We start from the raw sequence: 72089 nt of genomic DNA, 5'->3' as shown, positions 1-72089 counted from the left end.
ATGTACCTCAGTATTTACATCTCAAATAGGTGTTTTACATCTCATTTAGGTATTCTGATGGGGATGTCACCTGGATGCCTAAGGTAACAAAAGAATTGAGAAACCCAGCATTTACTTAACTAATGTTTGCCCTTCACAGACCAGAAAGATGAGAAGCAGCACAATTGCTGTGAGGAATTGCAAATAGTCCAACCTAAGACTTCTCATTCCCATCCAATTTTACTCTTGTGACCATGCTAAGACTTTATCTTTAGCCATTTCCCTTCCTCTAATTCAGTGTCAAGACATGTCGCAGGAGCTTTTCCTTCTAAGTAAGTAGCAGGGCTATTAGCCAGAATTGTCCTGTTTCCTAGCACAGCTAGTGTGATTTTCCCATCCTCAACCACTGTTGAGAACAAAAAGGACTGGATAGTACTTAATTTAGGGAGACTGAAATGACTTGCTTTGAAGTAGTCAAGATTTTCTTTTTCAACCCAACTCTCTCATTCCATCTTCATGATGAAGAGACTTAAGTGGTCATAAAAAGCTCATACTGCTGTCTTCTAACTCTGTGATTCAAGGTGAATTTGAAAAAAAAATCTATTAGATCCCCAGAAGAACACACTGCCTCTTTGGAATTCAAACAATAATTTCTCCCCAGTGATTAATATGCCCTCCATTAAAAGCAGAAGCAGTATGGTACTATAATTTGGTCCATAAAAGCCATGTGAATTAGCTACTTAAAGGGTGGCTGCTATGGGAACATAGAGAGAGACATATTAAGCTAGGCAGGTCAATTAGAGCTAGAGTGGAGGTACACAGGGCGGAAAAGCACGTCTTGGTACCAAACGAGGCATATTTTCCCAGTATGTTCTCCCCAGCCTTAGTGACTTAATATTCCGGGAATGCAGGAAGTTTAGGGTAAAGGGTGTGGAGCAGCTTCTAACCAGAAAAACCTGCTGCCCTTACCCAAGGAGAAGAGACTCTAATGATACATTATGCAAATGAACCCTCAGAACCTCCTATAGACAGTGGCCTTTCAGTTTTGCAGCTGTCTTCTAGATATACAGGAGATGGGGTTGAGAAATATAGTGGTGGGGCAAGGGAAGTGCCCCTTTTCATTTACAAACACTTTGTTAACTGACTATTTTTACCCTCTGAATCTTAAAGCAACACTAGTGTTGGGTAGTAGTGTAAGGGCAAGTCTGACTGAGTGGGAGAAGAGGGAGAGATGTGGCCAGCAAATTGGTCTTGGAAGAGAATGGCAAAACCATGAACTTGGGGAAAAGAAGACAGGCCATTGTAACCACAGCTTTTCTCATATTGGAAACTCGGTGGGCTGAGTATGGGCAAATGAATGGGTGAAGAAATGTATTTTACAAACCTGCAATTTTCAGCTTGTGTGCTATAGCACACAGGTATTCCACAAGAATTTTTAAAACATTCAGTATGTCACATTTAGTCAGAGGCACTGACCTCTTTTCTCTTAAATTGTCAAATAAAAAAATAATAACAGCCAACACAATAGCAGTTTGGTATGAAAGAATCAAAATTATACCAATTTTTTGTCAAATTGCCAAAAAACATATTTTTTTAGTGTCCCATAGAACGTTAGTAATTAGTTTATATGGGCCACAAGATGAAAAAGGTTGAAAACCACTGATATAAACTAATTGTCGCCTGACCTGTGGTGGCGCAGTGGATAAAGTGTTGACCTGGAAATGCTGAGGTCGCCGGTTTGAAACCCTGGGCTTGCCTGGTCAAGGCACATATGGGAGTTGATGCTTCCAGCTCCTCCCCCTTCTCTCTCTCTGTCTCTCTCTCCTCTGTCTCTCTCCTCTCTAAAAATGAATAAATAAAAAAAAACTAATTGTCAATTTTATTTGTTCTACAAATGCTTTAAAGATTATGGGCATAGAACTGTGAGGTACTATAAGAGAATTAAATAACAGCTAATATTAATGAACACTTACTATTTGTCTAACATTGTGCTTTATATGCATTACTTCATTCAATCCTCAGAACAACCCTTATGAGGTAGGTACTGATATCCTGCATTTTAGAAGTGAAGATTCGAAGGCATAGAATAGTGATTTGAACTGCCCAAGGTCATAGCTAGTGTCAGAGACAAGATTCAGTCTTAAAGACTAGGGTCCGGAGCTTATACTCTTTTTTGGGGGAGGGGACTGAGTCGGAGAGAGGGAAAGATAGGGACAGACAGACAGGAAGGGAGAAAGATGAGAAGCATCAATTCTTTGTTGCAGCACCTTAGTTGTTTATTGATTGCTTTCTCATATGTGCCTTGACTGCAGGGTTACAACAGAGCAAGTGACCCCTTGCTCAAGCCAGCAACCTTGGGTTCAAGTTGGTGAGCCTTGCTCAAACCAGATGAACCCACGCTTAAGCTGGTGATCTCAGGGTTTCGAACCTGGGTCCTCTGTGTCCCACTCTGATGCTCTATCCATTGTGCCACCACCTGGTCAAGCAGAACTTACACTCTTAATCATGACACAGGCCTCTAAATCACCTTGGCAACAAAACATATAATATGTGAAACTGTGAAGGATCAAGGCCAATCTGAGTGGGACATGAAAACCAAGTGTGAAAAAAAAACATTTCTGTGTATGGAAGGAATATCTAAATAGCTGTGCATATTATTTCAGGTATATTCACAGACATTAGCTCTGTTACTGTTGTATCATTGTTAGTACAAGTCTTCTGAGCTGTGCACATGGGTTTATATTGTTCTAATCTTCAATTTATCAAACAATTATTAAATTCTTATTTTGTGCAGGGAAAACCTATGTAGATACCTCAAAGTGCTTTATAGAGGCTCAAAGACTCAAAGGAAATCCCAAATATCAAGTGTAAGTGATGTTGGAGATAAACAGGCACTCTTATGTATTACTGGTATGAGAGTAAAGTATTGGCACAAATTTTTGGATGGCAATTTAACAGTATATTTCAAAATTAAGTAGATGTGCTTTTTGTCTCAGAACCTCTAAGAATTTTTCTTGTGGAAAAATAGCCATAACTGTGCAGAGATATGTATAAGAATGATCATTGCAGCACTTTGTAACGGTGAGAAATTGGTAACAACTTAAATTTCCATCTATAGAGAAATAACTAAATTCTAGAAATCCTATAATTGGAAGTGTTTAATCATTAAGAAGAACGTGGTAGATGTGTAATTACTGACTGAAAAGACAGATGGAAAAAGCAGGAGAAAAAAATGTATAAGATGAGGTTATGAAGAATTACTCAGAATTTGGAAACAAGGGTATAATAAGAAAAATAATATTCCCCTCCCAAAGATCTTCCACATCCTAATCCTCAGGACCTATAAATATATTACATTACATGAGGTTGCTAATTAGTTGACCTTGACGGAAAGACCCAGGTTCGAGACCCCGAGGTCACCAGTTTGAGCGCGGGCTCATCTGGTTTGAGCAAAAGCTCACCAGCATAGACCCAAGATTGCTGGCTTGAGCAAGGGGTTATTTGGTCTGCTGAAGGCCCGCGGTCAAGGCACATATGAGAAAGCAATCAATGAACAACTAAGGCATTGCAACAAAAAACTGATGATTGATGCTTCTCATCTCCTTCCATTCCTGTCTGTCTGTCCCTATCTATCCCTCTCTCTGATTCTCTCTGTCTCTGTAAAAAAAAAAAAAAAAAAAAAAAAAAAAAAAAAAATTAATTAGTTGACCTTGAAATGGGGAGTTGCACTGGTTTATCCAGGTGTGCTAAATGTAATCATAAAGGTCCTTATAAGAGAGAAGGTGATGTGAAGATGGAGGCAGAAATACTTCAAGATGTTACACTGGTGGCTTTAAAAATCGAGGAGGGGGCTACAAATAGAAATGAAGCTCTAGAAATGATAAAAAGTAAGAAAATAGACTCTCCCATAAAGCTTCCAGAAGAAGCAGAGCAGTGCTGGCACCTTGATTTCGGCTCAACGAAACTGGTTTTGGACTTCTGACCTCCGTAATTGTAGAAAAATGTTCTTTAAAATCACCTACTTTGTGGGAATTTACTAAAGTGGCACCAGGAAACTAATAGAAAGGGAAAAGATGATTCCTTAATGTTTTGCTGTCATGTTAAGAGCATTTTCTAACAAGCCTGTCGAAGTGTCATTTGATGTTCTAGGTGTAGAGAACTGTAATTTATCGTAATTCGTTAGGGTTACAGTTATTTTACAATTCTATAAGATTGATAAGATGCAATGATATTATTATCTGTCCACCTAAAGAAAATACCACAGTTTTGGTTCTTGTTACTCTATAGGACATTAATCAACTTTGATTTTAACTTAGTATTATTTTAGTATTTCTTTGTTTTTTAACTGACTATAAAATACCAGTTTTCAAATCCTCTTTTGAGTTAATTTTGCCACCCTGCTGGTTTCCTTCTTCATGATTTAAAATTAAACTTTGACACTTTGACACATGCTCACTCTCTATTTGTATGAAACTTAAAAAAAAAACATTTTGAGAATTATACTTTAAGAATGATCCCACAGCCCTGGCCGGTTGGCTCAGCGGTAGAGCGTCGGCCTGGCGTGCGGGGGACCCGGGTTTGATTCCCGGCCAGGGCACATAGGAGAAGCACCCATTTGCTTCTCCACCCCCCCTCCTTCCTCTCTGTGTCTCTCTTTCCCTCCCGCAGCCAAGGCTCCATTGGAGCAAAGATGGCCCGGGCGCTGGGGAGGCTCCTTGGCCTCTGCCCCAGGCGCTAGAGTGGCTCTGGTCACAGCAGAGCGACGCCCCAGAGGGGCAGAGCATCGCCCCCTGGTGGGCAGAGTGTTGCCCCTGGTGGGCATGCCGGGTGGATCCCGGTTGGGCGCATGCGGGAGTCTGTCTGACTGTCTCTCCCCGTTTCCAGCTTCAGAAAATTACAAAAAGAAAAAGAAAAAAAAGAATGATCCCACATTTGTAAAAACAAAACAAAAGCAATATAATCCTGTGGGGAGCTGGTGAAAAATGCTCCGTAGTCTTTACAGCAGTTCTCCAGTTGGGAAGTTAGAGGAGATTATTGGTGATAGCTTCTGTGTTGAGTAGTTTGAAAGATTTGGATTTTGTATAATGTTACATCATATTTGTAATCAGAAAAATACATTACTTCACAAAATAAATATATGTAAGTGAAATAAGCCTGTCAGAGAAAGACAAATACCACATGATTTCACTTATATGTGGAATCTAATGAATAAATTAAACTAACAAAATAGAAATGGACTTATAGATACAAAGAACAGACTGACAGCTGTCAGAGGGGATGGGGTTGGAAGGCTGGGTGAAAACTGTGAAGGGATTAAGCAAAAGAAAAACACACAGACAACAGCATGGTGATTTACCAGACAGAAAGGGAGGAAGGTAGAACAGGGTAAAGGGGAGATAAATAGAATCAGAAGGAGACTTGACTTTGGGTGGTGACTATACAATACAATATGCAGATGATGTATTATGGAATTATACACTTGAAACTTACATAATTTAATTAACCAATGCACCCCAATAAATTACAAATTCAGTAAAAAATTTAAAAAGTAAATATATGTATATAGAAACAAACATTAGCTGTATATAAGAACAATAGTGATTATTTATTTGGAGACAATACAAGATGAATTGAAATAGTAGAGATCAGAGTAACAGAAGCTAATCCATTCAAGTTACCAACCTGGGCCCACACTGCCGTCTTTTCTAAAATCATTCAAAAATCCACAAACCCCAAACAAGCAGCATCTGGCCTCAGTGTGTCCTATGGCTCCTGCTAAGCAGCCCCAAGCCAAGCATTAGTGGCAGTCAGCCTCTGTTCACAGCATAGCCACTCTGAGGTGCCTCCAAGCACAGCACTGGCAGCTACCAATCACAGATCACTTTGTAGCTTCTACAAAGTGGTCCTGGGCTGGCCACAGGCAGTTGCTTAACTGGACCTACACTGGAGGACCTCCCAAAAGACCCCAGAACCAACACACTTTGTGTCCAGCCTCAGACCACGCACAACAGCACCACCTAATTGGCACCACAAACAACACACCCAAAGTGTGGACTTGGCAGGCACCAATTCTGTTAAAGTGAATGCTGCTCTGTGAGGTCAGTACCTGCACAACAACTTGTTCATTGTAGTCGCAGCTAGTTCTTTCACAGACCGTCAGCTTGAGGGTCAATATCACCCACCCACTGACATGCTCAACTACAATAGGAGGGCACACACGATCCATACAAGAGACACCCCTAGAGCACCCACCTCAGGTGATAAGAGAGACTGCACCACAAGGCACCTGCTGCATAAGGCCACCCTGCCAGGACTTGGAGAGATGTAGCAAATCTACCTAATATGTAGACACAAACTCAGGAAGGAAGCCAAAATAAGAAGACAAAGAAACATGTCCCAAATGAGAAAACAGAGCAAAAATTCCAGAAAAAGAACTAAACAAATAGAGGCAAGCAATCTACCATATAGAGTTCAAAACACTTGATATAATAAGATTGCTCAATGAACTTAGAGGAAGAATAGATGATCTCAGTGAAAACTTCAACAAAGAAATATGAAAACATGAAAAAGGAGATAAAAAAAACAAAAAGAAGCAGTCAAAAATGAATGAAGAATATGAAATGAAGAATATGTAAGATGGAATGAATAGCAGATTAGATAACGCAGAGGATTGAATCAGCAATTTGGAAGACAAGGTAGTGGAAAACACTCAATCAGAACAGCAAAAAGAGCCAAATAATAATAGACAAATGAGGATACAGTAGTTTAAAGTACCTCTGGGAAAACATCAAGCATAACAACATTTGCATCATAGGGGTACCAGAAGGAGAAGAGACATAGCAAAAGATTGAGAACCTATTTGAAGAAACAATGAGTGAAAATTTCCTTAACCTGGTGAAAGAAATAGACATACAAGCCCAGGAAGTACAGAGAATCCCAAACAAGATGAACCCAAACAGGCCCACAGCAATGGCATATCATAATTAAAATGCCAAAGGTTAAAGACAAACAGAGAATCTGAAAGCAGCAAGAGAAAAACAGTTAGTTACATGCAAGAGAGCTCCCATATGACTGTCAAATAATTTCTCAGCTGAAACTTTGCAGGCCAGAAGGGATTGGCACAAAATGTTCAAAGTGATGAAGAGCAAGGACCTACAACCAAGACTGCTCCAGCCGACAAAGCTGTCATTTAGAATCAAAGGACAGATAGTTTCCCAGACAAGAAAAACCTGAAGGATTTTATCACCACCAAACCAGCATTACAAGAAATGTTAAAGAGACTTTTGTAAGAAGATAAAAAAATAAGAATATATTGCAAAGAAAATAAATTCTCATTTACAAAGGTAAACATATAATAAAGCAGTGGATCAACTAAGTATAAAGCTAGTACAAAAGTTAAAAGGCAAAAATCAAAAGAACAAGTGTAGTTACAAAAGTAAATAAAGGAGTACACACAAACACAGATACAAAAGAAGTAAAAAATAATGACAAAAACATAAACATGGAGGGAGTAAGTAAAAATGGTAGTGATTTTAAAATGTGTTCAAACTTGAGTGACCATTAGCCTAAAATAGACTGCTATAAACATAGTTTTCTTGGTAAATATAAAGCCTATGGTAACCACAAACTAAAAATCTACAAGAGGTATACAAGAAATAAAGAAAAATCCAAACACAACACTACAGAAAGTCATCAACATACAAGAGTAGAGAGCAAGAGAATAAGAAAGGAACAGAGAAGAACCACAAAAGCAACCGGAAAAGAAAATGGCAATAATTACATGCTTATCAATAATTACTTTAAATATAAATGTTTTTTAATGGATTTTATTTATTGATTCTAGAGAGAGAAAGAAAGGCAGGGGAGGAACAGGAAGCATCAGCATGTAGTTGCTTCTTGTATGTGCCTTGACTGAGCAACCTTGAGGATTTGAACCAGTGACCTCAACTTTCCAGGTCGACGCTTTATCCACTGTGCCACTACAGGTCAGGCTAAATATAAATGTTGTTAATGCTCCAATCAAAAGATGAATGAATAAAGAAGATAAAACATGTAGATAATAGAGTATTACTGGGCCATAAAAAAAATGAAATCTTACTACTTGCACAGCACGGATGTACTCAGTGAAATAACTCAGAGAAAGACAAATACCATATGATTTTATTTATATGTGTAATCTAATAAACAAAACAGAAACAGACTCATAGATACAGAGAACAACTGAGGGTTGTCAGAGGGGAGCCGCGTTGAGGGGATGGGTGGGAGAGGTGAAGGGATTAAAAAATGCAAATCAGTGCTTGGCCAGGCAGTGGTGCAGTGGCTAGAGCATTGAACTGGGATGCTGAAGACCCAGGTTCAAAACCCCCGAGGTCACAGGCTTGAGTTCAAGGTTGCTGGCTTGAGCAAGAGGTCAATCACTCTGCTGGAGCCCCCTGGTCGAGGCATATATGAGAAAGCAATCAATGAACAACTAAGATGCTGCAATGAAGAATTGATGCTTCTCGCCTGACCAGACAATGGCACAGTGGATAGAACGTCAGACTGGGACATGTAGGACCCAGGTTTGAAACCTCGAGATCACCAGCTTGAGTGCGGCCTCATCTGGTTTGAACAAGGCTCACCAGCTTGAGCGAGGGGTTGCTGGCTTGAGCAAAGGGTCACTCAGTCTGCTGTAGCCCTCTGGTCAAGGCACATATGAGAAAGCAATCAGTAAACAACTAAGGTGCTGCAACGAAGAATTCATGCTTCTCATTTCTCTCCCTTCGTGTCTGTCTGTCTCTATTTGTCCCTCTCTCTGTCTCTCTCTGTCTCTGTCACACACACACAAAAAAAGAATTGATGCTTCTCATCTTTCTCCCTTCCAGCCTGTCTGACCCCCCACCATCTCTCCCTAATAAATAAATAAATAAAGTACAAATTGGCAGTTATAAAATAGTCATGGGGATGTAAAGTACAACTTAGAAAATATAGTCAATAATATTTTAATAACTATATATTGTGCCATGTGGGTACTGGACTTATGGGGGAAGGATCACTTTGAATGTTATATAATGTCTAGCCGCTATGCTGTACACCTGAAACTAATTTTTAAAAATTAAGTAAGTATATGTGAAAATGATTCACACTGTGTCTCCCCTCAACAACTTTAAGATGTGTGTGTGTGTGTGTGTGTGTGTGAGAGAGAGAGAGAGAGAGAGAGAGAGAGAGATGTACTACATATAACTAACTAGAAATATAAATAAAATTATGATAGGTACCCTTGAAGGAAAGAGGCTTCTTGTCTATTGAGTGCTTATCAGATGCCAAGGTCCGTGTTAGATTATTTAGGTAATTTCACTTCACCAGCACAATGATTATTGGAGGTGGATGCTATCTATCTCTATTTCTCAGATGAGGAAGCTGGAGCTGAGAGTGAATTGCTCAAGGTCATACAACTATTAAAGCAAAGAGCCAGAATTTAAATCTTGGTCTTTCTGAATCCAAAGTTTATTTTCTTTCCGTTCTACCACATTGCCTCCCACTGAGATTGGATCCCATAGGCTGGACTGGGTAGGATTGAAGTCATAGGGTTTTGTTTTTTTTTTTAACTTTTAATTTTTATTTATTTATTTATTTTTTACAGAGACAGTGAGTCAGAGAGAGGGATAGACAGGGACAGACAGACAGGAATGGAGAGAGATGAGAAGCATCAATCATTAGTTTTTCATTGCGCGTTGCAACACCTTAGTTGTTCATTGATTGCTTTCTCATACGTGCCTTGACCATGAGCCTTCAGCAGACCGAGCAACCCCTTGCTGGAGCCAGCAACCTTGGGTTCAAGCTGGTGGGCTTTTGCTCAAATCAGATGAGCCCGCGCTCAAGCTGGCAACCTCGGGGTCTCGAACCTGGGTCCTCTGCATCCCAGTCCAACTCTCTATCCACTGCGCCACCGCCTGGTCAGGCCATAGGGTTTTTTTTTAAAGATTTTATTTATTCATTATAGAGAGGGGGGAGAGAGAGAGAGAGAGAGAGAGAGAGAGAGAGAGAGAGAGAGAAGGGGGGAGGATCAGGAAGCATCAACTCCCATATGTGCCTTGACCAGGCAAGCCCAGGATTTTGAACCGGCAACATCAGCGTTTCCAGGTTGATGCTTTATCCACTGCACCACCACAGGTCAGGCAAAGGGGTTTTATACTCATCTTTGGATTTTTAAATAGGGCAGGTCCATTCACATGTAACACAAAAGGGAATAAACAAAAGGCCCCTATCACTAATATTTACACAAAAGAGCCTTAGCCTGCTCTGTGTGGTTCCCTGATATCCATGTGCTCAGACTCTTGGCTTTGGCCTCCAGTTCCCACCTGTTTACTTGACCCACTTTGGCTCTGCCTCTCTTGTTTCCCACCCTCTTGCTGCCACACTTGACTTTCCAATTTGGTCTTCTCCATTGGATTGGCTCCCTTGCCAATGAGTCATTCCTCCTCCCAGCCTCATTCCCAGGTGCCCACTCCTGCTAGGCAAGCTCCCTTGTCTTCCAGCCAGGAGCGTGGGATTGAACAGACAGAGCCAGGTCAGAAAACGAGACTGTCTCTGGGAGTGGCATGGAAGAATCAAGCTTAGGGGTCAAGTCAGGAATTCAGCGCTAGAATAGAAAATCCAGAAGTTATTTGAGAATAAAGTTGAATTTGAGGCTGGGGTGTGAAGGATGCGGAGGTAAATGACAGGGCAAATTTAATTTTTTTTTTATTTCTAGATTTGAGAAAGAGAGAGAAACATCATTCTATTCCTGTATGTGGTCTGATTGGGGATTAAACTGGGAACCTCTGTGCTTCGGGACCATGTTCTAACCAACTAAGATACCTGACCAGGAAAGGGTAAATTTAAAGCCTACAGATATAAGCTGGCCTGGAAGCCAGTGGGGTGTTGGGTGCTGAGACAGGAACAGAAGGAATGTATATGCTTGGTGCTAAGTGAATACTTCTAAGTGGGTTTAGGGGTTTTATTGCATAATCATTGGAGCTTATGTCTGCTTGGGGTTCTCCAATAGTATCTCGCAGTGTCAGTCAGTGAAATAATAACAGTTTTTGGGAGCACTGAGGTAAGAGATTCCATTCTGACTGAGGAGATGAGGTCAGCAGAGGATGTGAGATTTGAACTGAGCCTTGAAGAATAAGTAGGATTGCTACTGGTAGTGGGTAAGGGTGCATTTTAGCAGAGGGAATATTACAAGCAAAGACACAGAGGTATTAAAGTCTGTGACATATGTGTTCACTGACTAGCGAGTACTTACAGTGTGGCTGGTATATAGTGTGCATTTGGGGTGAGGCTCCATGCAAGATGAGGTTAGAAAGATAGACGAGGAGGTGGGAGAACTGTGGAGGGCTTTTTAAAAAGTTATAGATAGGCCCTGGTCAGTTTGCTCAGTGGTAGAGCGTCGGCCTGGCGTGTAGGAGTCCCGGGTTTGATTCCTGGCCAGGGCACACAGGAGAGGCGCCCATCTGCTTCTCCACCCCTCCCCCTCTCCTTCCTCTCTGTCTCTCTCTTCCTCTCCCACAGCCAAGGCTCCATTGGAGCAAAGTTGGCCCAGGAGCTGAGGATGGCTCTGTGGCCTCTGCCTCAGGTGCTAGAGTGGCTCTGGTCCCAACAGAGCGACGCCCCGGATGGGCAGAGCATCGCCCCCTGGTGGGTGTGCCGGGTGGATCCCGGTCGGGTGCATGTGGGAGTCTGTCTGACTGCCTCCCCGTTTCTGGCTTCGGAAAAATACAAAAAAAAAATAGTTATAGAAAGAATGACATGTTGCGATAATGTATGAATTTTAACACATTTATAGATTTGTGTAACTGCCACTACAATCAGGACACAACAATTCCAGTGCCCCCTCAAATTTCCTCATGCTACCTCTTTATGGTCATACCCTCCCCACACCACTGGTAACCACTGATCTATTTTTGTTTTATAGTTTTGTCTTTTGAGACTGTCATATAAATGGAATCATACTATTATAACCTGTGCATTGAAGCCTTTTGAGCAGAGGAATGATATTCTTAGGGCTATTTCAGGAGGATCACTTTCATGTTTGTGTGAAAGAAGGATTAGTTGAGGGTAAAACTAAAAGCCAGGAGACCAGCTGCAAAAGTTCAAAGCAGGGATGACCATTCCTTTGGTGCATGTGGTATATATTCATTAAAAGGCTGATTGTACCCTGGCCAGTTGGCTCAGTGGTAGAGCGTCGGCACGGTATGTGGATGTCCCGGGTTCGATTCCCGGTCAGGGCACATAGGAGAAGTGCCCATCTGCTTCTCACTCCCCTCCCTCTTGTTTCTTTCTGTCTCTCTCTTCTCTTCCCCTCCTGCAGCCAAGGCTCGATTAGAGCAAGTTGGCCCCAGGCACTGAGGCTCCATGGTCTCTGCCTCAGGCACTAGAAAGGGCTCAGTTGCTGAGAAAGGGAGCAATGCCCCAGATGGGAAGAGCATCGCCCCCTAGTGGGCTTGCCAGGTGGATCCTGGTCAGGGCACATGTGAGAGTCTGTCTCTGCCTCCCCACCTCTCACTAAAAACAAAAACAAAAAAGGCTGATTGTAGTTAATGAAACAACTGTGGGAAGAAGATAAACTAAAGTAGGTCATATTTATATAGCTATAATGTTTTGATAAACTTTAGTATGATTTCCCCCCAAGGATATAATAATACATCCAGAGACAAACAAACAAACAAAGACTAAAAAAAGTCAGGCCACAGAATAACACATACAGTATAGTCCAAACTTTATTTTGTAAAATGTTGTGTATATAGTCATAGAAAAAAAGGATCTTACCTGTAGTTGCTGCCCAGTGGGATTAGTGGTGATAATTTGCTTCCTTATGATACCCTACATTTCCAAAAACCATTTTCGCTCCTCGATCTCCCCTCTCCCACCCCAATGCCTTGAAAATGGGTAGAATATTTCCTACATATGGATCGTACTTTCTTATTTCTTTGAACAATTCATAATTTTTGTTGAAAACTGAATATTTTGAATAAGTAGAAATTCTGAAACTCAAATTCTTCTTTCTCTCCAGGATTTGTCGTTGCTGCTTATTGTAAATTATTGTTATTTGTTTAGTGACTTTTCTCAACTATTTGTTTAAATTCTGTGTTCTTTGTAATGGATGGCTACTTAAATCTGTGTTTCCTCATCTTAGTGGTCAGCTAGTGTTTTCAAAAGGGCTGTCCTTTAGACTCCTGCATGCGCCTGACTGGGATCCACCTGGCATGCCTACCAGGGGGGAATGCTCTGCCCATCTGGGGTGTTGCTCTGTTACAACCGGAGCCATTCTAGCAACTGGGGCGGAGGCCATGGGGCCATCCTTAGTGCCCAGGGTGGCTTTGCTCTGGTGGAGCCTTGGCTGCGGGCGGGAGGAGAGAGAAGAAGAGGAAGGACTGGTGGAGAGGTGGAGAGGTAGATGGGCGCTTCTCCTGTGTGCTCTGGCCAGGAATCGAACCCTGGAATCCTGCACACCAGGCCAATGACTCCGACGGGTCTACCATATCATGCTTTTTACTTAAAAAAAATTACATTTCTTTTGAGTGCTGGTGAACAGGAGACACCAAATCTTTTTCGCCTGCAAACTACTATCTTTTTTATTAGATCTAGTTAATAACACTGTTCTGTCTTTTTTCCAAATAGCTCCAGATATATGGAAAAGATTTATATAGGCGGATAGGGATCCTCAAACCCCTCAGCGAGATCTTCTGAGAATGGCTTTTAAGATACCTAGAGGCAGAAAAAGCCCAGTAGAGATCAGGGGAACTACCAGCTTTTAGGATACACCCTTAAAGGTTCCAACGCCCCAAAGGGGTCTCATAAGATGCCATCTGGGTCCTGCTTCAATAGTGGAAAGGAAGGTCATTGAGCTAAAGCCTGCCAGGCTTACACGCCTCTGCTGTGAGGAAACAGGGACACTGGAAGGTGGGCTTCCCCCTCGCTCCTCTAAGGGAGGGTTCAGTCTCTTCCAGCCCTGCTCCAGCCACCTATGACCTAACCTTGCCCAGAAAGCTGGGGTTTGCCACTGAAGGCTGAAGGTGCCCAGGGCCAGCGGTCCCATCTACGACACTGTGGATGAGCCTAGGGTATTTCTTCCAAGAAGCAGGTAAACTGATCTCATTCGCACGAGGGCCACTTAACTATGTTTTGCCTGAATAGTCAGGTTTTTTATTCTTCCCTTAAAGATCTCTGTTCTGGGTGTTGATAGTCCTATTTTCTGCTGCTTTGCTTAATATATAGTGTTTCCTTTATCCCTCCTACCTCAATGCCCCACTCATATTTCAGGCTGGGACCTACTCCTAAATTAGAGCTCTCTTTCCTCCTTTTGCCAACTTGTATTATGAATTTACCTTTGCCACCCAGCTTAGTGTATCCCAAGGTTCTCTTTACCAGGCCACAGTCACAGAGCTCCAGGGAAAAGCAACCTGGTCTCAACTCTCTAGGCAGAGGAGAACAGAAGCTCCATATCCACGCATGCTGCAAATGGCTTTTTCCAGTCTACCTGAATCATTACCAGCTAGAAGCAGCGGTCATTGGGACTTGGACATGAGCTGCAAAGTATAGAATGGTGACAACAATTCCAGTGCCATGCGGACTTTTCCTGTGGGGAACTTTCCTGGACTCCTGCTCCCTGTGACAGCTCCTAACAGACTGAACTGTGGTTGGGTTGCATTTTTCAGGGATTTAGCATGGTGATGGGGCCAACTTGGACTTGGTGAACATGTTAAGGACTCTACTTTTTTAGGGATTCTTGCTGTATTGGCCAAGAGTTTGCTTAAAGGCTTTTAATCACTGTAAAAAAAATAGAGGACTGGATAAAGAAGATGGGGCACATACACAACATGGTATACTATTCAGCTAGGAGAAATGATGACATCGGATCACTTGCAGCGGAATGGTGGAGTCTTGGTAGCATTGTATGGGGTGAAATGGGCGAATCAGAAAAAAACAGGAACTGCAGGATTCCATACATTGGTGGGACATAGAAGTGAGACTAAGAGGCATGGACGGGAGTGTGGTGGTTACAGGGGGTGGGGGGAGGGAAGGACGGAGAGGGGGAGGGAAGGAGGGGGAGGGGGGGTACAGAGAGAACTGGATGGAGGGTGGTGGAGGACGATCTCTCATCAGGTGATGGGTATGCAACAGAACTAAATGACAAGATAACCTGGAAATGTTTTCTTTGTATGTACCCTGATTTATTGATGTCACTCCATTAAAATAAAAAATTTATTTTAAAAAAAAAGGGCTGTCCTTTAAATGCCAGGAGTCAAAACAAGAAAAAGAAAGTAATATTCTCTCAAACTTTGTAGATTGGCTCTTTTCTGAGGTAGCACTTCAGTCTTTAGCCAGGTTGTTAACAATTATGCTTCACTTCCTGCTTCCCTGGAGTCTGAGAATCAGCCGGTGGTGAAAGCTCGGGGTCCTCTCAGGCCCTTTCAGAGCATGTGTTCAGCCCTGGGTTGTTTCTGTGGTACACCCAAGAACTTTTAGAAGCCCTCACTCCCTGCCCTGGCTGGGTGACCCGGTGGATCAAGTGTCATCGTGGCACACTGAAGCCGCTGGTTCAATCCCCAGTCAGGGAACTCAGGGAATGTAGGAGAAATTGGTGAGTTTATGCTTCTCTCTCTTTCCCTTCTCTCTCTCTATCAGTGAAAAAAAAAAGTCCTTATTTCCTCACGTAGCTCCTTTCCCAAACTCTTTCTTTCCATATTTCTCAATCTATTTATTGCTTGTTCCAAATGATTTCCTTTGCTGCAGGCTGCAATTACCCTTACCTTTGTCTTGAAATGTTTTCAGCAAATACCACCGTGTAAGCTGTCTTAACTCTTGGAACACTTGAAGTTGGGCAAAGCCCTATGACCTTCCTTTAGGGAACCACCAGACATGTTGAAGTACACATGCCTAATTCTTTTTTTTTTTTTTTTTTTTTTTTTTGAGAGAGAGAGAGAGAGAGAGAAAGAGAAAGGAGGGAAGAGAGATGAAAAGCATCAACTCATAGTTGCAGCACTTTAGTTGTTCATTAATTGCTTTCTCATATGTGCCTTGACTGAAGGTTCTCCAGCCGAGCCAGTGACCCCTTGCTCAAGCCAGCGACCTTAGGGTTTCAAACCTGTGACCTCAGCATCCCAGGTCACTGTGCCACCACCAGTCAGCCTAGCATACCCAATTCTCTGAGAATAAGGTCTATGTTGTTTGCTCTGACACAAGCATCCTGCACCAGCAGTGTGGGATACTATCTTCACAGCTGCTGTCAATTTGGGGAATGAGGGATGGAAAACAGGCAATTTCAAACGCCATAAGTCTTCTTTTACTGCAATTGTGGAAGCTTCTTTCTTTGTTAAGCTTTCCCTTGATTTGTGTAAGTTTTTGTCTAGGTTCCAGAATTCCTGGAAACTTGAATCTGACAGTTTGCCAGCTTCTTAGTTGTTTTTGTGGAGAGACAGAGTCCAGCAGTTCTACTCCCCAATTTTTGGTGACTTTGGTTTTTATTTCATTTTATTTTTTATTTTATTTTATTTTTGTAAGCTCTTAATATGCCTTAGCTAACGACAGCTTCCCACTCGTTATTTTTTTAATGCACAAATCATCTCATCATTGGATAGTGGAATCCCCTTCAAAATGGCTCTTAGTTCTTTCAACAGAATGTCAGTAACCTTCGATAGCATCCTTGCTTTCAGCTATTAGAGATCTCAGGCTTGTCTTGTACATTTACTGACTCAGCCATGGATAGCCATTTACTGAAAGGACTTAGCTTCCTTTAGGTGGGAAATGGTATTTAAAGACCAAAGACTGTTTTGTATCCCACCTATGTGTGAAATTATACTGTTTTTAGCTTTTTCCAATTTACTTATTTCACTCATTATAATGTTCTCAAAACTGAGACTCATGGACATAGATAAGAGTGCAATGGTTACCAGGGGGAGGGAGATGGGGGTGGGAGAGGGTAAGGGAAGGGTGTAAGGAAGGACAAATGTAAGGTGACAGAAAATTATTTGACATTGGGTGATGGGTATACAACATAATCAACTGTTCAAATGCTATAGAAATGTTTACCTGAAACCTATGCATTCTTGTGGATCAATGTCACCCAGTTTAATTTAATATTCTGAAAAAAAAAGAAAATGAAAGACCAAAGCCTGGATGCTTTTGAGTTGTCATTGCTTCTAAACTTTTCAGTAGAAAGACTCAAAAAAACATTTTAAAAATAAAAATTATCATGAGTTTATGACGATATTTTCAATTTAAAAGTACAAAAATTAATAGTACAAGGGTTTACCTAATTTCTTTATTTTGTACTTATAGGTTTTGTGTTTTTTTTTTTTAGTCTGACTATCTTGGTTTCTAACTACATTAACTTTATACTTATTTGTTTTATTCTAAATAAACCAACAATGATTTCAAAATAACAATGCTGATATTGCTATTAACAATAAGCCTACTGAAAACAGTGTAAGTTTTTTTTGAGCTTCATTTTGTCCTTAGACCATGTATCACTGAGGATGTACAAACAAAATACTGTGTTTTAAAGTCACTTGAAGTTATTCCCTTCTTTATATAATTATGCCACCAACATGATGTAGAGTAAGGTTTATTTGTTTCTTATCATTTTCAATTTTTAGAGATTGGTTTGTATTTTCCTCTTGATTTAATTTTACTTTAAATTATGCTTCCAAAGTCAAAACTAGATAACAAGGTACATTTACAGAAGTTTAACTTCTGTCTCTATCACTGCACTCTGTTTTCTCCTTCCCCTTGCTTGTTTTTTTTTTGTTTGTTTGTTTAGATTTTGGTTTATACTTTTGATGTTTCTTGTTGAAAATATAAACAAATATATGTGTATGTATTTCTTTCCTTTTTGTACACAAAAGGTAGCATACTATTGAAACTATTAATGCCTTCATTTTTCTCAATTATATCCTGGAGATCATTCTATGTTAGTGTACAAAGATTATCTCCGTTCTTCTTTATAATTATGTATTATTTTATTATGTAAAAGTACTGAGTTTCTTCCAGTCTTTTGATATTACAAATAGTGTTATAATGAACAGCATCAGGCAGATGTCATTTTGAATTTTTTCCAGTATGTCTTTGGAACACATTCTGAGAAGTGAGATTGCTTTAGTGTATGCATATGTGATTTTACTAGATAGCAACAAATTCCCTTCCATAGTGGCTATACTATTTTGCATTCCCACCAGCAATATATAAGAATGCAGTCCTCCTTTTTTTTTTTTTTGTATTTTTCTGAAGTGAGAAGCGGGGAGGCAGATAGACAGACTCCCCCACATGCGCCCGATCAGGATCTACCCAGCATGCCCACCAGGGGGTGATGCTTGGCCCCTCTCCAGCGTTGCTCCACTGCAATCAGAGCCATCCTCAGCTCTCAGGCCAACTTTGCTCCAATGGAGCCTTGGCTGCAGGAGAGGAAGAGAGAGATAGAAAGAAAGGAGAAGGAGAAGGGTGGAGAAGGAGATGGGCGTCTCTCCTATGTGCCCTGACTGGGAATTGAACCAGAGATTTCCACATGCTGGGCCGATGCTCTACTGCTGAGCCAACTGGCCAGGGAAGTTCTCTTTTTTTAAATAAAGAATTATTTATTTATTTTAGAGAAGAGAGAGAGAAAGAGAGAATGGAGGGAGGAGCAGGAAGCATCAACTCCCATATGTGCCTTGACCAGACAAGCCCCAGGTTTCAAACCTGTGACCTCAGTGTTCCAGGTCAATGCTTTATTCACTGCGCCACCACAGGTCTGGCTGAGAGGTCAGTCCTCTTTATCTCTCCACAGAACCTGTGTGGATCTATTTGCTAACTCTGACCTTCATGGCGTGAGAGACTTCGCCTCCTTCACCACTCATCCCCCAGATATATACCAGAGCTTGTGGCCTATTATTTTTCTTATTAAATACTGTACTAAAAACAAATGGGTTGCCTGAAATTAATGAGGAATGCAGTAATGTGGCAAGCCTTGGCTTGTTATGAGCCATCTCTCAAGCTTCCTCTGGCTGAGGAATGTTTCTGAAACATGTTCAACAGCCCTGACAGCCTGATTGCAAATGAGTCCACATTGTCTGCTGCCGAGACCAACCATGTGATCTTGCCTATGCATGTGACCAAAAAGCATGGCCTACTACACACAAGGCAGAAAGGGTCATTAGACACACAGTTTTATAATTCCCTGAAGTAACTGTTTTCTGTTCATTATTACAAACTTTGAAATAAACCCATTGAGCCTGACCAGGTGGTGACACAGTGGATAGAGAATCAGACTGGGACCCAGAGGACCTAGGTTCAAAACCCGAGGTCACCAGCTTGAGTGCGGGCTCACCAGCTTGAGTGTGGGTAGCTGACTTGAGCGTGGGATCATACACATGACCCCAAGGTCGCTGGCTTGAGTCTAAGATCACTGACTTGAGCAAGGGGTCACTTGCTCTTCTGTAGCCCTTCCCTTTCAGTCAAGGCACATATGAGAAAGCAATCAATGAACAGCTAAGGTGCCACAGTGAAGAATTGATCCTTCTCATCTTTCTCCCTTCCTGCTTGTCTGTCCCTGTCTGTTTCTCTGTGTGTCTCTCTCACTAAAAAAAAAAACAACCAATAAACCTATTGAATGCTGCCACACTATGCCAAGTAAATGTTGATGTAAGAAATGTGCAAATTTTTAAGAATTTTTGTGAATTTATTTGAGCCAAACTGATGATAATTTTCACAAACAAAATCTCAATGGATTGGAAAACTGCTCCAGAAAATGGCTGTTTTGCACTTTATTTTATACATTAGAATCAAAGGAAAAGATGTAAAGGGGTTACATGAACTCCATTGTTGGTATATTAGGGAGGCGAGAGAAAACAAAGCGGAGAAGTATCTGAGATTGGATAAGAAGTAAAATGGATAGACACGTGTATCTTTTACATTGATGAGAATAGAATAGTGAACAATGAACACTTACAGCATATGAAGATGGTATGTGGGGAACAAGATGACAATGAGGGTTCTGTGGTCTCTGCACTGGTGGGAGATTGTGCCCTGAGTATTCTGAAAAAAGGGGGATTATTCTGACATTCCAAAGGCATGTTACTGTAGATGCAAAAAGACAACAGACAGGCTCAGTTGATAAGGACTAATCTTTGTCAACAAAGATACCAGTCTAAGACAGGACTATCCCCCATGACTCACTTTTAGATAGAAATTTTAATTTTAGATCATCCTAGGTGGTTACTTTAGGTCTTGCCTTACCTTGTCAGGTTTAGTATGTGTCCCTTTTGTCATCCACAGAAACTAGACTGTTGGTCTATAGTGTATTCAGATATCAAACTATATATAATGTTTTATGCCTGAAACTTAAATAATATTATTAACCAATGTTCGCTCAGTTAAAATAAATAAAAAAACCCCACTCATGTAAAAATGTCAATGTCTTTGGGGAAGATTTACACAAAGGGCTATTGTCAGGCATTCACACTTCAGTGTGGCAATTTGATCTGCAGCTTTCTCCTTTACAATGAAGGGAAATACTGGCACCTGGAGGTGCAACGCACTGCAGCTAATAATGGATTGGCAGAACTTCTGGGAGTCACAGAGACCAGTGTTTGCTTTTTGCTCAATGAGTTGTATAAATTGTTAATCAACATGAATAATTATTGTTCATCCTTCTCCTCTTCAAAATATTCCCCAAATCCATACTTTCTTCCTATTTGCACTGCTCCCACTCTAGCCCAAGACATCCTGATCATGTCCCCTGCTCCCATAATTTGTGTTTTCCACCACGACCAGTGTATAACCCGTAAAAATAGGAAACCAGGTCCCATCTCTTCTTTGCTCAATACTGCTTTCTATCACAGTTAAAATAAAACCCAAACTCCTTACCTTTTAATATTTTATATGTGCAATATTTTATATCATTTATAATTGACTTCAAAACCCTTCAGTATCTGTTTGTAATGAACCTTATTTAATCTACTGTCAAATGCATATTTAAAAAATTTTTGTCATCCCTGAAATTGGGACAACTTTTACCATTAATGATATGTCATGTTTTTTTGTTTGTTTTTTACAGAGGCAGAGATAGACAAGGACAGGCAGACAGGAACGGAGAGAGATGAGAAGCATCAATTATTAGTTTTTTGTTGCACATTGCGACTTTTTAGTTGTTCATTGATTGCTTTCTCATATGTGCCTTGACCGCGGGCCTTCAGCAGACTGAGTAACCCCTTGCTTGAGCCAGCGACCTTGGGTCAAGCTGGTGAGCTTTTTGCTCAAGCCAGATGAGCCTGCGCTCAAGCTGGCGACCTTTGGGTCTTGAACCTGGGTCCTTCTGCATCTCAGTCCGAGGCTCTATCCACTGCACCACCACCTGGTCAGGCAATATGTCATGTTTTGAGAACACTTTTCCTTTCTTGGTGCATAAAAAAATGACAGGTCTCACAACCTACAGCATCTTGGATTCATAGAAGCAATGATTTGGTGAAATGGCGTATCTGTCTACAAAATGACCTTTTGCAATACTGGTCTAGGGTGAGGGCAGCAGAAGTAGGAAGAGGGAGTAGAATTAGTTTGTATTTTGAAGTGAAGAAAAACCAGGCAATGTTTATTCATGTTAATAAGCAATTTATGCAACTCATTGTAAATTAGTTTAATCCGCACTCTGGGGATGGTTAGATAATATTTGAGTTACCCTAATCAGGAATATGCACTCCGGAGTGATTAGTTAGCATTTCAAAGATACTATTCAGCTTCCCATACCCCAACACCTTTATGTTCACATTTTCCTACTTAAACCTGTGCGAAAGCAGAATTCTTAAACTTTCTTTGTGCATTGGGCTATGTCTGTTAACTGGTGAACTCTTTACAGTCTTTTTAAAAAATTTGTGTACATTATTGACTTTATATAATAATAGCAAAGATTGTTCTTATGTCTGTAAGTACATCAACATCATCAGACACCTCTCCGAGAGCACTGGGACAGGAACATGGAATCTGCAGTTAGTAAACTCAATTAGCTGTGCCAGGCTGTGTACCACCCTTAAGGAGGCCGAGTCACAACCAGCAGTTTTGTTTGCATAAACCACACTTCATTTTTTACTGAATGACTACTCCCCAAGTTAAATCACAAGAAAAACATCTCATTTGAAAGTCAGTAATAAATTAAGAACTCTTCAGGACTGACCATAAAAATTACAGGGTTGGGGCCCTGGCTGGTTGGCTCAGCGGTGGAGCGTCGGCCTGGCGTGCGGGGGACCCGGGTTCAATTCCTGGCCAGGGCACATAGGAGAAGCGCCCATTTGCTTCTCCACCCCACCCCCTCCTCTCTGTCTCTCTCTTCCCCTCCCGCAGCAGAGGCTCCATTGGAGCAAAGATGGCCCGGGCGCTGGGGATGGCTCCTTGGCCTCTGCCCCAGGCGCTGGAGTGGCTCTGGTCGCAGCAGAGCGATGCCCCGGAGGAGCAGAGCTTCGCCCCTGGTGGGCGTGCCGGGTGGATCCCGGTCGGGCGCATGCGGGAGTCTGTCTGACTGTTTCTCCCCATTTCCAGCTTCAGAAAAATACAAAAAAAGGGAAAAAAATGTCAGGGTTGGGGCTAGATAATGTATGTCCAGTAGTTGAATGAGACTAAATTGTATACTTCCCATTTTAAGTGTCTTTCTCTTCTTGGGATGTCCATTGATTTATTATATATTTGAATTCATTTTAAAAGCCTTTATATAAGTTAAGAATTTCTTTATTATTTATTTATTTTGGAGAGGAGAGGGAGAGACAGAGAGAGAGAGAGAGAAGGGGGGAGGAGCTGGAAGCATCAACTCCCATATGTGCCTTGACCAGGCAAGCCCAGGGTTTCGAACCGGCGACCTCAGCATTTCCAGGTCGACGCTTTATCCACTGCGCCACCACAGGTCAGGCATTAAGAATTTCTTTAACCTTTAACAACCTAAACTATCATTCTGATAATTATATTGTAATATTTTCCAATGACCTGTGACTGACACACCAAGGTAATTGACTTTGTGTGTCACTTAAAGCATTGCTGTTTTCAAGTCATGCGGATGCCCGAAGTCAGCACAATAAAAGGAACAGGTGAACAAAAATATTCTTCTTGTTTGCCTGCTTGAGAAGGCTCTGATTTCTATGTACTTAGCCCAAATCACATATGCTTTGTGTTGTCTGTGAATTGCATCTCTGATGGCTTGGTTTTTCCTACATATTTAACAAGAACATAAGTGTCCCTGGCCCTGGCTGGATAGCTCAGTGGGTTAGAGCATCGTCCTGAAGAGCAGAGGTTGCCGGTTTGATCCCCGGTCAGGGCACACACAGAAGTTGATCCATGCTCCTGTTTCTCTCTCTCCCTTTCTCCTTTACTCTCTCTTTCTCTCTAAAATAAATACAATAATCATTAAAAAAATAAGTACCCTCTGATAGATCTCCTACGGGAGGCCAACTCTATGGTAAACTCTTCACTGTAGCTTCTGTTGTTTTGAAAAATCATTAAACAACCATCTCTCTAATCATCTTCATTGTTGGCCACTGAAATATGTCTGGTTTCAGAAATCTCAGTTCCTCTCAGCAGTGCTTGCTGCACATGTCACAGAACTTGTTAGTGCCAAGTACTCTTGTTCTGCTGCCACAACTACCACTTCCCTCATGCAATTACTCCTGAGCCTCAGAGAAAACTACAGCTAACATGACTGCTAAAATGTTACTGCTTCATTGTGTGACTTTTTTTTTTTTTAACAAGTTGGGGGAGAGAGAGACAGGGACCGACAGACAGGAAGTGAGAGAGATGAGAAGCATCAACTCATAGTTGTGGCACCTTACTTGTTCATTGATTGATTTCTCATATGTGCCTTGACCAGGGGGCTCCACCTGAGCCAGTGACCCCCTGATCAAGCCAGTGACCTTGGGCTCAAGCCAGTGACCATGGGATCATGTCTATGATCCCACACTCAAGCCAGTGAGCTCGTGCTCAAACCAATGACCTCAGTGTTTTGTACCAGGGTCCTCAGCATCCCAGGCCAACATTCTGTCCACGGTGCCACTGCCTGGTCAGGCCATGTGTGACTTTTAAAAAGATGTGTCTTATTCCCAACTCTGTGTAAATATTTTCTTTTTTCCTCAAAATTTTCTTTGTGTTGAAAATCTACCATGAATCCTGGGTACCAGCTGTCTAGGGTAGAGTGAACTCCAGTGAAAGGTACCTTGTCTATTTTGAAAACATTATGTGACCTCCGCTGATTCTTTTTCTGTATGAATACTGACTGATGGGAATCATTAATGTATCATTTATTAAACATAATTGCTTTGTGAATTGTGCAAATGGTATCACCTATGCAACCCTGTTTGATCTAATTTTTCTGGTTTGTACTGTTATTAAAAGCACATTGTAGTGCAGTCATGTTTTTAATGCACAAAGTAAAATGAAAAGGATTATAATTAAAGCCTATTCTGTTGGAATGCTATTATCATAATAATAAAGATACAATTTTGACATTAATATGTGTGCTTCTTTATTAACCCCGAAAATAACAAGATCTAGCAGCAAATTTAATAATCAACGTAATTTTGAAATAGTGGTGGATATAAATGGTCTTTGGAGATATTGGTAACAGCTGCAATGTGAAGTGAAAATATCTTCAGTATGTGTTGTTGACAAAGTCACAGGTACTGCTAGTAAGACTGTGGTGTATTGACTAAATTCAGTTAGAAATTGATAAAAAATAAAGGCATAATTCTTTTTCCCATCAAAATCCATGGGCTTCCCTGAATTCTATCTGTAGGACCCAAGTTTAAGAATCCAAGTTTAAGAATTCATTAATGAGTATGAGATGTAAGAAATAATATTATATTGGTGAAATGAGTTGTGTTCAAAATATATGGAATGGTTAGAAATATTGTCTAGGTGACTCTACCCTTGCTTGAATAGAATATAAAAATCTCGTTAGCCAGCCCCATAGCTCAGCACTCTTTTGAGTGGCATTCTAGGCCTCAGACTCTGTATAGTTCTATATCTCTCTACGGGGTCGCCAGCCTGCCTGTATAGTCCCTTTCCACACTGAATAGGGATAACCTGTGTAACCAGTAAGCTATTATTGAAATGATGGCATGTGAGTTTCAAACCTATGTCAGAAAATACATTGCAACTTCTGTCTTGCTCTATCTTGGATCATTGCTGTGATCTTGTTATGAGAACATATAAGCAGACTTACGGAAAGGTCTAAGAGTGGTGGGGAACTGAGATCTCCTGCAAACAGCTAATGCAAACTTGCTAGACATATGAGTGAACTACCTTGGAATCAGATCCGTGGCCCATTCAAACCTTCAGATAATTGCAGCCCTAGCCAATATCTTGACTGCCACTACCCAATTTAGCTGCCCCCAGATTTCTGGCACACGGAAACTACTTGAGGTAATAAATGTTTGTTGTTCTAAGGCAATAAATTTGGGAGTAATTTATAACACAACAATAGAGATACCACTTAATACAAGATTTTTCTTCTCCACTCAGAAAATAGGCTTATCCTGTTACATTATTAGTCCATCTGTTTTCAAGTAAATCTTTTATGCAAGAAACTTCATGGAGTTCCTAAAGTTCAGAGAACAGGTACTTTCACCCAGGTTACAAGGAGAGGCTCTGTGGCTGCTTTGGTTTCTGATGGCTAACAACTATATTAGCCATAAATTTCATTCTGATAAATTATCTTCACTGTAACCTTCTGTCTAGTATGGAGACTATAGGAGAGGCAATTCACAACTCTCATTTAACCTTAATCTTCAGAGGTTCCCTAAATCTACCAAAAAAGAGGGGCGGGGGTTAAGTCTATTTGCAACGCATTTGCAAATGCCTGTAAGGCCTTGGATCAACACTGGCTGTATTTGTTTGCTAGGGCTGCCATAACAAAGTATCAAATACAGAATGACTTAAACAATAGACATTTGTTGTCTCACACTTCTGGCAGTTAGAAGTGGTGATAAACATGTTGACAGTATTTGTTCCTTCTAAGAGCTGTGAGGAAGTCTGTTCTGTGCATGTCCCCTAGCTTCTGGTGGTTTTCTGGCAATTTTGGTTGTTCCTTGCTTTATAGAAGCATTGCCGTCTTTATCTTCACATGGTTGTTCTCCCCGTATGCATGTCTATGTTAAAATATCCCGTTTATAAGGACATCAGTCATATTGGATTAGGACACTACCCTCCTCCAATCTGACTTCACTTAACCAATTATAACCAAATAAGGTCACATTCTAGGGTACTGGGGGTTATGCTTTGTGGACCCTGAGAAAGAAGATACCTACTAAGAATGGTTCCTGGTAGCTAACAGGGCTCAACTTAAAAACAAAATAATAAACGAACAAATAAACAAAAATAGAGCCAGGGAGAAGCCTGCATTCTGCACTGTGTTTCTGCCATTTGAGCCAGCCCTTACCAAGGAGTTCTTGGTGTCCTATTTCAACCTATAGGACTGAAACTTTCCCCAACCCATCAGAGCTGCACAGCTATGACCAACCACAGTGACCCTCTTTTGACCAATCAGGACAGTGCCTTTAGAACTAATCCAACTTCAAGAATTTAGAATCCTCATTTACTTGTGGACAGACCAATCTGGGACCAAGGCAGGAGGCTTCTGTCTCTATAAGCCAGCTCCCCTCCAGCTCTGGAAGTGCACTTTCCCTTTCCACTGAAAACTGCATTTCCCCAGGTCACCTGAAACACCCTAGATGTCTCAGTGTAACAAAGCAGAGCAGACAGCTGCAGCACAAAGCAGAATAGCACAGAGCAGAGCAAAGCAGAGCATCTAGCCAGAGGCTAGCCTGGGCCCAGGGCCAACTGGCTCTAGAGCTGCTTATAGCTATACTGTTTGCACAGCCATGCTGTATCACACTTGAACTTTTTTGCACTGAATAAAGTTTCTTTTTTCACTATACTCCAAGTTGGGTTTTCCTGTTGTCATTAAATTGGCACCAATAACCACTGGTTGACAGCTTTCGACAGATGGATTTTTGAGGAGACACAGTTTGACACATAATACTCTGGATTTGTTGCTGTTTCTCTAGCACACTGAAACAGTGTGCTAGATCCTTTATACTAGTCCTTCCATCTAAAACCCCAAAGAAGCCTGACCAAGCGGTGTTGCAGTGGATAGAGCATCAGACTCATCTGGTTTGAACAAGGCTCACCAGCTTAAGCCCAAGGTCGCTGACTTGAGCAAGGGGTCAATTGGTCTGCTGTAATCCCATGGTCAAGGCACATATGAGAAAGCAATCAGTGAACAACTAAGGTGCCGCAACGAAGAATTGATGCTTCTCATCTTTCTCCCTTCCTGTCTGTCTGTCCCGCTCTCTGTCTCTGTCACACACACACACAAAAAAAAAAGGAACAGAAAAAACAAAGCATGACTGTTTCCTTCTCAGCATAGAAATGTCATCTCATATGTCACCATCTCAAAGAGGTCTTCCCTGGTTACCCCATCTAAAGTAGCCCCTCCACCACATATACATCATTCTTTACTCCATTACTTGTTTCAGTTCTCTTCATCCTTCTCATCACTAATTGAAGTATATCTTTTTTTAACCTGTTTTTACCAGTCCTTCTTGCCAGAATATAAGCTTCATAAGGACAGGGTGCTTGTCCATCTTAGTTATTGCTGTACCATCAGCTCCTAGCACAGAACCTGTTAGAGAGTCAATATTTAATAAACGTTTGTTGAATGAACACTGAGTGACCAAATGTTCACTTTATTGATTCTCTGATGTAGTCTCTGGAAAGTCCACTAAGAATTAAATTTTACCTGAGAAAATAGAATTTATTGTAACCTCAAGATATTCATTTCCTTTCTTTGAAATGAACTAATAATCCTCTGGAAGAGGTCAATTATAAAATAATAAAATAATGTTACCCCCCCAAGTTACTTGTTTTCTCAGAAAACAAGTAATAATAAATAATGTTAATAATAAGATAATGTTATCTCCCCCCCCCCAAAGTTACTTGTACTACCAGAAAACCACCTGACAGCAGCAAAACAATCAAAGTGAAGTGAGGTCAGTTCCAAAGCAGAGACACATTTTCAATCCTTCCTCAAAGATTGTCTCACACCTGCTCTCTCTATAGCTTGGCTGGTTCTTTCCAAATCCAGTAGTCACACATTAATGAGCCGGGGCTGAACAACCTATTAGGAAGTAAAGGGGATCCCCTCTCATTGGATCAACTGCTCAGAAAAGGCCAATGAACTAAGCTGACGTCTCATTGAGATTTCTAAATCTAAGAGCCTTAAGTCAAAGCAGTGGCTATACTTTGTTTCTCAAAAGTCTTTTAAAAGAGAATTGACCACTTTGAGTTCTGACCTGTCTGAAGGTAGAAGGGTGAGCTTACTGGTCTTTCAACAGCCTTCCAGCTCTCAGCTGTAGTCCAGGTGCAAAGATAAAGTGATATCTAAACCATCTCTTGGGGTTTTTAAATTATTGTTTGTTTTCATATTTTCTTAACCATCAAAAGAAGACTCTAAATGGAACTTTTGATGTATATTCACCTAAACTCAGGCTATTCCAGTAATAAAAAGAAGGGGTTGTTTGTGGGTTGTAAACTGAGAAGTTTCAAGCAAAGGGGGAGAGAGGTTTAGTTTCTAAACTATTCAAAAAACCCCACAATATTTGGCCTGGCCAGGCAGTGGCGCAGTGGATAGAGCAGAGGACCCAGGTTTGAGACCCCGAGGTTGCCAGCTTGAATGCGGGCTCATCTGGTTTGAGCAAAGCCCACCAGCTTGGACCCAAGGTCGCTGGCTCGAGCAAGGGGTTACTCGGTCTGCTGAGGCCCCTGGTCAAGGCACATATGAGAAAGCAATCAATGAACAACTAAGGTGTTGCACGAAAAACTGATGATTGATGCTTCTCATTTCTCTCTGTTCCTGTCTGTCTGTCCCTGTCTCTGACTCTCTCTCTGTCTCTGAAAAACAAACAAACAAAACCCACAATATTTGTATTAAATAAAGGGAGGAATGAATTTCATTAAACCATTTTGTGATATTAATTTCCAACATTTTTTCCATTTAATCTTTTTCTAAACATGCTTAAGTCAGTAGTTTTTGAGCCCTTGTGGGTTGCAGACCCCTTGCAGCTGTGCTTCTCAAATTTAATGTGCACATGAATCACCTGGTGATCTTGTTAAAACAAAAATTCTGATATAATAGGTCTGGAGAAGGAATTATAGGGTAAATCAGGTAGATTCTCAAACTTCCCCTTTTATGCATTCACTTTGGCTTCAGCCAACCTCCAAATGCCCAATGGAGCCTTATTTTCCTAAACCTTCTGCTGCGATACCCAGAGGCAGGTTAAGGTCGTTTGAGGCCCCGGGTGTAGAAGAAAATATTGGGTCCCTTAAAAAAAGAGAGAGAAAGAGACAGGGAAAATAAAAATACATCTTAACCATATTTTTAAATAAATAAAAAATATTATGTACTATTCATGTTAAAATTGTACATATCAAACCAAATTTGGTGTCATTAGAAAAACGTGTAGAGTTGGGGTTTTGTGGGGGCCTTCAGAAGTCGGGGCCCAGGGCACGCTCCCAGTGTGCCCGCGGTTAAATCCGCCTCTAGCCGTATCCCATTCTAAGTACTGCTTCTTACCAGACACCTTGGTTTACAGATCTTGCTCACCTTCAGGTTTACCTGTCTTAGGTCCCTTTCTCTCTGGACCCTGTCCTCTGTGAAAATATAATGAACAATAGATGATAGGGAAGTGAAAGAAGCCAATCACAAAAGTCACATATTGTGTGATTTAATTTGTATGAAATGTCCAGAATAGGACAATCTATAGAGACAAAAAGAAGATGCCAGAGAGCAGAAAACAGGTGTAAGGGACTGGGGGAAGGCAAGAATGAGGAGTAACTGATAGATATGAGGTTTCCTTTCATGGTGATAAAAATGTTCTTTCACTAATGGTGATAAAAATGTTCTTTCACTAGATACTGGTGATGGTTGCACAACATTGTGTATATACTAATGTTACTGTGTTGTGTACTTGAAAATGGCTAAAATGGTGAATTTTATGTAATGTGTGTGCTTGCCTATGTGCAGTCTGGAAGACCAATAGGCACACAACTAGTCTCTCAGTGTACTTGATGAGGTATAGGTGTGGAGACAGCATCTTAGGGTGGAACCCTAGAGCACCTGGGCCACCTTCTCTAATCCATCCAGCAATTCTCTTCTTTATCACCTCCACTCGAAATCTTCCCCAGATTGCAGGATACCTCTTCCCCATTCAAAACCCAGTTCAATTTTCTTTCCCCACAGTGAAGAGCCTCAAACCAGAGTCCAAATGCTTAATTAACCAAAACCTTCTTTTGTGTATGACAGAGACAGAGAGAGAGACAGAGAGAGGGACAGATAGGGACAGACGGACAGGAAGGGAGAGAGATGAGAAGCATCAATTCTTCGTTGTGGCACCTTGGTTTTTCATTGATTGCTTTCTCATATGTGCCTTGACCAGGGATAGGGAGGGACTACAGCAGAGCAAGTTACCCCTTGCTCAAGCCAGTGACCTTGGGCTCAAGCCAGCAACTTCTGGGCTCAAGCCAGCAACCCTGTGCTCAAGCTGGATGAGCTCATGCTGTAGCCAGCGACCTTGAGGTTTCAAACCTGGGTCCTCTGAGTCCCAGTCCCACACTCTATCCTCCTGCGCCACCACCTGGTCAGTTTCAAAACTTTTTTTTGACAGCAAGACCATTTCATAATGATTGATGCTTCTCATCTCTCTGTTCCTGTCTGTCTGTCCCAGTCTATCCCTCTCTCTGACTCACTCTCTGTCTCTGTAAAAAAAAAAAAAATACCATTTCAGTCTTCAAAATTTAGATAAACTTATTTTGTACTCTCTGGAAGGAAAGACAACTATGTGCATCCTGTTCTGGGAAATATTCCTTACCCTTACAATGAGCTAAATGTTTCTAATACAACAAAGAAAAAGAATTTTTAAAAATCAACTGCATTTTCTTATTTAAAAAAAAATCAATCATTTATATCCTGCTTTACTTGCAACCAAAATAGTTCTAACTCATTTACTCTACTGCACATGCATGGAGAAACAGTATATATAAAAAATATGAATTTGAACTCAATTGAACATGAACAAGAAAGGTCACCAAACATGGTTACAGGAATGACTGAGTCACTTACTCGGGGTGGGATACACAGCCTACTGCAGTTTTCCCCTGAAGCCAGGGAGGATGCTTTTATCACATAACTGCCTGGCCTAGTTAACTATTCAGGAATGTGGTGACCTCTCTTTGTTCCTGGAGGCTATGCACGAAGAGCCCTTGTGCATATTTTCCCGTAAACTAAGGTTTCAGACCACCCCTCTCCACCTCTTCATCATCCTGGTTGCTCACAATGGGTGGCCGACTTTGAAGCCCAGGCAGAGGCTTTCCTGTCTGATGTGTTGATGCATTCTTTCATGGTGTCGGTCAAATAAGTTTGTAAATATGATATATAAGTTTGCTCACTTATAGTTTGCATTGGTGTAAGGCCAGGAGCTGCCATTGTGGCCATTCACATGCAGGTTCGCATTGGGTTCGGACAGTCGGTAAAGAAACAATAGAGCCAAAAGCGGATGGGCCATCATCTTTAATCCTAGCTTGCACCCGGTGGGCAAGTAAAAACACACACTGGGCTCCAAAACCCACTCACATTCAGTGCTCACAAAGCTACTGACTTATCTGGGTTTCCTAGAATCAAAGGTTTCTAGCTCACCAGCCTTATTCACCTCTGTTCCCCATCTCCTTCCTTCTCCCTGCACAAACTCTGCCCAAACTGGCTTTTCCTTCAGCACTCTGCCATCTTGGCTGCTTCTCCAGGCCTCCTCCATGTGGCCCTTCTCTGCTCTCTGCTCTCTAATGCTAATATCAGGAACCAAGAGAGCAAGCTCCCATTCTGCCCCCATTTTATAGTGCAGAAATCAAAACCTTTAATCCAATATCCCAAATAGGGAAGTCTCTAATACAAAGTCACTTATCTGAGGCATGATGGGATTGCACCACCCCACATCAAAAAGGGTGGAAAAGGCTTAGTCCTAAAACCAAGCCCCAGGCTACAAGCATTTTGCCTGCCCACTGCCCGCTCCCAACACACATTAATATCACCTGGGCGACAGGCTTCCATGTGGGCAGTGCCATCTTTAACAAAGTGAGCATAATATATTTTATCTGCCCAACAATTGGGTATGGAAGACAGGCTGTAAGCTGGCAAAGTCATTATAGCCTAAGGCTTAGTTTTAAGACTAAGCCTTTCCCACCCTTTTAATACTAAGATCTTTTCGAAACTAAGCTTTTCCCCACACCCTTGACTGCTGCATGATGTGGGGTGGCACACTCTTATGAGGAATCCCATTTATGCCTCAGATAAGTGGCTTAGTATCAGAGACTTCCTTATTTGTATATTGGCTTAAAGGTCTTGATTTCTACACTATAAAACGGGGCAGACTGGGCACTTGCTCTCTTTCAGTTCCTGAAATTAGCATTGCATAGGAGAGGCAGCCAAGATGGTGGAGTGCTGAAGGAGAAGCCAGTTTGTGCAGAGAGAAAAAGATGGGGAACAGAGGTGAATAAGGCTGGTGAGGTAGAAACCTTTGATTCTAGGAAACTCAGATGAGTTAGTGGCTTTGAGAGCCCTGAATGGAAAGAGAAGTGTTTTCCCACTGTGTGCATTTCTCACCCGCCAGTTGCTGTTGTAAGGTACCAAAAAGCTGCAAATTAATATTGATATTTGTAAAGCCAGTTTCCACGGTCACCATCACAGTTGCCTGGCCCATGCAGGTTCACATTGGATTTGGACAGACGGTAATGAAATAATGGACCCAAGAACTGGTGGGCCATCATCTTTAATCCTAGCTTGCACCCAGTGGGCAAGTAAAAACACACACATTGGGCTCCAAAGCCCACTCATTCAGTGTTCACAAAGCTACTGACTTATCCTAGTTTCCTAGAATCAAAGGTTTCTAGCTCTGCAGTCTTATTCACCTCTGTGCCCCATCTTCTTCCTTCTCCCTGCACAAACTGGCTTCTCACTTAGCACTCCACCATCTTGGCTGCTTTTCCTGGCCTCCTCCACATGGGCTTTCTTTGCTCTCCTTTTCTGCTCTCTCCTCTAATACTAATCTCAGGACCCGAAAGAGCAAGTTCCTGGTCTGCCCTCATTTTATAGTGTAGAAATCAAAACCTTTAATTCAATATACAAATAAGGAAGTCTGTGATACAAAGTCATTTATCTGAGACATAATGGGATTCCTCATGACAGTGCACCACCCTATATCAAAAGGGTGGGAAAGGCTTAGTCCTAAAACCAAGCCGCAGGCTACAAAGATCCTGCCTGCCCGCAGCTCGCCCCCAATACACATTATCACCTGGGCGACGGGCTTCCACGTGGGCAGCGCCATCTTTAACAAAGTGATCATAATATATTTTATCTGCCCAACAATATTCTAGGAAGAAAAGGTCAGGCTTTCCTGTACTTTCCTTGGAAAATGGAGGAAAAGGAATGTAGAAGTCTCCTGACTTACAAGGACGGCTAGGGTCATTTGGTCTTAAGTTCTTTGAAAGGATTAAGGTTAACTGAGAAACTTCTTCCCTTTCAGAATTAATGTACCACCCTACACTGATCTTAGCTCTCCCTCCCTTCCTGGAATCCTGAGATTAACGTGTACCTCTAGGCATAGGAGGAGAGATAGATACTGATAGGATTTGCGAATGTCTTTGATTGTATTACCTTGAAAGTTTTAACATTTTCTGTAAATCCCCTTGACAAATGTTAATCTTGTTAATGTGATGTAAACCTTGTTAAATGTTAATCTTGTTAATGATTATGTCATGCTGTCATGTCCCCCCACCTGTATGTAGTCAAAGGGTATATAACCAGCCTCTGAAATATACTGAGCACGCACAATTTGGGTCTGCAGATGCCCCGTGTTAGCCATATTCAGCCAGCATATTTAACAAATCTCCTCCTTCAATAAAACTCTTCAAACTTCATCTGGACTTGGTGTCTCTATGTAAACCTGATGAAGTGACGTACAATGCCTTTCAAAATCTGGGGTACAGTACTTTATAACAGTGTGAGCTAGGATTAAAGCTAATGGCCCACCAGTTCTTGGCTCCGTTGTTTCATTACCATCTGTCCAAATCAAATGCGAACCTGCATGGTCCAGGCGGCTGTGATGGTGGCCATGGCTACTGGCCTTACACATGGTTTGGTGAGATTTGTACATACTCATAGTTCCCTTTTTCTTAGTCTATTGCTTTAACTAGCTAGAACCTAGGCTGACGTTTCTCTGTCTAGTGTTGTTGTGTAGCTTATTGTTGTGCTGATTCTTTTTCTTTATTCTACTTTAGGTTACATAAGTTCAAAACCCTTTTGATTTTGTCTTGATTATTTTTTATTGTTATTAATCATCATAAATTTCCCCCTAAAATCCATCCATGAGTAATTGCAACTCTGTACTGGGCCTCCTGCACAGCACAACATATTATCTTAATGGTAGGGATTATAGTCTGTCAATATTTTTATGTGTGTGTGTGTTTTCCTGAAGTGAGAAGCAAGGAGGCAGAGACAAACTCCTGCTTGTGCCCAACCAGGATCCACCCAGCCTACCCACCAGGGGGTGATGCTCTGCCCATCTGGGCTGTTGTTTCTTTGCAACTGGAGCCATTCAAGTGCCTGAGGTGGAGGCCATGGAGCCATCCTTGGCACCTGGACCAACTTTGCTCCAATGGAGCCTTGGCTGCAGGAGAGGAAGAGAGAAACAGAGAGAAAGGACAGGAGGAAGGGCGGAGAAGCAGATGGGTGCATCTCCTGTGTGCCCTGACCTTGAATCAAACTCAGGACTTCCACATGCTGGGCCGATGCTCTATAGCTGAGCCAACCGGCCAGGGCTGTAGTCTGTCAGTCTTGAGCTCTGAAAACTTTTGAGGCTTTACCTTCTTTCTTAGGTAGAGTAAGAAGTTCAGAACCAGCCTGACACCTGGTGGTGGTGCAGTGGATAGAGCGTTGGACTGGGATGCAGAGGACTCAGGTTCAAGACCCTGAGGTCGCCAGCTTGAGCGCGGGCACATCTGGTTTGAGCAAAACTCACCAGCTTGGACCCAAGGTCGCTGGCTCGAGCAAGGAGTTACTCAGTCTGCTGTAGCCTCACGGTCAAGGCACATATGAGAAAGCAATCAATGAACAACTAGGGTGTCGCAACGAAAACTGATGATTGATGCTTCTCATCTCTCTCCGTTCCTGTCTGTCTGTCCCTATCTATCCCTCTCTCTGACTCTCTGAGGGGAAAAAAAAAGTTCAGAACTAGTCTATAGTCACAGGAAAGTCATTTCTTATCGTCTATGTTAGTTTCCTATTGCTACTGTAACAAAGTACCACAAACTTGGTGGATAAAGACAACCCAAATTTATTATCTTACAATTTTGATGTTAGAAATCTGCAATGGGTCTTGCTAGGCTAAAATCAAGATTTTGGCAGGGCTGCATTCCTTCCTGTAGTTTCTAGGGGGAGAACCCATATCCTTTCCTTTTCCAGCTTCCCTTGGCTCATGGCCTCCTCCCTCCATCTTCAAAGCCAGAAACAGAATTCCCACATCACAGCACTCTGACCTCTTCTTCTGCCCCCTTCTTCCACTTTTCAGGGTCCTTGTGCTTACACTGGGCCAAAATTTACAGTCCAGAATAAACTCCATATTTTGAGGTCAACTGAGCAGCAACTTTAATTCTATCTGCAACCTTAATTCTTCTTTGTGTGTGGCCAGTAGGCACAACCACCATCACAACCACCTGGGCCATGCAGGTTCGCACTGGATTCGGACAGTTGGTAAAGAAACAATGGAGCCAAAAACTGGTGGGCCATCATCTTTAATCCTAGCTTGCACCTGGTGGGCAAGTAAAAACACACACTGGGCTCCAAAACCCACTCACATTCAGTGCTCACAAAGCTACTGACTTATCCAAGTTTCCTAGAATCAAAGGTTTCTAGCTCACCAGACTTATTCACCTCTGTTCCCCATCTCTTTCCTTCTCCCTGCACAAACTGCACAAACTGGCTTTTCACTTAGCACTCCACCATCTTGGCTGCTTCTCCTGGCCTCCTCCACGTGGCCTTTCTCTGCTCTCTGCTCTGCTCTCTCCTCTAATGATAATCTCAGGAACCGAGAGAGAGCAAGCTCCCGTTCTGCCCCCATTTTACAGTGTAGAAATCAAAACCTTTAATCCAATATACAAAATAGGGAAGTCTCTGATACAAAGTCACTTATCTGAGGCCACATGAAAAAGGGTGGGAAAGGCTTAGTCCTAAAACCAAGCCCCAGACTACAAGGATCCTGCCTGCCCACAGCCTGCCCCCAACACACATTAATATCACCTGGGCGACGGGCTTCTATGTGGGTAGCGCCATCTCTAACAAAGTGAGCATAATACATTTTATCTGCCCAACACCATGTAAGATGACATGTTCACAGATTCCAGGAATTAGGATGTATACATCTCTCAGAGCTATTACACTGCCTACCACACCATCACTTGACAAATGCTTTTTGAGTACCTATTATACATGGAGAACTTCATGCTCTGCCTTATGGAGACCCCTGAGTGAGAGAGAACTATTCAGAAAAAGTAAATAACAATATAAGGTTTTAGGCTTCAGGACAGGTAAGAACATAAGAGGAAATCTTGCTATGCAAATTAGAAGAGGGTGTGGCATGACTGTAGAGGTGTTCAGAAAAAGTTTCCTGAAAGAGTCAGAACTTGCTTAATCGGTTTTAAAGAAAGGGCAAACCTTGAGCATTGCTTTAACAATATTTAAACATTGAACTGAACTCAGTGAATTGAGTAAGTTTTGCATTCTGTCAAATTAATTAAACAAGGAAGCCATGAGACTGAAGTGGCTTTAATGGATTGGTGGGCCATGTAAGTAAACCGAAACCTATGCCCATAAATGCCTCAAGATTAAAAAAACAGAAGCCTAAGGATACCCAGTCACAAAGAGCTAAGGAGGCTTTAAGCTATACCCAATCAAATTATTTCCTTTTTTGCTTCTGTGCCTTCACTCTGTAAGTCATTCCTTAGCTTCTGTCTGTGGAGCACCGCTAACCACTTGCAGTTTAGTGCTGCTCAATTCAAATTGATTTTTGTTCAAATAAACGCTTTACATGTTGTGTTTAATATGCCTCAACTTATCTTTTCACAATACATATTTCTGAGTGCAGCTTTTCAACATTAACAGTCCTAAAATCAAAGTAGTCACTGCTATTCAAGCGATGTCTCCGTAACACTTGTCAGCTTCAAAAGCACTGTTCTAAGCTCATCTGATGCTCCCCGGAGTCCTGTGAGGGAAGTAGGAAAGGCAAGGAAGCACATGAACTGTGTCATCATTAAGTCTCCAAGCCCCTTTCCAGGCCTAGGTCTGCACCCTGTGTTCCTTCTGCCTGGCAGCCGCAACAACTTGTTTTCTCTCCTTTCGGTAGCAGTCTTCCCAAGCCTAGCTACAGAATGAGAGTTTCCCCACCTCCCCCATTTCCTGGCTGCCATTTAAAGTCAAGCAAACAGGCTCATTTAATTTGAGGTTTATTGGCTAACTACTTTGACCAAACAGGGAATAAAGCTAACAGATAAAGGATTGTCAAAGATTCCATAATATTACAAAGTTTATATAATGAATGGCTTCTAATCTTTTCCTTTTTTCAATGATAAAAGAAAGTGCCATTGGGTATAAGGTCCTCAGCTAATATTTTCTTAGACATCATAGCAGTGAGCCACTATGGAGTGCATTGTTCCAGATGCTTTACATATTTTGACTCATTTAATTTTCACAAAATTTAATTTTATGGATAAATAAAATAAGGCAGACTTCACACCCAGGTATATCGGCTCTGAAATCTGTTTTTTTAAAAATTTTTATTTATTCATTTTTAGGGGGGGAGAGGGAAAAGGAACAGGAAGTATCAACTCCCATATGTGCCTTGACCAAGCAAGTCCAAGGCTTTGAACCAGCAACCTCAGCATTCCACGCTGACACTTGACCCACTATGCCACTACAGGTCAGGCTGAAATCTGTGTTTTTAACCACTATACATACTGCCTCACTGCTGTTTCCCTACCACCACCCACCTTCTACCTGTCAACTGTGCCACCGGTGGGCCAGAGCTTAAAAATCTTAATAATCAAATACTTAAAAGACTTTTTAGAAGCATTTTTTTCCTGAGTATTCTAAGTACATTTTTAAACTGTTATTAATTTAGTACTGACTGTTACATATCAATTCCTGGAAAAGGTGTACAAGAGTTATAACTGTAAAGGTAAGTTGGAGACAAGTGATGACGAAGACAAGTGATCAGGAAGAAGACAAAAACCAACAAGTTAGGGTGTGGCTGTGTTTGCAAGGTACAGAAATCCACCTACTGTAGGCGGGATCAACAGTCTACAGAAAATGTTTCCAAAAGACTATGGCCTCTCGTGTAACTGTAGATGAGTTACTGATGACAGTAAAGGACTCCTTAGAGGTCTCCAGGAAGCAATCAACCTCAAACTTAAAGCCAATCTATAAACCTGGGAAATGCAAACATTAAGACAATCTTGTGAAACAAAGAGGGTGGGGAGGTATTATAATGTCTAGAGCCAAAAGAAAGAAAACAATTCTTGGAAAATTCATTTAAAAAAGAGATGGACAATTACAATTTTTTAAGTATGTCCAGCATTGCCTAAGGAAGAGTGGCCTCAGATGTGGGGCATAAATATTTTAGTTTGATTAGCTGGTTTAATCTTATTTTGAAACAACCCTATTGATTTTGCTGCTGCAGCTTAATAATAATATTTCTTTAAGATCATTTGACTATCTTTGCTCAGGTTTTATGTTCATCAACTGATCAATTGACTTCTTACTACTTTGGTATTAGGAATAGGGCCCCTACCCACTGGCTCCATTCAGCATGATATATAATCCTTTAGGTAATATATACATTGTTATCTAGATTATAAATCACAGGATCTCATGGTTGGAGGATACTTCAAAGATATTTAATTAACCATCCATCTGGTGCTGAAATTCCCTCTATAAAGTAACTGGCATGGGGTTGCTTATTTCTTCTTGACCTGTCAGGTAACAAGAAACTCATTACCCCTTCACTTCTTTGAATACCGTTTTAGAAAATTGTGCTTTATATTGAACAAAAATGTGTTACTTTAGAGTCTGCAGTCCTAGGTTGACTCCTTGGGTCACATACAAAACAAATTAAACTTTCTCCACCCCTACCCACAGAAACATTTATAAGCTCATGTCCCTGACTAACCTTTTTTCCAGGCCAAATTCCCTAAATTCTTTAATATCCTAATATAAGATAGTTTCAAATTATTACATCATCCTGGTTACCCTCCCATGGACAGGCTTTAGGTTCTCTTTTAAAGTGCAGTCTTGGGCATGCTGAAGTATTTTTGTAAAATTTCCAAAAGTAATACATTTTCATCACAAATGCTTAGGACAACTGTCTCTTTCTGTTTTTCCTTCCCCTCTGTCACACTTCCCCCCACTTCAAGCAATGCTGGAATGGCTATTAGTAGTTCTAGAATAAAGTTAAGGAGAAGTTCTGTTGGTGGTACGTTTAGTTTCGATTTATGAAAACATATCTTATGTGGTTTCCTGACACTTGCATATATATTGATAGTTAACTGATTGTTAGCTGTCTTAGTGTAGGAATGCCTTCCAGGAAGACTCCAGCCACCCGCTGTGCTAATTTCACTGTGTTGTGAAAGTTGCAAGTGTATTGGGCAGCTAATGAAAATGTTATGCTATTTTTATGAGTTTTGTAATACTGAAGAGATTTATCAACTTTTTAAAATATAAAATGTGCTATGCATTGAGCTGTACCCTAATAATGGGAAATTTTTATGGTATGTAAATTGTACCTCAATAAAACTATTAAAATGTTATGTGATTTCTTTTCTTAATTTAAACAAATATTCACTTTTATGCTTAAAGTAAAATAAGAGTATATAGCCAGGTATGTGCAAAAAGCTACACCAAACATCATACTTAATGGTGAAATGTTGAAAGAATTTCCTTTGAGACTGGGAATTAGACAAAGGGATCGCTATTACTATCTTTGTTTAACATTGTATTAGAAGTTCTAGTGAGTACAGTAAGTCAAGAAAAATATATAAAAGGTATAAGAATCAGGAAGGAAGAAATAAAATTGTCATTGTACCAAAAATATGACTGACTGTGTTTGTAGAAAATCTAAAAGACTAAATACAGAAGTATTATTAGAATTAATAAGTGAGTTTAGCAACATTGCTGAATACAAAAATTGGTATGTAAAAACCAGTTATACTTTTATTTATTTATTGTACTTTTAAATAATAGTTAAAAATTAAAATAAAAAATATACTTTACAATCATATAAAAATATAAAATACTTAGCAGTAAGTGTAACAAAGGAGGTACAAGAAGAAGTTGATTGTAAAATTTACACAAAATGCAAAAGGTTAACAATAACCAAACTTTCCTCTTGAAAAACAAGGTAGGTCAACTAGCCCTATCGGATGTCAAGAATTATCATAAAACCATTAGAAATAAGGCTGTGGTATGGGGTAGAACTAAACAGAGAATTCCAGGACAAACTCACCATTTGATATATAGTAGAAGTAACACTTTAGATCAGTGAAAAAAATAGCTTTTCAAAAATGGTGTTGTCACAATTAGTTTTCTATATGGAAAAATAATAAATTGGACCTCATCTCACAAAATACATGCAAAAAAGAATGAACTCCAGATGGATTTGAAACAAATGTGAAAGGCAAAAATATAAAGCTTTTAGAATAAAATATTAGAAAATATCTTAATGATCTCTAGATAGTGAAGGATTTCTAAAAAAAGGAAGAAAACTATAAATCATAAAAAGATTGGTAAATCAGAGTACATTAAAATTAAAAATTTCAAAACAAGCCAAAAACATAACCAATCAAGGACTAATATTGGATTATAAAAAGAATTCTAAGAATTTATAAGCCATAATAAAATAAACTGATAGAATTATAGGTCAGTAACCAGAATAAGCACTTCTCAAAAGAGAAACCTCAAATGGTCAATAACTGAACTACAAGATGCTCAACTTTATCAGGAAAACAAAAATTAAAATCACAATGAAATAGTATTTTACACTCATTAGAATCATAAAAACAAAAAAGTATGGAAAATACTAAGTGTTGGCGAGCATGTGGAAGAAATAGAATGCTCATTCATAGCTTATTGGAATATACATTTATGTGAGTATTTTGGGAAAGGGTTTGGCATTACATAGTGGAGTTGAACATAATCAAATCCCGGGACCAAGGAATTCCACTCGGGTATATACTTTAGAGAAACTGTAACATATCATCTACATCATTCCATCAACATTGTTTCATCACCATATCCAAAAGCGGTAGAATAAACAAATAAACCACAGTATAGTCATGCAATGGAATATTATATAGTAGTACAAATGAACTGAAACTAGGCGTGCCAACATGTGTGAATCTCAAAAACACAATGTTAAGTGAAAGAAGCAAACCATGGTACCATACGTACATCTAAACAGTTAAGTTCTATTAATTAATGTTCAAAAACAGGAAAAACTAAACAATATATTGTTTAGGGATTCATTTAGTTAAACTATAAAAAAAAAAAACCAAGGCAATGAGTATTCCCAATTTCAGGATAGCTGGTTATATCTGATGGGTGAGGGGAGAGGCAGGGGGATGTAACCAGGGAAGTTTCCACAGAGGACTTTAAGATATTGAAAAAAATGCTCTAATCTTTTTTAAATTTAGATAGTGAGTATATAGATACTTGTTCCTTAAAACTATCCTTTAATTACATCAATGTTTTTATATATCTTTCTATGTATATTTTACCATGTTGTAGTAGGAAAAAATCAGTGTCCAGAACTAAACACACTGCTCTAGCTAATGAATCATGCTAGGAAGCAGTCACCTCCCTCGGTTTAGGTACTTGAATTATTTTCTAAATTTATACACGTATTCTGCTATTTTTTTTGCCCATTCTTTTCACTTGTCCTTCCTGCCAGCCAGCTCTCCTCAGATCCAGATCATCTTCTCCAATACTCATCATCTTCCATATACTAAAGTTTCTGAGCCAGCCAGGCTTGAGGTCTGGATTGTAGCTGGCAGGTGTTAGAGCTCATCTGACAGCCCACCTTACAGCAACTTCTTTAACATGCTCACTTCTTCACTTCTTGTCCTGCTTCTCCTGATCTGTTTCTAACCCTGCCTATTGTCTTTCTCACGAGAAACCTTAACAGGTGCGTTATCAAGGAAGGTAATGCCTCATATTAGGTCATGTTGATAAGATGATGAGAGCATATTCTTATTCAAGAAGACTGCTATTTCCTGATGAAATAAAACCTCACCAGGGAAAACCCCTGTGGTTCTCATTAGTAGGGCCAGCCTACTTACTACCCAAGCTGATAACAGTTCCGTCCAGAGGAGGAAGGCTGCACGCACTTATTTATTCCTGGAAGCTTTGTGGGTAGATGTGCAGCTTTCAGCCCCTGAGCTGGAAAGAAGTCCCAAATCTGAAGAACCTTTCCAGAATCCAGGTTGCTGAATCTTTTCTGCTGCCTAGAGAGGTTCCAAATCACCTCTTGAGAATGGGAAACTGGGTGGTTAACCATTGGCTTTCAGTTTGGGTTCTGGTAAGTGATATTTCATTGCCTATTAATTACTCTTAACAGAGTAAGGAGACATCATATTTGTTTATATTTGTTAAGCTATTTGAAAGGGAAAGATCCCATGCCATTGTGGAGCTCATCAAGGTCAGTTATCAGATATAAATTCCAACTCAAGGATTACAGATATATGGTTTATTCATTCTTCTGTGTACAATATATTTCACTACTTTAGAGAAGGAAAAAATCCAACTCTAGAAACTGGTTGGTAAAGAGACAAATAATATGCTCTCAAGCCACAACTATTTAAAATTTCAGTATGTTTTCATTTTCTGTCTTCTTTTTTTTTTTTTTTTGTCTTCTTTTTTTCTCTTCCATCTCACTTCTAACTACTGCCCTGGGGCATTCTTTTCTCTCCATCCTATACTGCTTACATCAGATTTCATAAAATGATTAAATATTTGAGTTAGAGGTGATCTTAGAGATCATCTGGTGCAGCATTGTCCATTAGAAATATAACTTGAGCCATATATGTGATTTTTAAAATTTCTAATACTTATATTGAAAAAAGTAGAAAGACAGTCTGGCCTGTGGAGGTGCAGTGGATGGAGCGTTGACCTGGAACACTGAGGTCACTAGTTGTATCCTCAGGCGTGCCCGGGCAAGGCACATATGTGAAGCAATCAACTATGACTTGATGCTTCTCACTCCCCACCCCCCCAAATCAATAAAAACAAAATGTTTTAAAATAATAAATAAAGAAGTTATAGGCCTAAATGATACTTTAGACCAGATTAATTTGATAAAAAGAGAAAAAAGTAAAAACAAATAGGTCAAATTAATTTCAAGCAATATAGTTGTTTAATCCAATATATCAAAATATCATCCTGTCAGCATGTAATCAATACTGAAAGTATTAGCATGATGATTTATATTCTTGTATTTTTACTGTCTTTGAAATCTGTTGTGTATTTTATACTTACAGCACATCTCAAACAGAACTAGCCACATTTCCAGTGCTTAGTAGCCACATGTGGGTGCATAGCGCAGATACATGTCAAGACCTTGATTTTACAAGAGAAAATAAGACCTGGATTTCACATAGTGAGTTAATTGCAGAACCATCACTCAATCCCAGCTCCCCAGTGTTCACACCAGAACTCCTGTGTGTGCATGAGCAGGTGTACACTCTCATTCTTTCATTTCTGAGCCACCCCTGAGCCTAGGACTCCCTGTGCCCTTTCTCACTTTTCTTTATCTTTCTGTCATTGTCCCTTCTAGGGTTCTCTCTTTTCTCCTGTTTTTCCTTTGGGTCGCATAGGACTGCCATGTGCTCCAGGGAAGAAGGTGTGGAGAACAATCATGTTCCTCTGGAGGGTTGTTCTGCATTTAATGACAGGCCAAACGTTTATTTTGGCAGGTTATAACTTATATTTTCAGTGTTCCAATGACCTATTGTTTAATTTCTTTTGAAGTAGTTTAGGAAATAGCGTGCTTGGGAATGAATTTCAGTTCTGCTATTAACTGAGTGACCTTGATCAAATTGCTTATCCTCTTTAGACTTCGGGTTACCTGTGTGAGTGTGTTTTTTGGGGGGAGTTAATTAAGTGACTGGTTTAGATTCATATATAAGGGTGTTTCTAGCTTTAAAACCCTCTGTGCTTTGTCTCCCTTTCCTATTTTTTGCTTGGAGAGTTCATTGCCCATGGTGGTGAGTCACATTTAACTGTCTAGTTTTGAATTTCCATCCCTCACCAATCCTGCTGGCAGGCTCAGAGATCCTGCTGGCAGGCTCAGAGATCTTGCTGTCTCTGACATATACTCCTATGCACTATTTTTTTTTTAAATGTCAAAGTGGAAAATGGAATTCCTTACTCTCAGATGTCACTGTGTTTCATCACTCACCATATCTACAATTGTTTATGGGCTGACTCAGAGATTCTTGTGTCTGTTCCCTTTTGGATCCTGCAATATTTCTGCTCCCTCTAAATAAGTTTCCTGTATCTTCTGAATCTATCTGTGCCTTTCATCTCTTTTTCCATTAGGGTCAAAGGCTCTCTGGAAGACACTTATCTCTGGAAAGGGTCTCTAAGCAAAGGATGCAAGAAGAAATTCATTGGTAAAGTCAGTCTGATAACAATACAACTCTGTAACCAGCATTATTTATTGAGCTCTTACTCTGTGCCAAACATTGCATTAATTACTTCACATGCGTTATTTCATGTAAGACTCACAGCAGTGCTGTGAGGTAAATGTTGTTATTATTCTCATTTAATAGGCGAAGAAAACTTAGATTCAGAGAAGTTAAATCACATGTCTGTCTAAGATTACAGAGCTAGGAAGTGGTAGAGCTAGCATTTCAGCCCGGGGAATTTTACTCCAATATCACACTTTAAAACACTATGTCATGCTGCTAGAGGTGTGTGAGTTGTCCAGATCTAGTGAATGTAAATGAGCATGTCGTTGGCTAATGGCCGTTTACCTGGGGCTGAGATGGTTCTGATCCATCCTGGGTCCAGAGATATTTATTATAGGCATCCCAGTGTCCCAGAGTCCTGCTCATTTACAAACTAGCACCTCCAAGTTTCGGCTGGAGCCCAATTGGTTGGTTTCCAAGGCAGTGAGGAGTGGATTCCAAATTTCCTCCTTTGCCAGTGCAGAGACAGAGCTTAGAATAGACAAAAGCGATGTTAAGAGCTCAATGAGTCCAGTGCAATGATAACTTAATTTGAAAAGAGACTTACAATCTGAAAACAGGGAAATGTGTGTCAGAGTGTAATTAAAGAGTCCATCTGGAAATGTTTAGTCTTTTTCAGATGAGTATTGTTATTGCTTGTTAAATTTATTTTTCATTTCTTAAGAAATTCATTCTTCACTGATGGCTATCTTTTAGGCAATAATTTAAATGCTCTAGTCCAGGAGTTGGCAAATGTTTTCAGTAAACAGGTGGGTAGTACACATTTTAGTCTTTGCTGTAACTACTCAACTTGCTCACTGCATCATGAAAGCAGCCACAGACAATGCAGAGATAAGTAGGAATGGCTAAATTCCAATATCACTTTATTATAGACACTGAAAATTTAATTTTATATAATTTTCATGTAAAAGTTTTTATTCTTCTCTTGATTTTTTTCCAAGCATTTAAAAATGAGAAAACAAAAGAATGTAAAAACCATTCTTAGCTTGAAGGCTGTACAAAAGAAGTGGTAAACCAGATTTGCTCCATGGATCTTGGATTGCTGACCCTGCTCATTAGTGTCTAGTGCATATTTTGAAGTTCTAACTTACTCTGAAGTGAGTTAGAAATGAGCAGGATTGTACTGATTTAAAATGAAAACAGATAAGTACAAAATAGCCAAAGGGTGACACTATTTTCTATGCCTTAGTTCCTGCTGCCCATACCCAAATTTTACTTTATTCTTTGCTTTTGTTTTTTATCTTCCTCTAGGTTGTTTGGTTGGGGATGAATGTTTTCTTGTTTGTACATGCCTTCCTGTCATATGAGAAGGGTGACAAGTACTACTACACAAGAGAAATCCTGGGGGTGAGTATCACAGTTGTAATGTGAGGATCCTAGACATTTTTTCTGTGTGACAGAGACAGAGAGAGAGACAGAGAGAGGCACAGATAGGGACAGATGGACAGGAAGGGAGAGAGATGAGAAGCATCAACTCGTTGTTGCGGCACCTTAGTTGTTCACTGGTTGCTTTCTCACATGTGCCTTTATCAGGGGTGGGAGGCTACAGCAGATCAAGTGACCCCTTGCTCAAGCCAGTGACCTTGGGCTGAAGCCACCGACCTTGGGCTCAAGCTGGTGAGCCTCGCTCAAACCAGATGAGCCCATTCTCAAGCCAGCGACCTCGGTGTTTCAAACCTGGGTCCTCCGTGTGTCAGTCCAATGCTCTATCCACTGCAGCACCACCTGGTCAGGCCCTAGGCATTTTTCTTGTTTCTGATCCAGCTCTTTTGAGACCTAATGCCCTGATGGCCTCTAGGGCTAGAGTTGCCAGAAAAATTACAGGATGCCCAGTTAAATTTGAATTCCAGAAAAATAACGAATCATTTCTTTTGGTATAAGTAGTTTCCAAATATTACACAGGTATACAGAAAGTCCTTGCTTAACATTATCATCAATAGGTTTTACAGCTTCAAGCAAAATGACATGTAATAAAACCAATTTTACTCTGGGCTAATATAAACAAGAGTTAAGTTCTGATTGCATCTCATCAGCATTATAACAAAATGACTTTATTCTAGGTCCTGCTGTTCCAAAAGAAAAAAAATGATAGGTTTCCTTGGTGATCTGAAAGTGGCAGAGCATTCCTATGAAACCTTTTGTAAGCCAAAATGGCATAAAGTAAAAAAGCAATTACCATTAATTTATGTGGAGAACATTTTGAACATTCCTTGACCCCTAAAATAACCTCTCAAATCATACCAAATAGGCTTAAATTACATCTGGTTTTATACTAAGCATAACATTCTTATTAGCTCTGATACTTTAGGACACACCTTGCTAACAGATGTACATAATGAATCAAGATAAAGCCCAGATGCTCACAGACAGTTTGAGCTCGGGCAGCTTGGTGCTGAGATGCTGAGGTAGTTTCTGAAGGGCCTTGGCGGTCCACTCGCTGCTGCTCAGCGTGCACACTACCTCGTAATAGCTGGCTTAAACAAACGCTGAATGCTATTTTTGCTTTTAATTTTTGTTGTTGCTATTGTTAGTGGAAAAGGTACCAATGTAGGATTTTTGTTAAAGCTAAGTGGCAGAACACAAACTCTCAAACACTAGGGTGATATCTGTATTCTTTTTAAAAATCTAATGTTCAAATTTAGCCATGCACCCTGTATTTTTGTTCACAAAATCTGACAGCTCTATGTAGGGCACACTCCCCAGACCTATTAGTGCAAACACACAATAAAGTAAACTATTAAGCAGTGCTTTTCAAACTGGTTTTCATGGAAACCCAGATGCTCCTACAGGGTAGAAGGGGAAGGTTAACTGAGCAGTGCTTCTGCCACTGCCCCTGCTTCAACCAAAGCAGCCCTTAACTGTCTTAGATTCCTGCATATGAGTTTAAGAGTTTGGTTAAAAATAAACAGGTCCTGGCCGGTTGGCTCAGTGGTAGAGCATCAGCCTTACATGTAGAAGTCCCAGGTTCGATTCCTGGTCAGGGCACACAGGAGAAGTACCCATCTGCTTCTCCATCCTTCCCTCTCTACTTTCTCTCTGTTTCTCTCTTCCCCTCCAGCAGCCAAGACTCCACTGGAGCAGAGTTGGTACAGGTGCTGAGGATGGCTCCATGGCCTCTGCTTCAGGCACTAGAATGGCTCCAGCTGCAATGGAGCAATGCTCCAGATGGGCAGAGCATCGCCCCCTGGTGGGCATGCCAGGTGGATCCTGGTCGGGCACATGCAGGAGTCTGTCTCTCTGCTTCCTGGCTTCCCACTTCAGAAAAATACAAAAAAATTAAAAAATTGAAAAAAATAAACAAAACCACCACTGTGGATGATCTCACAGAAGAATAGCTTCTATTAAATAAGGATACTTAGGAAGGTATGTGGGTTGGGTCGTGCTGCAGAACTCAAGGTCTGCAGAAAGGGAAGGTCGGGTCTGTGTAACAGGACGGAGAAGGCTGGGAAAATGGTGTATTAAGAATAGAACATGTGGTACATCTATGTATAGAATACCGCTGAGCCATAAGAAGTTCAAGTATTGCCATTTGTGACAACGTGGATGGACTTGGAGAGTATTATGCTAAGTGAAATAAGTCAGTCAGAAAAGGACAAGAACTGCATGATTTCACTCATATCTGGGATACAAAACAACAAAGCAACAAACAAAACCCCTCATGGGTACAGACAACAGGATGATGGTTACCAGAGGGGAAGGGGAGCGGAGGAGGATGAAGAGGGGAAGGGGAGTTGATCCATGGTCATTTTGGGTGCTGAGCACACAACAGAGTATACAGATGTCATGTTATAAAGTTGTACACCTCAAATTCATATAATGCTACCCCAGCAAATTTAATAATAATAATAAAAGTAATAGAAGAGGAAGGTTGGAGGTGGAGAGAGCACATTGGTGTGGGAGTTTGGGGGGAAGCATGAAGATGGGAAGGGTTCTCTGACAGGCTCCTAAATTCTGACTAGAGAAGCAAATATGACTGCTAACTCTGGTCAGTTATTCAGTAACAACAAGTGAGGGCTTTGGTTAAATCACTGTTATGTTAGGCCCTGGCCAGTTGGCTCAGTGATAGAGCGTCGGCCTGGCGTGCAGGAGTCCCGGGTTCGATTCCCGGCCAGGGCACACAAGAGAAGCGCCCATCTGCTTCTCCAACCCTCCCCCCCTCCTTCCTCTCTGTCTCTCTCTTCTCCTCCCTCAGCCAGGGCTCCATTGGAGCAAAGTTGGCTTGGGCGCTGAGGATGGCTCTGTGGCCTCTGCCTTAGGCGCTAGAATGGCTCTGGTTGCAACAGAGCAACGCCCCAGATGGGCAGAGCATCGCTCCCTGGTGGGCATGCCGGGTGGATCCGGGTCGGGTGCATGTGGGAGTCTGTCTGCCTTCCCATTTCCAACTTCAGAAAAATACAAAAAAAAAAAAAATCACTGTTATCTTGACGGAAGCCTTATTCTATTAGCTTTCCACAAAGATCCACACATGTACACATTTAAAGACAGCTTGTCCTTTTTAAAAATCCTCCTTTTCTCTCCATAATCAAAGAATCCATGTTGAGATCACAACTAATTTAAATGTTCTGTTTGTAGCTTATTTCACCCTGCTGTTTTCTGTGTTAAATGTCGGTTCTTGATCCTTCTTTGAAAACTACAAATACAAAGGAAGTGATAATATGTTTTAAAAATAGCTTTTTTAATTAAGGGAATGGTGCAATAAACGTAGCTACTTGTTAAGAGCTGAGTTGTTTTATGATCAAAAAGTCAGCAGTAGAAAAATGAATCATGCCGATATCCTGTGGGCATTTCATTTTTAAAGGTCCTATTAAAAAATTAATTATAACTAATGCTGCATTTGATGAGATCAAATGATATAGAAGTGTATAAGTAAAATGTGAATATTACCTTCCCATCCCATGCCCCAAATATAACCATTATTAATAGTTTGTTGTGTGTGTATATATAGATATACTGACATATGTTCATGAATGCATCAGACATATGGGTTTTGTTTTGTTTTTGAGGTAGATATTATTCTTATTCACTTTTTTCCTGTATATGGTAAAATTTGCTCTTTTTGGTATATTGGTCTATAAGGTTTTTTGATAGTTTATTTTACTTATTATTTTTATTTAGAAATTAAATTTAATGGGGTGGCATTGGTCCATAGGAACACATAGGTTTCAGGTGAACGTCTCCATTGACACATGAAATATTTGTTGCATTGTGTATCTATCATTTGGAGTTAAACCACTTTCTGTCACCATACATTTGGCTCTGTTAACTCCATTTTCCTCACCCCTCTCCCTCTGGTAACCACTCCATTTTTTTCTATGTCTGTGAGTCTCAGTTTCATGGCCCACATATGAGTGAAATCATATCATTCTTAGCGTTTTCTGACTGACTCATTTTGCTTAGCATAATATTCTCAAATTCAGTAGGACACATAAATTTTTAAAAATTTTAACCAAAGATGGTATCATGTTGTAGATATTGGCTGGAAATTTCTTCCCACACTTAGTATATTTTGTTTATCTTTCCATGTGTGTATGTGACCAGTGATGTGTGGGAACCAGCTCTTATCAGTTTGCAGTAACCAGTTCTGTGCATCTTTTATCAAGCCTGCATTCAGTGGCTTTCTTTTTTGTGTGTGACAGAGACAGAGAAAGACAGAGAGAGGGACAGATAGGGACAGACAGGAAAGGGAGAGAGATGAGAAGAATCAGTTCTTTGTTGTGGTACTTTAGTTGTTCAGTGATTGCTTTCTCATACGTGCCTTGACCAGGGGGCTACAGCAGATGGAATGACCCCTTGCTCAAGCCAGCAACCCCATGCTCAAGCTGGCGAGCTGTGCTCAAACCAGATGAGTCCCCACTCAAGCCGGTGACCTCGGGGTTTCGAACCTGGGTCCTCTACATCCCAGTCTGACGCTATATCCACTGCGCGGCCACCTGGTCAGGCTCAGTGGCTTTCAATGACACCAAGTTGGTATCTTGAAGTCTGCCATGGTGAAAGTATTTACAGCATGTAAATTGGCAAAGGCTGGAAATAAGGACCGCTGTCTCCCCCTGAAAGCTGATTGTTAAACACTGACTACCTCTACACCACTGCATAGAGCTCTAATCCTTTTGAAAACATATCACTCCATAGCATTGATGTGCCATAATATATTTATTTATTCCACACAGTATTTCTTAAATTTGTGCTCTCTCTAGGAAAAATGCAGAGAATTATTTAATCAGGATGAAGCAGAGCAAATGAGTAACAGAGGAAGCGGTTTAAGTCCGTAGTCAATGAGGCATTAATAACAGCAGCAGTTGAATTAGATTATCAGTGTTGATGTTGAAAAGTGAATATAATTTGGGATATTTCAGTGTGCTGCAATGGGAAAAAAAAGATTTGTTCTAAAAAGAATTCTTTTTATACAAATGGCCTCCAGAGAATATGGAGCTATGAAATTCTAGTCCTACAATTCACAATTCACTGGCCAATTTTGGACTTAAGAAACCTGTGTAACTTAAATTAGCAAGCCAAGGGAACCAATGTGGAAACACAGCATCTTCGAGATGAGCAGAGAAAATTTACTCAGAAATGGAACAGACGGTCTCTACCAAAAAGAGTCGGAGTGTGACTCAACAGAGGGAGAAACACTGGTCACATGCAAGAGCCCGAAATGGAAAACAGTAAGGCCGCTCTTGTTCACAGCACTGCCTGACATTTTAAGCCATTACGGATGCAAGGCAGGTCTTACCTGGCTCATTAAACCCACTGTTATGTTTCTCCGGGTTCAGGTTGTATGGAGAAACAGTTTTTCTGCCAAAAAGATTACTAGAAAAAAAAAAAGGCTGAGAAATTGTTAAGTCTGACCCATATTTTTCCCTTTAGCACATACAGGCACGTATGTAAGGGCCAGCCAGGCAGCTGAGGCGCAGCAGTAATTGCCTGGCAGCTGTGGGATGGTCACACTCCACAGCCTGCACTCGGGGCCAACTCTGAGTACATGGAGCCAACTCGGAGACCAGTGAGAGAAGTTGGATTTAGCGACCATGGAATTGAGCATATTTTTTTTCAGTGTATATCTAATCAAGCCTTTTTCTGGACTAAGTACTTTTTTGAAGCACTGATTTCTCGTCTCCTTTTCTAGCAGTTTGTACTGCTGGATTAGATTGATCTGTTGGGTCTGTTGCCTGGTGACCCCCTAAAATCAGTTTGAAGTTATATTCTCAGAACTTCTCCCTTCTCAAATCTCTACCTGAGTTGAATACTTTTGCTTTGAGATATTCATTAGTTTTGCTTTAGGCTTTACTCAATTATTAAAGATACCTTAAATATGAGAGATTACATTTCAATTGTTTTTGTACATGATTATTACGTGCTTATAATCACTACATTAGAAATACAGAAAAGAGTAAAAACAGTCACCATCTATAATTATACTTCTAAATATATAAGCTTTATTTAAAATGCAAATAAAAATGTGTGATCCTCAAGATTGTTTTACAAGGGACAAGCAATAAAATCGTAACTGAGTGCATTAAACAAAAATACTAATTGCAAAGTAATACACCCATGGAATATGTTTGTTAGCATGGAATCATTAAATTTTGTTATCCTTCATATGGATAAATGTATAGTCACACACTTCCAAATCACTGTTACGAGAATTTCTTGATTCAATACTAAGTTTAGCAAATTGTCAGTCATTTGCAAATAGAGAACTGGGCCTGATTATTCCAGCTATTGAGAAAGAAGGGAGGGAGCTGCAGCATGGCCACTTCCAGGTTTCAGACAAGAGGACTAGGCACCTGCTCCCCTGCTAAATGGTCCGCTGAAGCAGCTGATATTATCTTTTCTCCTTTGCTCTAGTCGGCGCTGGCTTGGGCTCGAGCTTCTGCTCGCTGCCTGAATTTTAACAGCATGCTGATCCTGCTTCCCATGTGTCGAAATCTGCTGTCCTTCCTGAGGGGCGCCTGCTCAGTAAGTCCCAACCACTTGTAGGTCAACTTTCACTTTAAGGAAGGTGATTTAGAACACCTCAAATGAAAAAGAGAAGTGAATTAGGGTAAAGTTTCAAAGAACAATGATTTTTTTTTTTTTTTCTGAATAGCAGTACATCGTGTATTACTTTTAGGGCATTTATCTGAATGTGAGTTTATAAAGTACCTTCAGTTAAATTAAACTTATAAAAAAAAAGAAGACATATCACAGGGTTTTTGGGAAAAAATGAGAAAAAGAATGAGAAATGACTGTGGTGTAAAATATAACTTTCTCTTACTTTTCACACCACTCTGAAGTATGAATCACTTATGGTTTGTAAATTAAGACGTAAAAAAAAAATAGACAAGAGCCCCTGGTCTCTTCAGTCAGTAGCTCAACCTGGAGACCCTAGGAATGAAAGCCAGAAGGACTCCTTTGGTAGCCAAGAGGGTGGGTAAGGGTGGGTGGGTATTGGCATGCTCTGTGTAAGACATGTTGGTTATGGGCTGGTGAATTTCAAAAGGCTGTCGGGGAGACATCTGACCTTGATCACTTTATATTTGTAGCTTTGTAGGCGCACCTTGAGAAAGCAACTGGATCATAACCTCACTTTCCATAAGCTGGTGGCATATATGATCTGCCTACACACAGGTAACTAAGGCACACCATAAAACTGCAAGCTTCAGCCTGGCCTGTGGTGGCGCAGTGGATAAAGTGTCGACCTGGAATGCTGAGGTCGCCAGTTCGAGACCCTGCACTTGTCTGGTCAAGGCACATATGGGAGTTGATGCTTCCTCCTCCTCTCTCTCTCTCTCTCTCTCTCTCTCTCTCTCTCTCTCTCTCATGCTTACTCTCTCTCCTCTCTAAAATGAATAAATAAATAAATAAATAAAAAGACAATTGGTGATTTCTTAAAAAACAAAACAAAACAAAAAAAAAAACTGCAGGCTTGCAGGCTTCCGGGCATTCTGAGTCTAGTTTCATTCATCCATGCATATAAGATATTCAAAAAGTGCTTATTTTACACCTGGCACTATTTGTTATGCACTGTTGTAGACCTATTTTCATAGAACTTATATTCTATTTGGGGGGGAACAGAGTATGAAAAAGATCTTGGGTCTCTCTATGATCAAGGTTTATTGGACACCTTCTGTGGACTTGGCACTCTGCTAGAATCTATATATAAGATTCTTCTTTTCTAGTGGGGCATGCCTGACATAATGCCCCTTGTTTTTCTTAAGTGATAAGTGGGGAGACAGAAAGACAGACTCCTCCATGTGCCCAACAGGGATCCACCAAGCTAGCCCCCTAACAGATGACGCTCTACCCATCTGAGGCCATTGCTCCATTGCTCGGCAACCCAGCTATTTTAGTGCCTGAGGTGAGGCCATGGTGGTATCCTCAGTGCCCTGGGCCAACTTGTTCCAACTGAACCATGGCTGTGGGAGGGGAAGACAAAGATAGAGAGAGAGAAGGGAGGAGATAGGGGTGGAGAAGCAGGTGGTCGCTTCTCCTGTGTGCCCTGGCTGGGAATTGAACCCAGGACATCCACATGCCAGGCCGACACTCTACCACTCAGCCAACCAACCAAGGTCCATAATGCTCCTGAGACACCTCTCCCAATCCTTTTCATCTTTCCATCTAGCTATTCACATCATTGCACACCTGTTTAACTTTGAACGCTACAGCAGAAGCCAACAGGCCACAGATGGATCCCTTGCTTCTGTTCTCTCCAGCCTATCTCTTCAAGAGAAAGAGGGGGATTCTTGGTTAAATCCCATCCAGTCTTCAAACATGGTGAGTTGACTTAATGGCAAAGCATCTGGGCTCTGGTCACAAACAGAAAAGGCATGGTATCCTTGGTGGATACTGTGTCAGATTGCCATTTCTCCTTTCATAGACAGTGATATATGTGACATTCACCAGCATTCCTGGTTTCACTGGAGTGGTCATCACAATAGTACTTGTTCTCATGGTGACTTCAGCTATGGAGTTTATTCGGAGAAGTTATTTTGAGGTCTTCTGGTATACACACCATCTTTTTATCATTTACTTCATCGGATTAGGGATTCATGGCATTGGGTAAGGTCCTCAAACTTTCTTCTCATGCCCCAGTCCCTGACCTTGCATAATTCTTTGCTTTAAGCTGTCCTTCTTTATCTATTTCAGTGGAATTGTCCGGGGTCAAACAGAAGAGAGCATGAAGGAGAATCATCCTCACAGGTGTGCAGAGAGTTTTCAGAAGTGGGATGATCATGACTTCCACTGCAAGCATCCTCAATTTGAAGGGAACCCTGCTGAGGTAAAAACCCTATGAACAAGGATAAATTCTTGTTAGAAGCTGTTGTGCTTATTGTTGTTATTACTACCATTATTAGTTCAGCCAATATATCCACAAAATTCCTACCATCAAGAAACCCCAATTTCTCTGGCAAGAGGCTAGGGAATTACCATTAGCAGAGGACCCTGAAGAGGAAGAACCAATGGTAGTGCATGCTATGAAACCATCTCTAAAGGTAATAATCTTATTTATTTATTTATTTATTTATTTATTTATTTATTTTTCATTTTTCCGAAGCTGGAAACGAGGAGGCATTCAGACAGATTCCCACATGCGCCCGACCGGGATCCACCTGGCATGCCCACCAGGGGACGATGCTCTGCCCCTCCGGGGTGTCGCTCTGTTGCATCCAGAGCCATTCTAGCACCTGAGGCAGAGGCCACAGAGCCATCCTCAGCGCCCGGGCCATCTTTGCTCCAATGGAGCCTCGGCTGCGGGAGGGGAAGAGAGAGACAGAGAGGAAGGAGAGGGGGAGGGATGGAGAAGCAGATGGGCGCTTCTCCTGTGTGCCCTGGCCAGGAATCGAACCTGGGACTCCTGCACACCAGGCTGACGCTCTACCGCTGAGCCAACTGGCCAGGGCCTAAAGGTAATAATCTTAGCCCACATTATTATTAGTGTTTATCATGGACCAGGTTTGCTGCATAATAAGAATTATCTCATTTGTACATAGCAATAATTTACGAGATAAGTACTTCTTTTGTCTCCATTTTAAGGCAAAAGGACTAGAATTCGTAGAGATGAGGTAAACTGCCAAGTAAGCAACTAGAGAATGTAATGTGTGGCATGGTGACTACAGTTAATAATACTGTATTGCAAGTTTCTGAGTTGCTAAGGGAGCAGATCTTAACAGTCCTCAGCGTAAGAGAAATATTTAACTATGTAAGGTGACAGACATTAACTAGACTTATTATGGTGATCGTTTTTGCAATATATACAAATGTATAATCATTATGTTCTACTATCAAAACTGATATAATGTTATATATCAATCATATCACAAAGAAAAATAAATTAAAATTGAAAAGACAGTTTGGTATTAACAAAAAAAAATATCTGTATCTTATACTATTCTTGTCACTTTTTTCTTAGTAAATGATGTGGCCATTACTATACTTGTATATTTTGTACATACCTTCTTTTTTTTTTTTTGACAGAGACAGAGAGAGAGAGTCAGAGAGAGGGACAGATAGGGACAGACAGACAGGAACAGAGAGAGATGAGAAGCATCAGTTCTTTGTTGTGGCTCCTTAGTTGTTCAGTGATTCCTTTCTCATATGTACCTTGACTGGGGGGCTACAGCAGAGCGATGTGACCCCTTGCTCAAGTCAGCAACCTTGGGCTCAAGCCACTGACCTTAGGCTTCAAGCCAGTGACCTCTGGGCTCAAGCCAGCAACGAGGGGGTCATATCTATGATCCCATGCTCAAGCCAGGAACCCCTCCCTCGCTCAAGCTGGTGAACCCATGCTCAAGCCAGCAACCTCAGAGTGTTGAACCTGGGTCCTCCATGTCCCAGTCAGATGCTCTATCCACTGTGCCACCGCCTGGTCAGTCTGCATACCTAATTTTTTTATGCTCCATTGCCTAGAAGTGAAATTTCTGAGTAAAAGAAAAGGAATGCTTTCCAGGTTGTTGAGTTGTGTTGCCAAATTGTTTCCTGGGAAGATTCTACTAATCTGTACTTCCACCAGCTGGACATGTGAATATGCTGTTCCCTGCATCTCAGTTATTGGCGGGCATTATAGTTTAAAGCTAGTTTTCAATTTGAGAGGCCAAAATGCTATTTAGTTTTAATATTCATTTTTCTGATTACTTCTGAAGCCCAAAAATTTCCCCACATGGTTATTAATCATTTCTGAAATTTTTTTTCATGTCTTTAGAATTCAGCTGGGGATTTGTCCCAAATAGGAAATAGTGACAAATTGTATAATTCCCACTTTCAGGTTGAATAGCCCCATCTCTGCCTCTTTTCTCCCTAGAGATACTCAAGGAAGTTATTAACCTGAACCAGCATGAGAAAGCTCATTTCACACAACTCTGATATATCATAATCGAACAATTGTGCAAAGAGAGACAGGACTGAGCATTGCCAGAAAATACATTTTCAGTAGCTCCTGTGCATATGGAAGCAATTTGCTACCTTTAAGAAGATTTCAGGGATAGAAAGGCTGCTTTTAAAAAAATGTAGACAAGGTAAAAAGTATATGATCCTGTTAGGTGTTTTGAGCATCTGAGCAAAGAGGTGATGGATAAGTACCAAGTTTTATATATTGTTACAAATAGTGTTAGCCACTTACTTTCACCTTTGTGTTTGTTTTCTTTCTAATCATCTGCTTCTATTCCACATCTGTTGTTTTTTTCAGGTTGGATAAAGTGTCATGGAAAACGATTTTAGATTCTTAAAATAAAATTATATGTATATTACATATTATATAATTTCCCCCCATGTACTTTATTTCTGTGCTTTTCTTTTGTTTCCTGGTGAGACCTGTAAAAATTCAGGAAATGGTCGGCTTTATGAGGAGATTAGCAAACAAAACCATTATAGTTTATTTCTTTCCATTTCTGCCTTCAAGATTTGGTGAAATTAATGGCTTAATAATGAGACACAGCAGAGAACTCAATAAGTATTTACTGAATGAAGGAATGAATCACTGCACTAATAAATCCTAAACAAAAGATTAATGTGTGACCTCATTCTTGACTCTGTTTCTGTGCAGTCTTGGAAGTGGATCCTCGCCCCAGGTATTCTTTACATCTTTGAAAGGATCCTCCGATTTTACCGATCCCAGCAGCAGGTTGTGATTACCAAGGTAAAGCAAATGTACTTTCATCTTGCCATGATAAGAGTTTTGTTCTTCCTGGATATATTGTAGAAATAAGTTACCCATTTTGTCACCCTGAAAGGGAGAAAAAAAAGATATTGCAGGTAACATACTTCATTTCTTCCAGTACTGGACAGACTTTGGGAAGAGGGGTTTGGCAGAAAGTGTCAGCATGGGTCTGTGTCAGAGGCTGCAAATAGCCAGCCTGTGCCAGTTCTAGCCCACAGACGTGCTCTGTTTGGCCCACACACTCATTGCTTAGAAAGCTGAATTGGTTGCTAACACTTAAAAATCTAGATGGAGGCTTTCACATTAAAAATGATATTTCTGGAAAAAAAATGATATTTCTGGCTTCTCTTGAAAAATGAGGCAACCTCATAACAGTGAGTCACAGTTCCATAGTGTAACCATTGTCTTCACTAAGTGACTGCTACTCCCTTAAGAAAGGACTTGTGCTAAGAAATTGCCACTCACACAGCCCTCTGGCTTTATTCATTTACTTTATCAGCCTGCCCTTGTTGCCATTTGACATTGCCTCCTTTGGTCTCTGCCTCGTTCACAGGTCGTCATGCACCCATCCAAAGTTTTGGAATTGCAAATGATCAAGCCTGGCTTCAGCATGGAAGTGGGACAGTATATTTTTGTTAATTGCCCCTCAATCTCTTACCTGGAGTGGCATCCCTTTACTCTGACGTCTGCTCCAGAGGAAGACTTCTTTTCCATTCATATTAGAGCAGTAGGGGACTGGACAGAAAAACTCATAAAGGCTTTTGAACAACAGCATTCACCAATTCCCAGGTAGGTCCTGGAGAGCCGCAGAGACCCAGGCCAGGATGCAGATGAAAATAAGAATGAAATTACTCATTGAACCTTAAGTCTAGTACAATATAATATGATCAGAATAAACAGGCCAATATCAGCTGTGGGAACTGCTGTGTCTCTGGGAGGACACTTGAGGTTGGGGTGGAGACGGGACTTCATTTGCTCATTGTCTTCTGTCTTCTGCCAGGATTGAGGTGGATGGTCCCTTTGGCACGGTCAGTGAGGATGTTTTTCAGTATGAAGTGGCTATATTGGTCGGAGCAGGAATTGGGGTCACCCCCTTTGCTTCCATTTTGAAGTCTATTTGGTACAAATTCCGGCATGCAGATCACAACCTCAAAACCCAAACGGTACATTCCCTCATACCACTTTTCATCTGACTGGATCTGACAGGCCCATCGCTTTCATGGACTAGGCTGTTTACACTTGATGAGAGAATAACCCCTCCCTGGAGTTACGAAAGCAAGTGATCACTTCTCTCTACCCAGGCGTCCACACTCTACAGCAGCGGTTCTCAACCTGTGGGTCGCGACCCCGGCGGGGGTCGAATGACCAAAACACAGGGGTCGCCTAAAGCCATCGGAAATACATATTTTATTTAAAAATGTATTGTATAATAAATGTATTGTATAATAAATGTATTGTATAATAAATGTATTGTATAATAAATATGTATTTTCCGATGGCTTTAGGCGACCCCTGTGTTTTGGTCCTTCGACCCCCGCCGGGGTCGCGACCCACAGGTTGAGAACCGCTGATTTACAGAGTGATCATGAACAGGGTCTTTGTTTTTAATTTGAAATTTAAAATGACTTTGAACTGATGATGACATTGGCGATGTCTCTCTACATAAGGGAAATGGTCAGAACTCTTCACATTCATGCTGCCTAAGGTCTACTGTTCTGTGAGGTGACTTTTCAGGTCACTCTAAACTTGATCAACAAATATACAGTATATCTACCTAATCATGTCACCATAATGTACATTGTAAGTAAGGGGCACTTGATGAGGCTCTGTTCTCTCTTGCTGATTCCAGATATATTTCTACTGGATCTGCAGGGAGATAGGTGCCTTCGCCTGGTTCAATGACCTGTTGGCTTCCCTGGAACAGGAGATGGAGGAATTAGGCAAAGTTGGTTTTCTAAACTACCGCCTCTTCCTCACCGGATGGGACAGCAACATTGTGAGTTCCAATAACACACTAATTCCCAGGTTGACTGCAAGCTGAATGTCAGACAAGAGACAGTGCATGTTGATTGGAAATAATTATTTCTTGTGATTTCCTGCCTGACTTCACCCACACACAAAAGTGTACAAGTGGCTGAAGGAAGAGACAGCTATCAGGATCTGCTTTTTCTAACTTTTTCTTTCTCTGACTCCAGGCTGGTCATGCCGCATTAAACTTTGACACAGCCACAGATATCCTGACAGGTCTGAAACAGAAAACCTTCTTTGGGAGACCTATGTGGGATAATGAGTTTTCTACAATAGCTACCACCCACTCCAAGTAAGTGCATTCTCTTTGGCTTAGTTGAGTTTACAGAGTTAGGGTTTAAGAAAAGTATTACAGTACGTTGAACATTCTTGGAAAAAGATCTCTAGGGAAGAAACTATTTGCATCATTCTTAGATTCTTGCTTAAAACTGAGGAAATTCCATCTGGGCTTTCAGCCAAATAAGGGTCATGACCTTGTAATTGATGAGATGTTTGCTGTCCCCACAAGCCCCTATTGAAATAGTGAGGCAAAAAAGACTCAGTTCTGATCTGTATTACCAAGCAACATACATAACTAGAACAATTCAAATGCATTGTTTTTGGCTTTAGTAACCTCTACTTAAAGTAGCAAGGGTTTGGAGTGTATCTAGTTAACTGATGACCTGACTTTGGTCTTTCTGGAAGGGTTTGAGACATGCAAGAGCATACAGGAAAACCTGGTGCTATGAGGTCAGCCATGCTAATGAGAAGAAGATTAAGCTAATAATGCTAGATTAATTCCAGAAACAAGTTGGCAGGTGAAGATCAATTCAGTTCCACAAACATTATTGGTTACTTTCTATAAACTTAGCACTCACTATTCTAGAAGTTTTGGAAGTTGAGAGAGAAATAAGATGTGGTTCTTGCTGACCAGGCAGTGGCACAGCAGAAAGAGCATTGACTTGGGACACTGAGGTCCCAGGTTTGAAATCCCAAGGTTGCCAGTTTGAATGTGGGCTCATCCAGCTTGAGTGCGGGGTCTCTGGCTTCAGTGTGGGATCATAGACATGACTCCATGGTCCTTGGCTTGAGCCCAAAAGTCGCTGGCTTGAAGCCCAAGGTCGCTAGCTTGAAGCCCAAGGTCGCTGGCTTGAAGCACAAGGTTGCTGGCTTGAGAACAAAGGTCGCTGGCTTGAAGCCCAAGGTCGCTGGCTTGAAGCACAAGGTTGCTGGCTTGAGCCCAAGGTTGCTGAACAAGGAGCCACTGGCTCAGCTCTAGCCCCTCAGTCAAAGCACATATGAGAAAGCAATCAATAAACAACTAAGGTGTTGCAATGAGTTGAGGCATCTTATCTCTCTCCCTTCCTGTCTGTTTGTCCCTGCCTGCCCCCCCTCACTAAAAAAAAAAAAAAGTATGTTTTTTGCCTTCAAGGTCCACACCTTATTTTTATGGTTTTGTTTTAATGTTTAAATTATTTTGATTTTTAAAAACTGAATTTATTGGGGTGACACTGGTTAACATAATAATACAAGTTTCAGGTTCCCAGTTCTACAATACATCTCTGGACATCATACTGTGTGTTCACCTCCCCAAGTCAAGTCTTCAGCCATCACTATTTATCCCCCTTTACCCCCTACAATAACCATACTGGTGTCCTTGTTTATGAGGTTTTTTTCTTTATTTTTTGTCCTTTTTAAAAAATATATATTTAAAAATTTTTTATTTATTGATTTTAGCAAGAGAGGAACAGAAAGAGAGAGAAACAGGAACATTGATCTGTTCTTGTATGTGCCCTGACTGGGGATCAAACTGACAACCTCTGTGCTTTGGGACAATGCTCTAACCAACTGAGCCATCTAGCCAAGGCTTTTGTCCTTTTTTACTCAATCCCTTCATTCCCCTCATCCAGTCCCCACCCCTGACAGCTGTCAGCCTATGAGTCTGTCTCTATTTTGCTTGTTAGTATATTTTGTTCATTAGATTCCACATATGAGTGAAATATGTTGCTTATCTTTTTAAGACTGGCTTATTTCACTTAGCATAATGCTATCCAGGTCCATCCATGCTGTTGCAAAAGGTAAGATTTTCTTCCTTTTTTATGGCTGCATAGTATTCCACTATGTAAGTGGACCACAGCTTTTTTTAATGTTTTTATTCAAGTCCTTTGTCCATTTTTATTTATTTATTTCTTACAGAGACAGTGAGTCAGAGAGAGAGGGATAGATAGGGACAGACAGACAGGAACGGAGAGAGATGAGAAGCATCAATCATTAGTTCTTCGTTGCGCGTTGCAACACCTTAGTTGTTCATTGATTGCCTTCTCATATGCACCTTGACCGCGGGCCTTCAGCAGACTGAGTAACCCCTTGCTGGGGCCAGTGACCTTGGGTTCAAGCTGGTGGGCTTTTGCTCAAACAAAATGAGCCTGTGCTCAAGCTGGGGACCTCGGGGTCTAGAACCTGGGTCTTCTGCATCCCAGTCCGACGCTCTATCCACTGCACCACCACCTGGTCAGGCGACCAAAGCTTTTTTATTCATTTATCTACTGATGGGCACTTGGACTACCTCCAAATCTTGGCTATTGTAAATAGTGCTGCAATTATAATAGGGGTGTATATATTATTTCATACTAGTGTTTTGGGATTCTTCAGATAACTTCCCAGAAGTAGAATCCCTGGTGTCATAAGGCAGTTCCATTTTTAATTTTTTGAGGTAACTTCATACTGCTTTCCACAGAGGCTGCACCAATATGCATTCCCATCACCAGTGCAGGAGGGTTCCCTTCTCTCCACACTCTTCGCCAGCACTTGTTGTTTATTGATTTATTTATGATAGCAATTCTGACCGGTGTGAGGTGGTATCTCATTGTTGTTTTAATTTGCTTTTCTCCAATGATTAGTGATGTTGAGCATCTTTTTATGTCTATTGGCCATCTGTATATCCTCTTTAAAAAACTGTCTATTTGGATCCTTTGCCCATTTTTAAACTGGATTTTTTTTTGGTGTTGAATTTTGTAAGTTCTTTATACATTTTGGATATTAATCCCTTATCAGATGTATTAAAGAATATGTCCTCCCATTCAATGGGTTGTTTATTCATTTTCTTGATGGTTTTATTTGCTATGCAAACAAATTTTAGTTTCATATTGTCTCATTTATCTATTTTTTTGTTTCCCTTGCCTGAGGAGATATATCAGAAAAAATAATTGCTATGAGAAATGTCTGAGATTTTACTGCCTATGTTTTCTTCTAGAATTTTTTTATACTTTCAAGTCTGATATTTAAATCTTTAATCCATTTTGAGTTTACTCTTGTGTATGGACTGAGAACATGGTCTAGTTTCATTTATTTTTTTACATGTGCCTGTCCAATTTCTAAACACCATTTATTGAATAGACTGTTTTTGCCCCATTGTATGTTCTTGTCTCCTTTGTAAAATATTAATTGAACATATGAGCATGGGTTCATTTCTGGTCTCTTTATTCTGTTCCATTGATGTCTGTTTTTATGCCAGTACCATGCTGTTTTGATTACTATGGCCTTATAGTATAGTTTGATATCAGGTAGTGTGATTCCTTCAACTTTGTTATTTTTTCTCAATATTGCTGTGGTTATTCTGGGTCTTTTGTGGTTTAATATACATTTTTGGAATATTTTTTCTACTTCTTTTTTGGTATCTTGATAGGAATTTTGTTAAATCTATGGATTTCCTTGAATAATATGGACATTTTAATGATGTTAATTTTTCCTGTCTATGAATACAGTGTATGCTTCCACTTATTTGTATCTACTTCAATTTCTTTCTTCAGTGTCTTAGAATTTTCTGAGTACAGGTCTTTTACATCCTTGGTTAAATTAATTCCTAGGTATTTTATTTTTTATTTTATTTTATTTTATTTTTTTTTTGTATTTTTCCGAAGCTGGAAACAGGGAGGCAGTCAGACAGACTCCCGCATGCGCCCGACCGGGATCCACCTGGCACGCCCACCAGGGGGCAATGCTCTGCCCATCCGGGGCGTCGCTCTGTCACGACCAGAGCCACTCTAGCGCCTGGGGCAGAGGCCAAGGAGCCATCCCCAGAGCCCAGGCCATCTTTTTGCTCCAATGGAGCCTCAGCTGCGGGAGGGGAGGAGAGAGACAGAGAGGAAGGAGAGGGGGAGGGGTGGAGAAGCAGATGGGCGCCTCTCCTGTGTGCCCTGGCCTGGAATCGAACCCGGGACTTCTGCACGCCAGGCCGACGCTCTACCACCGAGCCAACCGGCCAGGGCTTTTTTTTAATTTTTTTACAGAGACAGAGAGAGTCAGAGAGAGTGATAGATAGGGACAGACAGACAGGAACGGAGAGAGATGAGAAGCATCAATCATTAGTTTTTTGTTGCGGCACCTTAGTTGTTCGACTGCTCTCTCATATGTGCCCTGACCGTGGGCCTTCAGCAGACCGAGTAACCCCTTGCTCGAGCCAGCGACCTTGGGTCCAAGCTGGTGAGTTTTGCTCAAACTAGATGAGCCCGTGCTGAAACTGGAGACCTTGGGGTCTCGAACCTGGGTCCTGCGCATCCCAGTCTGATGCTCTATCCACTGCGCCACTGCCTGGTCAGGTGGTATTTTATTCTTTTTGAAGCACATGTGAATGATATTGATTTCTTAGTTTCCCTTTCTGATAGTTTGTAATTGGTTTATAAAAATGCAACTTATTTCTGGATATTTATTTTGTATTCTGCCACTTTACTGAATTTATTATTTCTAGTAGTTTTTTGATGGAGTCTTTAGGGTTCTTTATATATAGAATCATGTCATCTGCAAGTACTGACAGTTTTATTTCTTTTTCAATTTGGATGCTTTTTATTTCTTCTTTTTGTCTGATTGCTATGGCAAAGACTTCTAGTACTATATTGAATTAGTAGACATTTCTGTCTTGTTTCTGATCTTAAGGGAAAGGTTTGTAGTTTTTGCCCCTTGAGTATGATATTGGCTGTGGGTTTCTCATATATAGCCCTTTTCACATTGAGGTATGTTCCTCTATTCCTACTTTTTAACCATAAATGAGTGCTGGATTTCAGCAAATGCGTTTTCCACATCTATTGATATGATTATGTAATATATCCTTCATTTTGTTAATGTGGTATGTCATGTTTATTGATTTGTAGATGTTGTACCAACCTTGTATGATCTAAAATAAATTGTACTTGGTTATGGTATGTGACATTTTTAAAGTATTGCTGGAACTGGTTTGCTAATATTTTGTTGAGGATTTTAGCATCTATGTTCATCAGGGATATTGGCCTGTAATTCTCTTTCTTTATAGTATCTTTAATGATTTTGGAATTAGGATAATGCTGGTTTTGTAAACTGAGCTTGGAGTGTTACCTCCTCTTGCATTTTTTGAAATAGTTTGAGGAGGACAGGTGTTATTTTTTCTTTGAATGTTTGGTAAAATTCACCAATGAAACCACCTAGCCCAGAGCTTTTGTTTGTTGAGAGTATTTTGTTTACTGCTTTAATTTCACTAGCTGTAATCTGTTGATTCAGATACTCTGATTCTTCCTAATTTAGTTTTGAAAGATTGTATGTTTTAGGAATTTACCCATTTTGTCCAGATTTCCCAATTTGTTGGCATTTGTTGTTCATTTCTTATAATTCTTTGTATTTCCTTGGTGTCAGTTGTTACTTCTCTTTCATTTCTGATTTTATTTATTTGGGTCCTTTTTTTTTTTCTTCTTCATGAGTCTGGTTAAATGTTTATGAATATTGTTTATCTTTTCAAAGAAGCAGCTCTTAATCTCCTTGATCTTTTTCATTTTTTAGACTCTATTTCATTTATTTCTGCTGTGATCTTCATTATTTCCTTCCTTCTACTCACATTGGGCTTTATTTGTTGTTCTTTTTTAAAGTTCCTTTAATTGTGAAGTTAATTGTTCATTTGAGATTTTTTTTTGTTTCTTCAGTTAGGCCTGTAATGCTATGAATTTCTCTCTTAAGACTGTTTTCACTGTGTCCCATAGATTTTGGATTGTTGTGTTCTTGTTTTCATTTGTTTCACGTTATCTTTTGATTTCTTCCTTTATCTTGTTGTTAACCCATTCATTGTTTAGTTAACATATTATTTAGACTCCATGTCTGTGTGTGTGTGTGTGTGTGTGTGTGTGTTTTCTTGTGATTGATTTCTAGTTCCATACCATTATGGTCAGAGAAGATGCTTGATATGATTTCAATTTTCTTAAATTTATTGAGACTTGTTTTGTGTCCTAACATGTGGTCTATCCTAGAAAATGTTCCATGTGTACTTGAAAAAAAATGTATATTCTGCTCCTTTGGGTAAAATTCTCTAAAGATATCAATTAAATCCATTATCTCTAGTGTGTCATTTAAGGCCACGATTTCCTTGTGAATTTTCTGTCTGGAGGACCAATCCACTGATGTCAATGGGGTTTTAAAATCCCCTACTGTGACTGTATTGCTGTTGATTCCTCCCTCTATATTCATCAAGATTTGCTTTTCATATTTAGTTGCCCCTACATTGGGTGTGGAAATGTTTACATGGGTTCTATCCTCTTGTTATATTGCTCCCTTTATCATTATGTAGTGTCCTTCTTTGTCTCTAACTATAGTCTTTGTTTTAAAGTCTATTTTGTCAGATATAGGTATTACTATACCAGCTTTTTTTTTTCATGTTCATTGCATGATATATGTTTTCTATCTCTCCACTTTTAGTCTGTATTTTTTGTTCTGAAGTGGGTCTCTTGTAGACAGCCTATATATGGGTCTTGCTTTCTTGTCCATTCAGCTGCTTTATGTCTTTTAATAAGAGCATTTAAGCCATTTATATTTAAAGCACATATTTATTTCCATTTTATTCTTTTAACTATGTTCTCTGTTGTTGTTTTTTCTTTTCTTCTTATTCTTAGAGCAGGCCCTTTAACATTTCTTGTAATACTGGTTTGATGGTAACAAATTCCTTTAGCTTTTTCTTATCTGGAAAGTTCTTTATTTCTCTTTCAATTTTAAAGGACATCCTTGCTGGGTATAGTAGTCTTGGTTATAGGTCCTTGATTTTCATCACTTTGAATATTTCATGCCAATCCCTTCTGTTCTGAAATGTTTCTGTTGGCAAGTCAACTGATAGTCTTATGGGATCTCCATAGTAGGTAACTAACTGCTTTTCACTTGCCTTTTAAGATGATCTCTTTGTCTTTGAACTTTGTAATTAAGATTTGTCTTGGTGTGAACCTCTTTGGGTCCATCTTGTTTGGGACTTTGCACTTCTTGGACTGTGTGTCTTTTTTCCTTACCAGGTTAGGGAAATTTTGGGTCAGTATTTCTTCAAATAGGTTCTCAATCCCTTGCTCTTTCTCTTCTCTTTCTGGTACCCTTGTGATATAGGTGGTGTTAAACTTCATGTTGTCCCAAAGTGCTCTTAAACTATCCTCATTTTTTAAAATTCCTTTTTCTTTTGCTGCTCTGATTGGTTGTCTTTTTCTATCTTGTTGTCTAAATCACTGATTTGATCCTCTCCTACATCCAACCTACTATTTCTTCCAGTGTTTTCTTGAGATCAGTTATTATATTCTTCATTTCTGACTGGTTCCTTTTTATGGTTTCTATGTTATTTTTTATGCTTGCTATTCCTTTGCTGAATTTCTTACTTTGTTCCTTGAGCAACCTTATAACCACTACTTTGAACTATATATATCTGGTAAATTGCTTATTTCCATATCATTTAGCTATTTTTCTGGAGATTTCTTCTGTTCTGTCATTTGGGGCCTGTTTCTTTGTCCTTCCATTTTGGCTGCCCCTTTGTGTTTGTTTCTATGTATTATATAGCTCTGCTATAATTCCCAGTCTTCATGGGGTGACCTTATGTAGTAGGTGTTCTGTTGGGTCCAGTGGTGCAGTTTCCTTGATCACCTGAGCTAGGTGCTCCAGGAATACCCTTTGTGTGGGTTATGTGGGCCCTCCTGTTATTATTGAATGTAATTGCTATTGGCCTGTATATCAATGTATGTAGAATAGCCAAAAAGTGGAAGCAACCCACATGTCCATCAACAGAGAATGAATAAACAAAATGTGGTATATTCACACAACAGCTTATTCTGCAGTGAAAAGAGTAAGTTCTGATGCATGCTGCAACATGGATGAACCTTGAAAACAGTATCTTAAGTCCATGAAATGAAGCACAAAAGGACACATATTGTAGGATTCAACTTATATGAAATGTTTAGAACATGCAAATGTTTAGATAGAAAGTAGATTTGATTGTCTGGGTCTGGGGACGGGTAGTTGGGAAGAAATGAGTGACTGCCAATACGTACGGGGTTTCCTTTTGTGATGTTGCAAATGTCCTTGGATTAGATAATGGTTGTGGTTGCACAACTTTGTTGTTATACCAAAAAGCACTAACTGCACACTTTAAAGGGGGAAATGTTATGACATGTGAATTAATTCAATTAAGTAAAAAAAAGGGGAGAGGAAGGTATGAGAGAAGGAAGGAGACGGTGAGACACAGGGAATAGATAAATGCACAAAGAATGGCTGTAGTGGTAGCTACCCCATATGTACTTGTTATGTGCCAGGCATTTTTCTAATTGGTTTATATGTGTTTTTCATTTAAACTTCAAAACAACCCTATAAAGTGGGTACTAATTTTAGCCCCATTTTACAGGGGGCAAAACTGAAACACAGACATTAAGAAATTGCCCAAAGTCACACACCTGGGGCAAGTATCAGAGCTGGGATTTGAACCCAGGTAGCCTGACTCACTAGAGTCTAGCTAGCACTTAACCTCTATAGGTAGGGCACGACATCTGAGCATCTGTTTTCAACAGAATGGGAAAGGCTGAGCACTGAACATGATAAGGGCTGAGAGCACATTTGGCACTCACAGAAAGAAAAGGTGAGAAAACTGCTTTGAAGGATGTGAGAAGGGTGTCAATAATTTTTATTCAAGGTTGTCAGTAGTAGAGGCCTTGTCATTTCTTCATTCTAACAACATCACAGTCTTTGCGACATTCTAGCCTACTGTTCTGTTCTTGCAGATCTGTAGTGGGAGTCTTCTTATGTGGTCCTCAGGCTTTGGCAAAGAGCCTGTGCAAATGTTGCCACCAGTACTCCAGTCTGGATCCTAGGAAGGTTCAATTCTACTTCAACAAAGAAAATTTCTGACTTACAGGAATAAGGACTTTAATCTGCATTCAGGTTTTCCATCTTCAACGACTTACTTGTTCTGGTCATGTTTGGGCTGCCACATAAGGAAAATAATGTGCCTCAGGCCTTGACTCCTTGGCATTCTTTTTGGTTGGATTCAGTTTTGTTATTACTGAACTTTAATAACCTAAGAACTTCAGAAGTGACAATAATTGTAAAGCCCACGTAGCCTTTCTTGGAAAAATAACCACAAATCATTCTGGAATGTCATGAATACAGCAAGGCCTGATAGCAGAGGTGGGTGACAACTTAACCCCAGGTGATTGTGTTGATTGCAAGTGTTACAATTTAACCTCAGGTGGTCGTGTTGGTTGCAAGTGTTACTATTTCCTGAACTTTGGGTCACACCCTTCCCTCCCACCCTCAAAAATAATTTCTAAGTAGGGTAATTTTTTGAAATAAAAATTTATTTCAGAATTAATGACAAAACATAAGCAGCATAAATAATAAAACATAATTACCAAGAACCCCCATCCCTATATATGCTATATACATCCTTACTGTTATTCTTAAACACGATCTTATCCAGTGTGAACAGCTATTTATGCTTTACTTATTTTTGCTTGTCAAAAAAAAATAATAAAGGATTTTCCTCTTTGTATTTGGGAAAGAAAATCTTGAAAGTATACTAATCATAATTGAAATCGTATAATTGAGAGCCAGATATTTTATCATTAGCTTGCATTGTTCTGTTGGAAATAATTGCAAAAACTTGAACTCGATCTTATGACAATTTATTTAGTTAACAGGGGCTCTTTATCACCATTATTATTAAGAGGTTTTATTAATCTCTAGTTTTATAAAAAGATAATTTAGATTTTGATAACACTCTTTTGCTCCTACCTACTTATTCATTAGGGAATCATTCACCAAATGACATAAGCAATTTGCCTTTTCTTTTTCCTGTCAAACTGCTTTTTATTCCTCCCATCCACCTAGCTCTGGGTTGTTAGTAGTCACAGTGAATCAGTAGATGGAAAGAAGACCAAGGCCCTTAAAAAAAGGGAAAAAACCCACATTTCATTTGCCCAAAGACAATTCAACTCATCAGATTTATAAGAATGTTTCTCCTGAATTAGCATTATAGCACCTATTTCTTTATTTACCATTAAGTGACCAAAAATGAGTAAATAGGTGTTTCTAATTATCCAGAAACCTTTAAGACTTGAAGGATTAGTAAGATCAATTTTTTGTCACTAGTCTGCTGAACAAAATAAAGGTAAGTCAGGAACTCATGATAGTGAATTATGTTTCATTTATTAATTGGACATCAGTAGAAAGTACTAATGGATGTTTCTGTAGGACTAGGTTGGGGTAACCCTACTGTTGCTGATTCCCTTGATTTTAGCTGTCTAAATCTAACAAGGCTTTAGAAAAATACACAATGGCCTGACCTGTGGTGGCACAGTGGGATGGGGCATCGACCTGGAACACTGAGGTCACGGGTTCGAAACCCTGAACTTGCCTGGTCAAGGCACATATGGGAGTTGATACTTCCTGCTCCTTCCCTCTTCTCTCTTTCTCTCTCCTCTTTTTCTTTCTCTCTCTCTCTGAAAAAAAATTGAATAAAGCCTTAAAAAAAAAAGAAAAATACACAATGAAACTGTCAATATGGTTCTATTAGATAACTGCTGACTAAATGACAATTCGATTTTCAATAACTTTGGCTTGGAATCTTAGTGTTCTCTGAATGCCTTATGATGAGTTCCTAATGAGAAAGGCTTCACTTTTGATCCCAATATCTAAATTATATTGACTCTTCGAGATATGACTGCTGCTCAAGTCAACATATCAAGGTCAAGAATATTCATGGAAGTAGGCAGAAAAGGTAACGATAATAAATTACACACACAATCAGCATTCAAGCCCATATTGGGGATGTGCAGGACACCCAGAAAGCTCCAAAGCTATTTTGAGCAAGTTTTTCTTCTGAGGTTGTAATATGAAGTTATCTTATTCAGTAAATTCTTGTATTAAACTTTTATGTATCACAGTAGAAAATTCCTCAATTTAAATCCCTCATAAAGTTGATTATCTTTGCATTCTTTTGCCTGACATGTAAGCAATATGCTATTACATTCTCTAAGCCTATCGCAGGCTTTTAAATCACTTGACCGTACATCTAATCTGTGGTAGGATTCTGAGAATATAAATAGGCTCGAGTAGTTCCAGTGGAACTTTAGTAATGATTAAGGCACCTCATAACCTCTTGAGGTTGGCCTACTGGAGAGAAATCACGTCCCTCCTTCATGCCACTGAGAGAACACTAGGCTAGAAGAGCCATAGGTTAGAGCTAGGGCACTAATTATATTCATACCTATGTGCACAGAAGCAGGTAGGGAGGGCCTAATGGGCAAACTGACTGCTTGTGTTCTACATTTGGTCCTCTTCAAATAAAAAAGAATGTAAAAGCATTAGGGTTTTCTGTGTTTTAATTTCCCAGAATAAATCTGGTTATAGGGTAGGTCTATAGGTTAGTGACTAAAAGGTAGGATGAAATGTATTTCGTACATTTGATTTCTGTTCAGTTTTTATTTTATCCTGAATATATGAAAAATTATTGGCTTTTTAAACTTTTAAGGTTGACTAGCCATACTGAAGAGTTTTAGTAAAGACAATTAAATGTCAACAGTCTCTTGTGTTCATGACACACTAGGACCAGTAGCTAATACATCTCTTAACTCTGTATTATACATGTAAATAGAGCAGCTGTTGACAAAAAAAAATGCACTTTTATATCTGGATTTTTCTAAACTAAATATACTGCTCTGCTAGGCTCTTTGTTTTGTTGGCCTTTTGACCATTTTATAGCTCTAAGCACATGTTATTTCCTTCCAGTAGACTCAGAAGTTCTAGCAAGTTCTCAAATGCCAAATCTTATTATTCCCACCCGAAGCAAACTAAG

At 40.3% G+C, this 72089-nt stretch overlaps 1 protein-coding gene and 1 non-coding gene across 2 annotated transcripts; both read left to right on the top strand.

Moving 5' to 3' along the window:
* The first annotated feature begins 42513 nt into the window (after window positions 1–42513).
* On the top strand, window positions 42514–70798 carry NOX1 (NADPH oxidase 1). The gene is made up of 13 exons (XM_066249204.1): window positions 42514–42674; window positions 46096–46191; window positions 52690–52800; window positions 53367–53451; window positions 54446–54597; window positions 54701–54882; window positions 54970–55102; window positions 57863–57955; window positions 58530–58765; window positions 58977–59139; window positions 59826–59972; window positions 60172–60296; window positions 69016–70798. Exons 1-13 carry the CDS (start codon window positions 42630–42632, stop codon window positions 69140–69142), a joined length of 1695 nt encoding a protein of 564 aa, XP_066105301.1. The 5' UTR covers window positions 42514–42629; the 3' UTR covers window positions 69143–70798.
* TRNAV-UAC (transfer RNA valine (anticodon UAC)) lies at window positions 47754–47829 on the top strand. The gene has a single exon. It is a non-coding gene; the product is annotated as a tRNA-Val (tRNA).
* Window positions 70799–72089: the final 1291 nt, after the last annotated feature.

The sequence above is a fragment of the Saccopteryx bilineata genome, chromosome X (genome assembly GCF_036850765.1).
Source record: "Saccopteryx bilineata isolate mSacBil1 chromosome X, mSacBil1_pri_phased_curated, whole genome shotgun sequence".
Lineage (NCBI taxonomy): Eukaryota > Metazoa > Chordata > Mammalia > Chiroptera > Emballonuridae > Saccopteryx > Saccopteryx bilineata.
Note: the sequence above shows the minus strand (reverse complement) of the source record. Positions and strands in the feature narration are given on the sequence as shown.

Excerpts from the sequence above, each read along its gene's own strand:
- NOX1 (XM_066249204.1), top strand. The coding sequence starts at position 42,630 with ATGGGAAACTGGGTGGTTAACCATTGGCTTTCAGTTTGGGTTCTG. Across the intron at positions 54,883-54,969 it reads TTAGGGATTCATGGCATTGG|TGGAATTGTCCGGGGTCAAA; the intron begins GTAAGGTCCTCA and ends TATCTATTTCAG. Across the intron at positions 57,956-58,529 it reads AGCAGGTTGTGATTACCAAG|GTCGTCATGCACCCATCCAA; the intron begins GTAAAGCAAATG and ends CCTCGTTCACAG.